The sequence below is a fragment of the Lissotriton vulgaris genome, chromosome 6 (assembly GCF_964263255.1).
Source record: "Lissotriton vulgaris chromosome 6, aLisVul1.2, whole genome shotgun sequence".
Lineage (NCBI taxonomy): Eukaryota > Metazoa > Chordata > Amphibia > Caudata > Salamandridae > Lissotriton > Lissotriton vulgaris.
In genome coordinates, this window is record NC_141694.1 from 1497949372 (window position 1) to 1498021460 (window position 72089).

A 72089-nucleotide genomic window follows, 5' to 3' on the forward strand; every position below is an offset into this window, starting at 1 on the left:
TTTCTACGCCATTCCTGCTACTTTCAGCAATTCACTTGCCTCTTTTTGTACTTCTCTTCCTTCTTTCTGCACCCCTCCGGCCTCTTTCTGTACCTCTCTAGTCTCTTTTTGCACCCCCTCCTACCTTTTTCTGCAACCCTCTTGCCTCTTTTTGCACCTCCGTTGGTTCTTTCTGCACTGCTCTTGCTTCTTTATGTACCTCACTTGTCTGTTTCTGCACTTCTCTTGCTTCTTTCTACACCTCTGTTGCTTCTTTCAGTAATTCTCTTGCCTCTTTCTGCACTTCTCTTCCTTCTTTTTGGGCCCCTCTTGCCTCTTTTTGCACCTCTGTGGGTTAATTCTGTACTGCTCTTGCTTCTTTCTGCACCTCACTTGCCTCTTTCTGCACTTCTCTTCATTCTTGCTGCACCTCTGTTGCTTCTTTCAGCAATTCTCTTGCCTCTTTCTGCACTTTTCTTGCTTGTTTTTGCACCTCTTTTGCAAATTTCTGTATCCCTCTTGCCTCTTTCTACCCACTTCTTCCTGATTTCTCCACCTTGTTTGCTTCTTTCTGCACTTCTCTTGCGTTTCTGCACTGCTCTTACTTCTTTCTGTTCCTCTGTTGCAAATTTCTGTATCCATCTTGCCTCTTTCTGTACCCCTGTTCCTCCTTTCTGCACCTTTCTTGCCTGTTTCTGCACCTCTCTGGCCTCTTATACCCTTGTACCCTAGTGTATGTAGGTGTTTTCACTGTATTCTAAGTGTCTTTCAGGATAGCACTGGCTCCGGGCCTGGTTAGTCTGAGTCAGTTACCACCAGTACCAGTCGGCAAAAAATTGGGGGCACAGGAAGACTTTGGAACAAGGCGCCTTTCTGCACCCCTGTTGGTTCTTTCTATATATCTCTTGCTTCTTTGTCTTTCTGTACTTCTGTTGCCTCTTACTGCATTTTTTCTTGCTTCTTTCTGCATGTTTCTTCCTCTTTCTGCACATATCTTACCTCTGTAGGAATAGTTAGAAATTATCATTTAAAAACCTTTGAAATTCACTGAAAAAAACAATAGGTTTCAGGGATGTTATAGTTAAAAATGATCATTTAAAAAAACCTTAGTAATTCACTGAAAAAACACAGGTTTCAGGGACGTTATAGTTAGTTGGACATTTCACTTGTACAAAACCAGAGAAATTCTGCCACTATAGTCTATCTATAACTCGCGCCCGCGCAATGCATTGCTGATGACGTCACATATTACATCATTCATGACATGGTCAGTGACATCATCCACATTATAATCTGATATACCTCCTCACACCCTAATATAAGCTTTGATACACCCACTCTAAAATACAAACTACCATTTTCAAAACCATAGACCCACCAATACCAGTTACTACATACCCACTCACTGATTCCTAGGTCTACACACACACATCCACTCATTCACCCATACAGTCACTCATACAGGCAGTCACTCATTAATACAGCACTATCATTTGCATCTCAAACGCTTACCGCCCTGAAGAAGGTGTGACCCGTTCCTGGAGTCTTTCACCGAAAGACGCGTCTGCGCATGTTCCCAGCTGTTCGGCACAACCTTACTACAACAGTTATTACTTTTGCTGTAGTTGTGTCTGTATAAAAGATACAAAAAATATGCATCAACCATCTGTTGGACAGATATTGTTAAACTGTTGAAATTGCCAACAACAATTAACAGGAATAGCCCCAGTATGAATTCAATTGTACTATATGTTGAACCATCCCTCATGAAGGTCATTGTGACCCCTGGGTTATGGTTTTGTTTTGCAGTGTGATGAGTAAGTGAACGAGAGCAGTTTTGAATAGATTGCATAGCTGAGTTGGTTGCATGGTGCATTTGATCTGTTCTTGCTTACACCTGGGTATTAAGAGTGTGTGTGACTGCTTATCCTTTATCTGGCACTGTATTTATTATAATATTTATTCATGTAATTTTGATATTGTGGTATATTATTGACTTGTATAATAAATTCTGGGTAATTACACCAAAATAATTGTGACATTGTGTATTTATGAATTTTCCCCCTTTTTTGCAGACTGTGTTATACGTAGGTGGATGGGGTAATCTACTTTCACTTTTTTTACCTTGACTTTAGGCTATTGATTAAAGTAATTTCAGGCAGTGGGTTGTGTTTGATTGATAGTGACGTTTCCCCTGTTCCCCTGCCCAGGTATCTGATCAGGGGCCCCTTCTATGTGATATTCTGTTAGTGTGGTGTAAGGGTGCCTGCCTTGCAGGCGGGATTGTTTTGTGCAGAAGGGGGCACCTTCCTACACAAAAAACAATCTTTAAAGGCATTTTCATTTTTCTTTGTGTGATGTGAAATGCTTCACACTTACAAAAAGGAAGTAACAAGGAGAAATTAAATTATTTCTCCTGCATCTGGGCGGAATGCCATTTTAATGCATTCCCAGTTTTACAACTCTTTGTAAATCTGGGAATGCTCCAAAATCCATAAGTGGATGTGTAGGAACGCCCACACCCCCAGGGGCGGCTCCTTTGTAATGGCGGAGGAGCGTAGCCCCACAGCCCATGCCAGCAGATGGTAGATAAAATGACAATAACACAGTTATTGTCATTTTATTTATGCTGTCTGAGCCTCACAATAAGTATAGCGCGGGCTGGGCATGTCAGGGAGGAAGAGTAGATTGCACTCATAAGTGCACATGTGTGCTTGGCCAGCTGTCCTAGGCCAGCCAAACACACATGCCCACTCATACTTCTCCAACCCGGCTGTGTTGCACAGCATCTTTAGAGAAAAGGCACAGTCTCCAATTCACCATCTGAGCAGCAAACAAAGCCGCTCAGACCAATTCTGGCGCTCTCTAATGTGAAAGCAGTGTCTGGATTGGATGTGGAGCCTGTGCCCATGAGGTCCCATCCCCTTCCAGCCAGTCAGTGACAAGAGGGGCAACAAGGCAGCCGTCAGCAGGAGCGAAGTGGCATGCAAGCTTTATTTTTTGTCTTTTATATTATTTCAACCCCCCGCCCCCAAACCTCTGCTCTCCCCCCACGGCCGCCCTACCTCTTAAGATAGGCTGCGGCCACCACTGCACACCTCAAGCTGCTTTGCGTAACCTTAGATTTACTAAACCACGCAGAGCCCTATTGTGGCTTATTAAATCCCACATAAGGGCTTGCGATGCCTCGCGTCGATTTGCGTGACACAAGGGCAATGAGAGCTCTTAGTTAACCTGGTCCTGCATTTGTAAGATGGAGAAGGAGGCTCTATATACTAAAAGTAGTCTGTTGCAGGCAAATGGTCCCCTCAAAAGTGAAGAGTGAAGTGAGGAAAAATGACTCAGTCCCATATTCTGAGAGGTGTCACGGAACGCAGTGCAGCAGCATAAAATGCTGAGCAGCGTTGTGTGACAGGAATCATGCAGGAGAGGTCCATAGTCACAGAGATATGGCTCTTTCCTCCCCTCTCCCTAGCGCCGGCGCTGATTTTAGCTGCAGTGTACCAGGCACACACCTTCGGATCATAGTGCTAGGGTGTGTGCTTGAATCTACCATAAGTTTTGTGCAGGAAGGATACCCATCCTCTAGAAAATGCTACGGCTAGACACACCTTAGAGCTTATTCTACTTTGTATGTGTTCAGCCTGTTTTCCAGCAGCATTCATTTTTGGCTCTAAACCCTGTCTACTGATATTATTAGATAGGGTTTAGTGTCAAAAAGCATGGGTGGTTGAATAGGATCGCCCATGTACCACCCATGTAACGCTCCCTTGACCCAAAGTAATGGAAAGCAGCGTTTCGCGCTACTTTGCGTTACTTCCCCATACAACCCAACGCTAATACCAATTAGCGTTGGTTTGTTCACTGTAGAGAGCCACTCGGGCTCTCCACTACAATGTTGCCTTTCCCCCACGCACGCACGCACAACCCCGGGGCGGGCTCGCGCCGGGGTATAAATAAACAAGCGGAAGACCGCTCGTGGTCTTTCCGGCTAACTACTATCCAGTGTCCGAGTGCCATTATTACCCCCAGCATACCAGCACGTGGTAGGCCTCACCTACCTCACCACATTGGCGACGAGGCGGTCGTATGCCACGCGTGCCCACCGCCTCCTGCACGTCCTGCTGCGTGTGCCCTGGCTACGGTACCCAGCCGATCCGGCTCGCCGTGCCCTGAAGCCGAGACCCGCCCACGCGTCACCCGTGAGGGTGCGCCTTCAGCTGGCGGGACTCGCGGTGACGGTGGGCAGCCTTCGCCTCCAGCGGGTGAGTGTTCCTTCTGCCCCGCCTGCGCGCGCTCACCGCGCCCCTTCATCTTGCCGGCCGGCGAGAGTCAAGACACCGGCAGGACCACGTGTTCGCGGCCCGGAGCAGGCCCGCCCCTCCCTCTCCTCAGGTTGCTGCAGGGAGACGCCTCTGCTGCTTGTGCGCGCGGGGCTCCGCGCTGCTCTCCCCCTCGTCAAGCTGCCCTCAGTCCGAACAAGCATTGGCAACGGCAATTCAGGCCGGCTACACCCTGGAACAGGGAACACTTCGAGGCCGAACAAGCATTGGCCAAAGCAATTCGGGCCACGCTCCTGCCTGTACTGCAGGTCATTTGGAAGGCCTGCTTCCCTATAGTCTCATCCGATCAAGGCGGAGGGGGAACACTAGACTCAGTCGCTGCACCCAAGGACAACAGACAGCAGTAGTCCCACGCCACGACCCCGGAAAGCACCATACCTCCTCACACACAGCGTCACCATGAGTCAGGACGCCGGCGCAGCACAAGACGGCGTTGTCCAGCCGCCGCCACCTGCAGTCATCCCACAGGCCAACGCCCAGGTGGGAAACCAGGCCCCTGCCGGGCCCACTACTCCTGCTCAGCCCGCCCACCTGCATGCTGGCGCGGCGCCCATCCCGCCATTCAGCGAAACGTCGGATCCAGCAACGGCCGCCCTCAGATGGAGGGCGTGGGTCGGACGCCTCAATCTTTATTTCAAGGGAACTAGAGAAACTGATGGAACGGTGAAGAGATCACTACTCATCCTCTACGGGGGACAAGAAATCTATGACCTATTCGAGTCACTCCCGAACACCGGTGCCGAGGACGACTACGACGCCGCGGTCGCGGCCCTAAACGCCCACTTTGATCCACAGCTAAACAACGACTTCGAGAAATTCAAGTTTAAGCGCGCCTGGCAGACTGAATCTGAGTCCGTCGACATGTATTATGCTCGGCTCCGTCGACTTGCGAGCACGTGCCCGTTCACGGACCCCAGGGAAGAAATAAGGGATCAAATAATTGTCGGATGCAAGTCGAAGCTGCTAAGAAAGTTGATCCTCAGGCAACCAGGGATTTCACTTGACGAGATCCTCGTCCTGGCCAGATCGCATGAACTATCGGATGCGAGGGCTGAAGAGATGGAGGTGGCGTTGCGCACTCCAGTCATTGCCCCAACGATGGCGCGAACCCCGACCATCAAGGAAGAGCGAGTGGACGCCATTCACAGGCGATTCCCACCGGCAAGGCAGCGACAGGGCCCTCCACGGACCAACCGCTGTGGGTATTGCGGAGAAGATCACCCGACCGCCGCCACGTGCAGCGCAAGAGGCAAGACGTGCCTCAAGTGTGGGCGCCTCAACCATTTTGCCGCCGTCTGCCGAGGTGGCAAATTCAAATCAGCAGGACCACGTGCCCGGGCGGTGACGCAGCGGATTCACCAGCTATCGCTCGACCAGGAGCGACCCCCGCCGGACACCGAAGCACAAGACCGTCGGCCCAGGTACGAGGATGATGAAGATGACGAGGTATACATCGTCTCCTACGTCAGCCGGGCATCTACAAAACGAAGGCCGCCGCCCATGTGCTCCATCACTGTGGACGGGACGAACGTCAACGCGTTGATTGATACCGGAGCGTCTGTCAACGTCATGGACTCAGAGCAATACGACAGCATGTCCCCGAAGCCGACGCTAACACCGTCCACGGCAAGAATATACACTTATGGAAGCACGGAACCGCTCCCTCTCCGAGGGGTAATACAAACCACAGTCGTCAATGGGGAATACTCCACCGAGACCAAATTCCATATCACCGAAGGCAAGAAAGGCACCCTCCTGAGTTGCCACACCGCGGAGGATCTCGGCCTGGTATTCTTCGCCAACCAGATGCATCAAGCACACGCGGATTTCATGCTCAAAGACTTCCCAGAACTGTTTAAAGGACTCGGCAAACTCAAAGGGCGGAAGTTCAAACTTCACATAGACCCCACTGTGAGGCCCGTCGCACTCAGGCATAGGCGGGTGCCCTTCAACCTACGGCCACAAGTAGAGGAGGAGCTGCGGAAGCTGGAAGAGCTGGGGGTGATTGAGAAAGTGTCGGGACCGACACCCTGGGTCTCCCCGTTGGTCGTCGCCCCCAAACCAAAGCAGCCAGGAGCCATTCGCCTATGTGTGGATATGAGACATCCGAACACGGCCGTTAAGCGTGAGAGGCACATCACCCCCACCATGGAGGACATCATAGCGGACCTCAACGGGGCAAAGTGGTTTTCGAAGCTGGACCTTAACTCCGGATATCACCAGCTAGAGTTGGAGCCCGCCAGCCGGTACATTACCACATTTTCGACGCACGTGGGGCTGCGTCGCTACACAAGGCTCAGTTTCGGCGTATCCTCGGCAGCCGAGGTTTTTCAAAACGCCATTCGGGAGGTGCTGTCAGGACTGACGGGCGTCATCAACCTGAGCGATGACATCCTTGTCTATTCTTCAACCCTAGAAGAGCATCACACCAACCTGAGGGCGACTCTGCAGAGACTTGCCGACAGCGGGTTGACCTTGCATCGAGCCAAATGTGCCTTCTACCAGGAAGCAGTGGACTTCTTCGGTTACACATTTACCAGGGAAGGCCTCAAAGTGGACCCAAAGAAAGCGGAGGCGATTAAAGCGGCTAGCACACCTCGGAACCCAACGGAAGTACGCAGCTTTCTGGGCATGGCCACGTACTGCGGCCGGTTCATTCCGAACCTGGCTGCCATCGCGGAACCCCTCCGGGCTCTCAACCGCACCGATCAGAAGTGGGACTGGACCTCGGCCGCAAACAAAGCGTTCCAAAACGTCAAAGCTGGTCTTCTAGATAATACCACCATGGCCTACTTTCAGCCAAGGCGGAAAGCCGAACTGATTGTGGACGCCAGTCCCGTGGGATTAGGAGCCGTCCTGTTGCAAGAGTACGGTCCGGAGGAATGGAGGCCAGTCGCCTATGCCAGCAAGGCGCTGACGGACACGGAGACCAGATACGCACAGATAGAAAGGGAGGCCCTGGCAATCAAATGGGCGTGCCAGCACTTCCATCTCTACCTCTGTGGACAGGAATTCACCGTGGTCACAGACCACAAGCCTCTCCTACCCCTTTTTGCAGGAACCTCAAGACTAGCTCCTCCACGGATCGAGCGGTGGGCCGTCCAGCTACAGGGCTATCGCTTCAAAGTGGTGTTCCGGCCTGGCGCTCACAATCCCGCCGACTACCTATCGCGGCACCCGGACGTTGCCTCGCAACCGCCACCCACCGAGGACGGAGAGGAAGTAGAAGAGATCGTGCACATGGTCACGCAGGCCGCGTGTCCTGACAACATGACCCTCAAGGAGATCGGAGAAGCCACGGCGGGAGATGAAACCCTCACGAAAGTCCGCCGGGCCCTGGTGGAGAAGCAATGGGCCCGCTTCCTTGATGGCGCCGCAAGCCTCCGTCCGGAGGTCAGCCATGCGAGACAGCAGCTATGGCACATTCGCAGTGAACTCAGCGTGGGAGAAGAAGGAGTGATTCTGCGAGGACACCTCCTCGTCATGCCAGAAAGCCTCCAACAGCGCGCATTAAGCTTAGCTCACGTGGGACACCAAGGCATGGCGAAGACGAAAGCGCGCCTACGAAGCAAGGTGTGGTTCCCAGCGATGGACACCCAAGTAGAGGCAATGATAAGGTCCTGCCATGCCTGCACGATCACCGGGGGCGAACCCCTTCCAGCCCCTGTAATCACGGAAGATGCGCCCAGGGCTCCATGGACCCAATTGAGTATTGACTTTGGCAGCTTCCCGGATGGGAGGCAGATGTTGGTGCTGGTAGATTCCTTCTCGAAGTTCCCCATCGTGGAAGTCATAGCATCCACCGCTTTCCCACACGTCAGAAAGGTGCTAAACCGAGTGTTCGCAACCATGGGACTCCCCGAGGAAATTAAGTCAGACAACGGCCCTCCCTTTCAAGGGCGAGAGTTCCAATCATACCTAGAATCCCTCCGAATTATCCATAGAAGGATCACTCCGCTGTGGCCTCAAGCCAACGGAGAAGTGGAAAGACTGATGCGGACCATAAACAGAGCACTTCGGATTGCCGTGGACAACGGGGAGGATCCGGAGACAGCACTGGATCAGTTTCTAGGAGCCTATCGGCAAACGCCGCACTCGACGACAAAGTGCGCCCCAGCCCACGTACTGTTCAAGCGGGCCCCCAGAGACGGCATACCCACGGTGAGCGAGTGGATGCCGGCAGAGAGAGACGCAGAGGCCACGCAAGCCAGGAGACTGGTCACCAATGCCAAAGCAAGCCTGCACCGCCACGCCAGAGAGCCGGACATCCGAGAAGGTGACGCAGTGGTCGTCAAGGATCGCTACCCAGGATGGAAGTTTCGAACACCGTTTGAACCAGAGGTGTGGAGAGTCGAAAAGGTACAAGGGACAATGATCACGGCCAGGAGAAATGGACAAACTGTCACACGGAACGTATCCTGTTTCAGAAAGGCAACCGAAGCAGCCATAGGACACCAGCGAGCGGAGGAAGTGGCAGAGGAAGAGCCAATGCTGGAAGAGCCAAGCGGCCCTAGGTCCCTGAGTCCTCCACCAAGACCGGTACGCGGAGAGAGTCAACCGAGGCCAATGTCACCCGGCCTCGGCACCGAGCGGAGCCAGCCAAGGGCCCCTGAGTCGAGCAAAGATCCGAGTGCAACCCCGGCTGGGGCTGCCGAACCATCAGGGATCCGGAGTCATCGCTACAGCCTGAGGCCCAATCCGGTGCCCAGCCAACGGCTGAGGGACTTTGCATGGACATCCCCATGAACTGTCAGTCGAATGCCCGAGGGCAGAACGAACTAAAATAAAGGAGGGATGTAGAGAGCCACTCGGGCTCTCCACTACAATGTTGCCTTTCCCCCACGCACGCACGCACAACCCCGGGGCGGGCTCGCGCCGGGGTATAAATAAACAAGCGAAAGACCGCTCGTGGTCTTTCCGGCTAACTACTATCCAGTGTCCGAGTGCCATTATTACCCCCAGCATACCAGCACGTGGTAGGCCTCACCTACCTCACCACATTCACCTCAAAAGGATTTAGCATTGGGTTATGAATCTGGAGGTCGGAGTAAAGAAATGACCGCTAATAAATTAAAACATTAAACCCAGACCCTGATGGTGGATATATATTACGGAAATTCCAGGTTGCCGGAATTGTCATTAATGCCCAGTATTTCTGCAATATGGTTTTCATCTCGCCACTTAATTCCCACAAGAAGGGAAATAATTGTGCTTGTCTGCTTGACCAAATTTACCAGATGGAATTTCGAACAGAACTCACAATTCGGTGGCGTTTTAACCCAGACAATACCGTCTGCTCTGTGCAGAGAGTAAATGACTGGTGGGGGAGCATTACATGCTTCCCCCGGGCCTTGGTAAAAGGCTAATGCGAAATGAAACCAGGCTGCCCTGACACCCTTTCCCAAAAGAGGTCATTGCTTTGAGAAAGACCCGGGTCCGAGAACACCCGACCTCTTGTAATTGTGCTTAGTAGAGTTCTGCACGCGATTTCTCCTTTGCACGCCTTTCAATCAGGCGCCCTAGAGTTTTATTTTTCCTGTAAGAAAACCCATATTCACTTACCGTATGAAGAAGGCTTTAAAAAAAATCACACAAAAAACGGTATACTTCATTCTCGCTTTTTTTCTGGTGCAATATTGACACCTGGTGGACATGTTTGGAATCAGCACTTTCGGTCCCAGCTAGAACAGTAACCAAACACTTCCCTGCCCTCGTTATTTTACTATAACACACATAATGGTATGCAATGAACGGTGCTGTTTTACTCACAAAATCTATCTGTTTATTGTGTGTTCTTTCTTTAAAAAAAAGTCATCATTACTAGCACTACTTTAAGAGTTGTGGAAATTATTATTGACTAGCAGGGAGCCCAGAGCTCCTATCGCTCCTTTGCTGTATATTGCAATTACCAAGGTTACCCATTAACTAAATCGATGTATCTTTCCAGCTAGCAAACAATACCATTACATGTTTTTATCATTATAAGATGAATGAATGGGTCAATCTTGGAAAAAAATCCTCAGTTTAATCCTTTATCAGTTTTGTCATCGACAAAGATGCTCAATACGATTTTCCACTGGACCCCCCACCTCTTGCAGAATCATTACATAAGCTCTCATCACCAGCAAGCTGGACTACTGCAATGTGCTTTATGCTGCAGTCAACACTGATTTGACCAAAAGCCTCTACCCTATAAAAAACTCAGCAGCCAGATTCACGCTCAACCTACTTCCTGCACCCACATTTCCCCACAGCTCAAAGAAATTTACAGGCTCCCAGTCAACAAACGGACACTCTTCAAACTCCTCACTACACACACATACAAAGACTTACACAACATTGGCCCCACATACCTAAACAACTGTATACACTTCCACAAACCTCCCAGGCACATCTACTCTGCCATACCCCTTCTTGCAAAAACTCTGCATACCCAGTGCCATATCAGGCATTTGTTGCTTCTCATACCTTGCACCTAAATACTGGAATGAGCTAGTCCTGCATATCAAAGCCACCTCCTCAGTTGTTGAATTCTGCAAGAAACTGGAGACCTGACTCTTTTCACAATGGTAGTCCTGGCTCAGCCCAGCCTACATCTGCTTCCAGTACCAGAATACCCTTTCTGGTGAGTCGTGCAAACTAGAAATAAACACCACATAGCTGCAATTTGATCTGCCATAAAAAACTCTTTTGACAGTACAAAATTTCCATTAAATATTACTAAGTCACCCCTATGTAGGCCATGCAGTTCACAAGGCAGGGTGCCTGGTATTTAAACGAGGACATGTAGAAATGTAATGCTAATAAGTCCTTACTGCCGGCCAGCCAGTCTGTAGGAAGGCTGGCTAGCCGACAGACAAAACAAGAGTATAGGTTAAAATCCTAATACTGTATCTCTGGAACTGGACTAGCCAGAGTAATAATTAAATAAACAATTTTTAATAGATATTAAGAATCCAATTCAATGGTGAATTCAGATTTTTTAAAAATATTAATGAAAACTAACTTTTGGAAAGTTACCTTTTCCCTGCCTGAAGTTCTTGGAAGCCAGTTTGCATTTGCTTTCAAACTTCTCCCATGCACTGATTAGCATGTGGATATGTGTGAAAAAGTGTGAAATTCCTTCCATAGGCAAACAATAGGCTAACCTGAATTTGCAGAGAAGTTCTGTTCTGAACCTTCCAGAATAGGCAGTGTGGGGGATGTGAAAATCCTTTTTGACATTACAGTGTCAGATCAGCGCCAAGATGCTCCTTTCGGAGCGACTGTTGCGCTCTACAAATACCACTACAAATTACAAATTACAAATTACAAAGATCCTGGGAGAATGCCAAATCCTGCTTGACAGGTCATCCGGGTTTACATAACACTTTGGTGTGTACTTGAGAGGAAAGAAAACAGGGTGGCAAAACAATTCTTGTGAATCCACTGTCTGATTACTGAAAAACCCACTGTTTGTTCCACCAGACTTCTGTCTAGTGGTTTATTGTGGGTACAGTGGCTAGCCCAAACTGGGCTTGAGTGTTAGATGTGGGAGGACACTAGAATTACTACAGTACACTTCCTACAAACACACTGCCAGCTCTCCTAGCCGAAGTTTAGTGTGGCTGAATATTTTTACCATATTGAAAATATTCAAAATGGGTGGTGTTGGCCCCTGTGAACTTTTACTCCATTGGTTATGCCATGCCCAGGAGACATTCCTATGTACTAGTTGAGCCATCCATAAATGTGGCTTCTTCTGGCACCCACTTCAGAACACTATGGACCTTGGGAAAAACAGATGAGGACGGGACCTGCAGTGTGACCTGATAGGAGCCCTGAAGGGAAGGACTGAACCTGCTCTCTCTTTTACTCAGGAAAAAAGAAATGTATTCCAAGTGTAATGAGGTAGAAGAGGTGTGGCCCAACTGCCAGGGTGCCTGACTCCGGACCACAGGGCTCACCGTTTGATCCCCGGCGGCAGGTTAGCCCAGCACCATGTGACTCTGGGCAATAACTTGCTTAATCTTCCTGAGGGCCCCCAGCGCCGGGACACCTCTCCGGAGGTAGCTGTGCACTTTACAAATGCTGGTATTTAATGAGGCAGACCTCCTATTCAAGCTAAAGGGACACAACAAGCTACAAGAGGTCTTATGTTGAACTGTCCAGTTGACCAGTAGCAACTAGACCAGAAATGGACTCTGTTGGCCCCTAAATGTTCGGCAATACACTTGTGCCAAGTGCAACTCTAAATATCTCAGGTAGCCTTAGAGTACATGAAATTATTCCATTGTTCCTGTCAGATGCAGTAGTGAACTAAACCCAGCACACACAACATAGTTTTGATCTTTATAGGCCTCTTGCACTCGGATTAAGCCAAGTCCATATCTGATTTATGGCCTATCCAAGCTCAGAATACAGTGAATATATGTATTGCAAGATCCATCAATAATGATGCCGCAGCTTTACATGATTTACCTACAAACCCACTGGATTAGCACACCCATGGCCTTTTCACATCTATTTATATAAGATTTGACAGAGACTATGTTAAATAAAATTGGCATAGTCCATACAATAATATCCATTGAGTCACATGATATGTGGCTTGAGATGAGGAATGATGGTGACGGAGAGCTGTCACTCTCAATGTCCCTGACGGGCATAGGTGTCATATTCATACACAGACTTAGACAAAGAACTTTAACTTACTCAAGTTCATTCAGATTTAATCAGGCTAGGTCTTTAATGCACTCTTGTTCAGCTTATTGCTGTTCACTGCACTGTGTTTGGTATGGGGCCATTTATTTATCATGGTCAATCTGGCGCAGTTTGCGAAAGCTCAGAGGTGTGGAATGTGTGCAGCAACTGTGGGCATTTAGATTACCATGATGCACACAGAGTGTCAAAGTTCAGCTCCATCTTCGTGGGATCACAGATGCCAAGAGACCCCGGTGGAAGAAAGAGCTTGACCATGTAAAGTTTCCAATCCAAAATGGTGGTATCACCATTGGGAAGCACATTAGCTTCCCAATCCAGATGTGGCAGAGTCTCTTTCTCTGAGGTCATTTCCTATTTTGGCATATAGAAGGCAGTGCTTGGAAAGGGTGGATGAATAAAAATGAATTTTCTTCCCTGATTTTTCATTAGAATCAATACCTCCTTGATATACATTTTTCTCCCTGATATTATCACCAGAATTGGGTCATTCCTTGCCATTTTCCCTTTTCTTTTGCTTAGTCTAGCTTTTGCTATTTTTGTCTGTATTCTGAGCAGTTTGGGATCATTTACTTGTGGGTATCTGATTCTGGACCTATAATCCTGCTTGACTCTTTTCTCCCTGCTGAAGTCAGCAGGAGTTTAATGCCATGATGATTATCACCAATGTAATATACATCATCAAGCAAGATCTACAAATATTATCATAGCAGGGTTTATTGTCTTGTGGGTATTTCTCATAGCTGTGACCCTCTAAAGGAGCCACCTATCACCTGTCATATGTATTATTCTGTGCAGAGTAGCAAAGCGGCTACTGGGAGGAGCCGTCCTTTCTTCGGGCAATTCTGAAAGGCACTCAACAGATCTACATTGCACCAGTCCTTGGCATCTCCCAGGGCAAAGAATAAAGTACAAGACAGGTTGTCCAGGAAGATCCGTGGGTTACCTCTTGTAGTTAAAAAATATTAATGCTTTCATTTGACTTTTCATTAGAATTACATGCTTCCTGAGAGGTCTGGTCCTCCTATGACTTTGTTTCTGGAAGTCCAACAGGTCAAATCTTGGCAAGGCAACACTTCTGTGATCTGTGCTTTGCAAAGTCAAGAAGTATAGTTCATTTTGAGGATTTATCTCATGGACCTTGACCTAGGAAATGCTTTTGATCAATTCAACTTTCATGCAATTCCCTGTCGATCCTTTTTGAAAAAAATGCTTAGTAGACTGCATGACATGGAGACAATATATGGGACAGGAAAATCCAGATGGTCATTTCAATTTCCTTGCTTCATTGGCCAACTAGTTTGTTCTTGTTGGCTTCAGTGTTAGGATTGAAGATTTCATCTCAACTTAGATCAGTAAAGTGGGATGAGCATTGCATTTCACCTATGGAGTATTCAAACTTCTCATGGATTACTAGTGCGGGCATTGACTGTTGACCTGGCGGTATCAATTATATAACTATTTACTTATTTAATTAAACAGAAAGATAGGTATGGTACTTGACTTTTGAATTGATTCTCCTGTTTACTGTTAGCGTAATGTGTACTTACACATTTCTTGGTCTGTTTTTAAGGCTGTAGTACCACCTCATATCTATAGGTGAAGAGGTGAGCAAAGAAAGAAAATCACACGATGAAGCACAAGGTACATTTTTAAAACAGTTTCAACATTTGTAATGAAGTTTCTTAAGTCATATTCTAATTTTTAGACAACATGCTTTGTGAAGACTTGGGTACAGACCGCGTCTGTTCAGTAAAGTGCCCACACCATGTGTGCTGTCACAGTCAAGCCCCTATAAGGATAGAAACACGAACACAGCTACACCCACATACACCTAACCAAAAGCACACATACATACAAATATATTTGAGCTTGATTTACATGAAGTGCCACTTTAGTACTCAAACTCAATATCCTCTTAAATATCCAGAGTAAATGTTTTTTCAATCAAGCATTTCAAAAGTAGACATTAAGTAAAGCTTTTTTTAAAGCAGGCATTTAGCAGAGAAACAACGCAAAATCCGTGAGTGTGGACCATGTGGTGCCCTTGTGTCTCCGTAAAGATTTTCATTGACTATAGCACCATGTTGATTGAGATAGGGACAACCCATTGGAAGATTACAAGCCCTGCTCTTAGTAAGTTATGTGTTTTGGACTATGTTCTTGATTTGCATTTTTTTTTGTTAGAAGCTAACTGACTAATGCCAGTATTTTTTCCTGTCTCTCGTCCTGTCGGTATAAGTCTGGCCTGCATTGCAAGTCTAATTGTATCAGTGACCCTCAGGGCTGGTCAATAATCAAGGGGTTCTGCCCACATTACCCTCCCACACCTGAGCAAGGGACATCAAAAAGATGAAAAAGTAGAAACAATGGTACTGAGGGTTTAATTACTCATTTAATTTGACCCAAGATACAATTAATTATCCTGTTCTGTACAAATAAATGTAAACACACACACTATTCGCAAATTTATAAGGACATATCACGTGTCACAGGATAAAGTGGCGCACAACAAAACAAAATTAAACAAATACTGCTACAAAAAACACAATTATGTATATACAAATCACAAATACATTATATACAAAATATATAAAACAATGTACCCTACAGAAATATGTACACATATACTACTCAAAGTGATCACTCCTAATTTCGAGTGATGCACATCAGAAAGGGAATCCGTACAACGCCTGAGATATAAATTCTCTCAAACCACTGTTTTGTCCAAGGCGCATGAAATTGAACAAACAAATATCAAGTTAGGGGACTCCTTAACACAACGGTGTCGACGCAGTCGCGGTCGCGTTTCCGCCAGTAATCTCTTTATGGCTTCATCAGGACAAGGGTACTTAGAGCTTAAAGCCAATGTCTCGGTGGATCAGCCAATCCCACACTGGGGAAGGGAAAGAGCAGTCCTCCTCTAGGACACAATTCACAAACCCCTCGTAGCAGACAGGCCAGCGCCTACTTCAAACTCCGGGGGTAACCAATCGTAAATACACCCACAGGAAAAGGAGGGTGAAAGGCAATCACGCTCCTATTGCGCTCCAAACTACGAGGTCAACACATAATCAGTGATCCTTCCCGTCGCTCCCTCGGCATCAAACATCTGCGGTCTCGTCAGCAAAGTCGAACAGTCCAAGACTCAGGGGGTGGTATGGGGATAGAGACGCAGAACTCCATAGCAAAGCAACTCAGGTCAAAAAATCATTGGCAAGCCAATGTTGATTAATAAAAAAAGAAGGCATTTTACTAAATCCACACATAACCGAATATTTACATACAATCAGATACCAAAAATTATCAGATTCTTGGAAGACTAAACAGTGACTCTAGTAAGACAAAAACCAATGCAGATTCTGAGGGATTCCCTCAGGGTGTTCTTTAAGAATGTGGTTCAGACACGCGGACGCGTGCCGACCAAGGTCGAGCTGCTTTTTTAGTATTGCTTGACATGTCGGCCGCGTTCGACACGGTCAGCCACACGATCTTGATTGGGAGACTGGAGGAAATAGGGGTGTCAGGATTGGCTCTTGATTGGCTGGTGTCTTATCTTGACAACATTACTGCGTAGTATTGCGCTATCCCAAACGTCGGTAGCGTCACCAAATGCACTCGATGAAAGAAAATTTCAAAAAAAGTTGTTATGCGTTTTAAGTTGGTTTATTACGAATAAAGTTTTTTTATATCTTGATGTTGAATTCACACCATAAAGTTCATGAAAAACATCTGTGTTTGTTTCTTATTATTCATTCATGGTTTCCCCATGGTTTCCCAATGCATTTTGGGCCGAATGCCCTTCATCAGGGGATTAACAGTACTGTTGAGAAAGGATAATACACAAAAATTAATACACATCGAATTGATGTATGAGGTCATTCTTTGGTAGAAAAATATCTACATTAACTATTTTATACATGCCTGTTTGAAAAATATGTCAAGAAAGTAAAAGTAAGCTCAAAAAAGTCGACCCACAGAATACAACATAGTTAAACACATTTCACACATGTAACGATAATCATTTGCAAAATACTGTGCTTCCCTAAAACTTAAAATGGGGAAAATACTCGGGTAAGTGGGATGGGAAAAGGTATAAGTGCTGACGAGTCATGTCTACTCAAATACGAACATGTGCTCTGTCCTTTCAGAAAAATAAAGAGATGCGTCTTATTTTAGAAGGATCTGAGATAACGAATGTTCAAATAATGGGTACTGTCGAACGTAAATGGGAGAATACTTTTGGGTGTGAAGCATCTCATGACGGGGTGACAAGCCCCTTCTGTTTAAAAACCATCGTAAACAAAATCGTACCTTTTTAACGTGGTTCTTTCTTAATTCCACGATGGAAAAAGTTTCTGTAAAGGAACAAAAAGTACGAAAGAATCATAAGCGTTTCGAGCGCATAGGGGGCTCGCTTGTCTAAACACTAGTTGAAACGTGCTACCAAGTTACTCACCGATCTCATAGCGGATGCTAGAAACAAAGTAACCTTCCATGTGCGTTGGCCGGATGGAATGCGGAAGTCCCGACCGTATTAACTTTCTATTTAATTAGGTGTGCGATTGTTCTACCCTCGTAGCAGTTTCATTATCTTGACAACAGACACCAAATGGTGGCCCTGCCTCCTTTTAAATCCAACACCAGAAGGGTTGGGCAGGGCGTGCCCCAGGGATCGGCCATCAGTCCGATCCTGCTCAATCTCTACCTCCGTCCCCTGATCCAGTTGATAAAATCAATTGGCATAGCAGTCGCCAACTACGCTGATGACACCCAACTTGTCTTCTCGTTTGAGGGCAAGGAGGCCAGGTCACAGGAGACTTTCCATCAGTGTATGTCCATCACGGCGGAATGGTTGAGCCTCAACTCTTTACAATTCAACGGTTCCAAAACTGAGGTACTGCACTGTTCAATGGATCGTACCCCCAGGCCTCTCCCATCGAACTTCTGGCCTCCGTCCTTCCAGGGTACCAGCCTGGGGGCCGAATCAGTTCGTAACTTGGGGGTGATGTTCGACCCCAGCCTGCAGTTAGACGTGGAGGTAAACAAAACAGTGGCCATCTGTATGACACTGCTGCGGATGTTGCGGAAGATACTACCCATGCTTCCTGTACAAACCAGGCCAGAGGTAGTGCGGAGTATCATCTTAAGTAGGCTTGACTACTGTAACTCCCTACTTCTGGGGGCACCCATGACCCTGATGGGAAAACTGCAACGTGTTCAAAACTTCGCCGCCAAATTGGCCCTCTCGCGCCGACGCTCTGACTCATCCACAAAAGAACTCAGGGATCCCCACTGGCTGCCAATCCCCCAGAGGATTGATTTTAAAGCCCTCTGCCTGGTACATAAGGCCCTTCACGGACAGGACCCTTCTTCTCTCCAGGACTTGTTTTCCTGGTATGTACCGTCTAGATCTCTCCGCTCGGCCTCAGCTTGTCTGGTGGTAGTTCCCAAGATTCTGAGGACCCGGATGGGAGGCCGATCATTTAGGTTCACCGCGGCGAGACTGTGGAACTCCTTACCAATATGCTTACGCAGCATGGACGATTATATTCCCTTTAAGAAGGCCCTGAAAACTCACTCTGTAAGCCCTTTCTGTAAGCTGCGCAACTGCCTAAACACTGTGTTTCTATCATCCAAGTCGAAGCGCTAGGATACCCGATGGGTGACAGTCATTGCGCTATACAAATACATCAATACAATACAATTGTTTCCAGTACACGTTTCCTATCACTTCTCCCGACTTCTGGCTGTTCGGTTCCCCCTTTGTCTGGGTACAAAGTAAGGGGCCGGTTGCGATTGCGTTTTTTCCGCATCCTCCGGGCCGGCGGAAGTGCCCGCCGGCCCAGAGGATGCGGAAAAAACGCTGCGGAGCCTTCAAAGACCCCCCACCAGATTAGGATGGCTGGGGGGTCAGGAAGACCGTCCGCCACTTTTCCACCGTGGTCGCCTTACGACCGCGGCGGAAAAGCTCTAATATGGAGGCGGTGTCTAACAGACACCGCCAGCCATATTAGGATGGGGGTGAACAGATGCCTTTCCGCGGCGGCTTCTCTGCCGTGGAAAGGCAGACAGTGATTTCTTTGGGGGCCCGTTGCGGGCCCCCAGGGTGACGGGGGGGTGGGGGGTGCACATAGGGGGTACCTATGGTACCCCCCTGCATTTGCATGCACAAAGCGGCAGGCACTGTGCACTGCCTGCCGCTTTGTGCATGCAAATGCGAAGCATGCATTTTTAACATTGCGGCGGGTGCTGCTTCAAGCAGCACCCGCAGCAATGTTAAACATACAGGATGTGACCGCCAGGGTGGCGGTCACATCCTAATTTGCACGGAGGGAACGCCGCTGCCCCTGCGGACGGTCCCTCCTTCTCTGGGGTGGCGGACGGATGCAGGTCCGTCCGCCATCCTAATAGGGCCCTCAGTTTGTGTTCGTGTTCAATCCTTTTTGTGAGAGGCAGTGCCTTCAATCATTGCTGATAAGGGGGGTTAGAGCCGAGTTAGGTGGTGTGAGTTCCACAAGGCCCTCAAATGTCGATGTTATTTTTTTTTGGCACATCCAACATGGCAGCACTTTGCAATGATGCGGCCGGTACACTTTGACGTAGGTACACTGAGGCCCATCCAGAACTAGTTGAGAGGAGGTTGCGCTGGAGTTGCAGTGCCCCTGGCCCTGGTTATCTTGTTGCTTGGGTTCTTTCCCCAGCCCAGTCACAGAAACCAACTACCAAAACAAGCTAGCTACTGAGGTTCCGTGACGATTTGAACCCGTGTTTTCAATATTGTCGGAAATACATAATATTGGTATCAGCGAACCGCAAATGATCCATTTAGCATATCCTGGTGTTTTCCCTACGCTACGAGCAAGAGCACTCCTTTTATAAACACATTTCTGATCTACCCACGGCATCCATCTTAGATCATGGCCGCCATTTTGTGTTTCTTGCCCTCACATACGCAATAACCTCTGATCACTTCATTTCGATTAAGGACACGCAGCCTTAGCCGGAGATTCACCTCTTTCATGACACGTGCACCTTAAACCAGATCACGCTGTAGCTGCATGACTCGACAAAGGCTGCCTCCTCTGCCCGAGGCCAGTCCTACTAAACTGGTCTTCGTGTCCATTGTCCTGATCACGATTAGGCGGCCGAAGCCGGTAGCCTTGCCCATTTACAACCCACAAACATCCCTTATCCCGCTTTTCTATCTTCTGCACCTGGCTCTGCTCCTTTCCTTCTGGGCCTTTATTAGGGGGAGGTAACGAAATTCACGATGAGGCGGTCCGGGTCTTGAATGAAAAGTTGACATGAGATTATGATGGAAAAGTGGGAACCCCTCGTTCGTAATGTTTTGACATCAGATATTGTCGACGATTCCTGTGCAACGCCAAATATTTATTGTTTAGAACACAAAGGTTTGGGAATGTACTAACATGTGAAGAATTCGCCTGAAGGCCAAAATTTAGTATATAAGGAGCAACCCTCTTTGTACAATTTGAACAGGCTCCTAGTTACTGCCCATGCGTAGTTTCTGTGACTTCTGTGTCCCTGCAGTAATAAACCTTTGGTCTTTGACGCCACCATCGAGAAGCCCGTGTTTCTGTTCATTTGTGCACCAAGGCAGGTGGAACTCCGGGGTCTTTGGGTGTTGTTCCCTGACACCTCTGGACGGAACCAAAAAGTCCAGAACTCCAATTGGCGCCCAACGTAGGGCGACGTCATTCGGTACCGGTCCAAAAGCCTGAAGAGTTCGAGAAGCTTCGTGAGAAGATTCCTGAGGGAGGCGCCCCACTTCATCGATCCCGGCATATCGCAAAAGTGGCCCGAAGTTCTCTTCCACGAGGGTTCCCGTTCAGGACGGCTGCAGTGGGCCGTTGCCTTGACCGTCGCCCTGTCTTGGACCCGAGGTGCAGTCCTTAGTACAGCGAAACGTGACGGGTTTCTCCTTGGTGACGTCTTCAGTGCCTCAGTTAAGTATTTAGTGGTTGCTAGCTGGTTACTTCGTGAGGGTTGTTAAAATCCTTTTTTGGTTCTTGGTTTGGTTTGGTTTCGTAAGATTATCACTGGTTGTTCTGGTTACGATAATCTATTTGGTTTAGTTTGGGTATCGATACAACATCAGTTCGTTTTGGTAGGCCTAAGTTCTTGGTTCAAGTGCACATATCTGTTTCGTGTTTTGTTTGTTTTGTGTTCCGAACTGAAAAATGGTAAGTCGGAGAAACTGTATGTTGTCGTGTTTTAGTTGCAACAGTGACTCGCGATTGGAGGACTCATGTCTGGTTCCTCCGATTGGGACTCCCCTATATGACTTGTATTGTAAACATGGTGTGGGTCCTATATCTTATAATGAGGTATGGGTCCGATACACTGAGAAAGATGGTGTCCTTAGTTGGCCACTGCATGGTAGTTTTGAACCCGAAATTTTCGACAATTTAGAAGCGAAATTGTTTAGGAAGAAAGCCCGGCCGGCAATGTTTGATTCTTTCCGTTACTGGCGAAAAGAATCCAAACAGAGAGAAATGAAAAGGTTAAAGAAAGAACAGAAAGAGAAAGAAGAGTTGACTCTAGAACAAGCAACTAAACAGTTGCAGGATAACGAGTGTGAGAAAGCCATAGAGGTGGCCATTAGAGAGCACAATTTAGCGATTGACAAGTGCTATCCTGCCTTGCCATCGAAAACAGCTAAGATACTGGAGGATTCTGTAAACGATCCTCTGCTGTCTTATTTGTTACGGTCACCTCCACCGTATGCACAAGGTGCTACGGCTCCACCTTTACCGAATGTTCAATTGCCGGTTGCTGGACAACCTGGTGTTCTTGCTCCTGTCCCTCAGAATCAGGTTACCGTACCTCCTGTGGTCAATGTAAATGTTCCTACGGCTCCTCCTCTTCCTGGGTTGCCGACTTCTATACCTGTATCTGTCTCGCTTACACCTACTGTTCCACAAACTATTTTTCTCGATACTCCTACTGTTCCGTTATCTGTTCCTACCTCTACTGTGTTTTCTACATCTGCGAGTGTGTTGACTCCACTTTCTGTTCGTCGGAGAATCACTGATTCTGTGTCTAGTATGCTGTCCCCTTTCTATAAAACCTTAATCAAGACTCCTACTTCCGACTCTGTTCAGAGACGTAGTCAGCTTCCAAGTACTGAGGAACGGGGAATTTTAGATTCCACGGCTCTCAGATGGATTTCGAAGAGTAGGAGATATAGCACGAGAGATGTGCTAGAAACATTTATGCAGTGGAAAGAACCAACGCAACGGTATGTCTTTGATGAGATGTGCTCGTTGTTACGTGAGGAGATAGAAGAAGACGATGTTGAATCAAATTTAGAAGACTTAATTAAGGTTCAGAAAGAGTTTGCTGCAGGAATGATAGTGGGTGATAATATAGAAGAAGCGATGGAATTGATTTTAAGTTATCGGAATGACCCATCACTTCGTTCACCGAGAAATCTAGAGAAAGGCAAAATGAATTTAAGTCGCCAATATCCAATGAGGGAGGTTCCTCCAATTTGGCGCAAAGCTGTGCAAGCTGATCATAATAATGGTATTGTAGCTGCTCCAGCGCAATTCCAAAGGGTGTGGATACATATTCCGTGGAAACGAGCTGAAGTGCTAGCAGTGAAGCAGGCCTTGCCAGATCCGCGTAAGAATCCTGCTGGATATTATAAGGAATTAACACAGACAGTTGAGGCTTGTATAATGAACTTAGCAGACATCGATATGTTATTTGGCAATGTAGTTCCGCAACTAGTGTGGGCTAAAACTCGTAGAGAGGATCATCAAGTTGCCTTAGGTGGTGATTGGGCAGCTATCACTGCAGCGGATGGTCAGCAAACAGGTGGTGCAAAGCCTGAACCCCTAATTGCTAATCTTCCAGGTAGGATAATCGATCTAATGAAGACTCTGATGCCCGCATTGCGTGTTAATTGGGACAAGTTATCCGCATGCAGGCAGAAGAAAGACGAGAGTGTCTCCGACTTTTTCACGAGGTTCGAAGAGACTTTTGTAGATCATAGTGGTCAGGACATGAGCACAGAAGGAGGACAAAGACTGTTTGTCGATAAATTTGTGCATAATTTGTTACCTGAATTATGCAATAAATTAAAGGATTCGGAGAGTGCGTGGGCTGTTTCCACAACTGCGCAAATACTTGCAACTGCACAGTATTACGAAAATAGGGATAAAGAGGAAAAGGAGAAATCAGACAAGAAAACGAAAGACTTAAAAACTAAAGTTCTTTTGCAACAGGCGTATCCGCCTCGCATAAATCAGACTAATACGCAACAGGGTTCGTATCAAAGGACAGATTATAGTACATCGAGACCTCAATATCAGTGGAACCAATGTGCGTACTGTAAGAAAGAGGGTCACTATAAAAATGAATGTCCGATCTTAGCACAAAATAATGCAGCAGCAGCTCAGAGAGGTCGTGGTGGTTTTGTGCAGAATTCTAGAGGTCGAGGGCGAGGTGCTATGCCTCCACAAACGAATGATCGTCCTTCCAATCACATCAACGAAATGGACAGTCTACTCAGCAAAATAGATCTCAACAATATCTTGTTGAAGATTATTGTGAAGTGGATGAAGGATTTCAGCAAAATGGGTACTAGGACAGCCATGGACAAAGAGAGGGAGTAGTATCAGTTCCAGTGGATCAGAGTGGGCCTTATGTCGCAGTAGCAACATCAGGTGTAGTCGAACCGTTTCTGTTGGATACTGGTGCCACAAAAAGTTCTATCATTCATGCGAAACTCCCTGGCGCACCTTTGTCCGGCTCAACAAATGTTTCTGTAGGTTTTTCAGGCGCCCCTGTTTACAACCCTATATCTGGTCCTTTGTCTATTTCTGTGGGACCGTGTCACTTGAAAGCACCCCTGATTTTGACGACAGGTTGTAATGAAAATCTGCTTGGTTTAGACTTGTTAAAACGACTATATGCGACATTGTACTGTTCTCCGGAAGGAGTACAGCTTACACTGGGTAAAAATATTACTTCTCCGATGTACTTGTCAATGGATGCACTCCCGCCAGAGCTGTGTTCACTCCCAGATTCTCTTTGGGCGACTGGTCCTAATGATGTAGGCCTTTTAGAAATTCCACCATATGTAGTAACTTTGAAAGCAAATGTAACATTTCCAAGAATTCCGCAATACAAAATATCTAGTGAAGGTGAGCGTGCACTTTTATTGATTGTGCAAGATTTGATTAAGAAAGGTGTGGTTGAAGAAACGAGAGGAAATGTCTGTAACAGTCCTGTACTACCGATTCTGAAACGAACTGATCCCACAAAACCTCCAGTGTATAGGTTTGTTATCGACCTCAGAGAAGTTAATAAGATTGTAGTTCCGCAGTTTCCTGTGGTTCCAGACATTACTGCCTTGTTAACATTAATTCCTGCTACAGCCACTTGGTTCTCAGTCATCGACTTGAAGAACGCCTTTTTCAGCATTCCGATAGCCGAGGAAAGCAGAGATATTTTCGGCTTCTGTCTAGGAGGTCGAAGTTTCAGATTCAAACGCGCTCCACAAGGTTATTGTGAGAGCCCATCTATTTACAGTCAAGCATTAAAAAGCCAGTTAGATTCCTTTGTCCTTCCTCCTGGTTCTGCTCTAGTACAGTATGTAGACGATCTTTTAGTGGCTGCCGATGACAAAGAAACTTGCAAAGCAGCTACGATCTCGTTATTGCATCATTTGTCTAATTTGAATCACAAGGGGTCACCTTCGAAAATGCAATACTGCTGCCAAGAAGTGACCTACCTAGGTCATCTCTTGTCAAAGGAGGGAAGGAAGTTGACCCCAGAGAGAATAAAAGCAATTACGCAGATGAGTGTTCCACGCACACAGAGAGAAGTACGTGCCTTCCTAGGTATTACCTCTTACTGTAGACAGTGGATCCCAAATTTTTCTCTTTTAGCAAAACCATTGGTAGCTTTGACTGGGAAAAATGTTCCGAGTCCGGTGCCATGGTCTGATGAATGTCAAGAGAGTTTTACTGAATTACGAAAAGCATTGTGTTCAGCTCCTGTATTGGGTACACCTGATTACAGTAAGCCATTCACGCTCTATGTTCATGAGAGAGAAGGTTGCGCGTTGAGTGTGCTGACACAGAAGTTTGGTGATAAACAACGCCCTTGTGCGTATTTTTCATCAACATTAGATCCGGTAGCTAGAGCGTTGCCTAGTTGTTTGAGAGCTACAGCGGCAGCTGCGGCTTCCATTCGGAAATCTGCTGGTTTGGTGATGAACAACATGCTAGTGGTCATGGTTCCTCATGCGGTGGATACACTCATGAATCGAACGAAGACACAACACCTTACCAGTGCGAGATTATCTGGTTATGAGCTGACATTACTAGCGAGTCATATTCAGATCAAAAGATGTAATGTATTAAATCCAGCAACGCTGTTGCCGACTGATCAAGAGTCGAGTGATTCCGAGCCACATGATTGTTGTTTTAAAACGGAGGAAGAGACAAAAGGACGAATTGACTTAAAGGATACTCCGTTATCCGATCCAGATGGCACGCTGTATGTGGACGGGTCATGTTTTAAATTGGAGAATGGTGATGTGACTGCTGCTTACGCAGTAACGACTTTGAGGACGATTGTGGAGACTGCAAGAGTGAGTCAGAATTCTGCCCAAGCTGCAGAATTAATAGCTCTAACAAGAGCGTGTGTTTTAGCTAAGGGAAAGAGAGTGAATGTCTTTACAGATAGTCAGTACGCATTTGGCGTGGCCCATAGTTTGGGCCGTTTGTGGAGAGAAAGAGGTTTCATTACGTCCCATGGGACTAAGATTCAACATGGTCAGTTAGTTAACGACTTGTTGGAATCTCTAACCTTGCCAACTGAAGTTGCGATTGTAAAGTGCAGTGCTCATAAAGCAATCACGGGATGATGTTGGTCGCGGGAATGCTTTTGCTGATGAAACTGCTAAACAGACAGCTAGAGACACGATGAGCAGAATGTATGTTGCTACGTCTGCAAGATGGATTGCTGAGTCTGGAATGTGTGAGGATACCATGGAAAGTGTGAAAGAGATTCAGAAAGAAGCAACTGAGGAGGAAAAACGTGTATGGAAAGAAAGTACGGGCAACTTGGATTCGAATGGGTGTTGGATTGATTTGACAGAACAGCAGCGTTGGATGTTGCCTGATGCGTATGTGCTTGCAGTGGTGACGATGGCACATGGAGTAGCACATATAAGTTCTAAAGGAATCTGTAAGATGTTGGCTCCGGTCTGGAAGAATAATGGGATCAGTAAGTGTGCAGAGAGAGTGGTGAAAAATTGTATGGTATGCCTGATGCATAATCCAGGTAAGGGAACTCCAACTCCTGCTGGTCACTTCGCTCCTCCTTCCTGCCCCTTTGAAGTGATTCAGTTAGATTTCATTCACATGGATCGCTGTAATAATTTGAAATATGTCCTGGTGGTAGTCTGTGCTTTTTCCAGGTGGATCGAAGCATACCCACTAAAGGACAACACTGCCCTATCAACTGCCAAGATTCTTCTCAAAGAATATTTCCCTAGATTCGGTATGCCACGGATTGTATGGTCAGATAACGGAAGTGAGTTTATAGGGAAAGTTATGCAGAGTGTGTGTGCCGGCCTAGGTCTGAAACAAAAGTTCCACAGTGCGAACCATCCCCAGTCTGCTGGTTTAGTGGAGGGTTACAATGGCACCCTCAAGCTGAAACTAGCTAAAATACAAGCATCCACAGGTTTAGCCTAACGAGACGCACTTCCTTTGGCTTTGTTATCAACGAGAGCAACTGTACATTCTAGAGTGGGGCTTAGCCCTTATGAGATAGTGTTTGGCCGTCCGGCAAATATTTGGGGTGTGCCGAGGCCTAAGGAGTTTTGTTCTCTAGAATATCCTATGTTGATAGACTACCTTTACGACTTGACTGCTAAATTGAGTCTTATTCACCAACAGGTTTTCGATGCTTTACCAAAGCCTCCGGAGAGTCCAGGGCATCAGCTGAAACCAGGCGATCTTGTGGTTATCAGGAATTTCGCGAGGACGAAGAACCTTCAGCCGAGATTCGTCGGCCCCTTCCAGGTCCTACTTGTAACAAGAACAGCAGTTCGTGTGGCTGGTCGCAAGCATTGGGTGCACGCATCCCACGTAAAGCGTGTACCTTTGCCACTTCCTTACGACGACTGGGTGAAGAAGGGAATTGGTTCCTCCGAATTTGAAAGCACGCCAAAGTTCATCCCTTTCAGCGATGCCGAATTGATCACGGACACTCCAAGCTCTGACTCTCCTTCGGAAAAGACTCCTTTGAACTCTGAACATTTGTCCCCTGCATCAGAAAAACCTCTGTCATCTGCGAACTTGAACACGGCAACAGCTACCAGTGAAACGCTATTTGCCGATCAGACAGTACCTGCGAAGCAAAGATATAATTTACGAAACCGTAAAATGGACAAATAAAGCAGGCAACTGCCCATTGTGATATTTTGAAATTTTGAACTTTTGCCTTCAGCCAGGAAGTTTGCTATTATTTTGTTTGTTTTAAAATTGCCTTGCCGTCTGGGTAGCCGTAGGGTCGTGGCTGTGTGCCTAGTTGAATCTGCGGGGGTCTGACACAAGGTCGATCTTTCTGTTGGTTCTGGGAACTCCCAGGGCTGATAGAGGCATTTTCATCTACGTACACATCATCAGTGGTCGCGAGCGGATTGTAGAAGATGGAGCTTCCTGCGCTGCAACGAGAAAATATGATTTATGTTCGCAGAAACAGACTTTACAGAATCCTTCACAGCAAATGCTTTTTGATGCAATGTGCCATTACATTCTTGATTGTTTTGATAACGTTGGTGGGAGGAATCGTTTTCAGTATAAATTTGATTTTTGTGCCAGTTACTACAGTACCTCCCCTTGATTCTGCTATTTCTACTGTTTCTTCTATACACTCTTTTCACTCGTTTCCCGAACATGAGCAAGCTCGACGCTCTGAATTCATTAACAACACTTTTGTACAGCTCTTGCATCAACACCAACTGGTAGTTAACACTACAGACTGCTGGGTGTGTGGCTTGATACCCCACACTATGGATAAAGGTATTCCCTATCTGGTTTTGCCTTTCAGCTACAATGGATCATTTCAGGCCCTTCAAACCATCTTTGCTTACGCCCTTGAAACCTATCCTCCACGTCAACCACGTTCTACTAAATATAACTCTGCCAACAAAGCTTTAGTCCAGGGAATTATTGACATGATTAAGGACGTCAATAATACTCCATCTTACCCTAGAGACGAATTGCGAGTATATTTAAGTTGGAATACTTCAGAGTATCGCCTTAGTTTAGGAGAAAGCAAGCGCAAAAGCTCAACTCCAATCTGGGTCGTACCTCACCGAGGTCAGGTCTGTTTGCAAGGGAATGGGAGAAATCCGAGAGCTCAGCTAGGGAGGAGTGAGTGCGTAGAGACTTATGTGTTTCCGGCTAACTCTTCCCCTGCCTTCCTTACTGCTAGGGGTACCTACTTCATCTGTCAGGATAGAGCTTATACATGGTTGCCTGCTGACTTTTCAGGATCATGCTATATTGCTCGATTGTTGCCTCCAACATACACCGCTTCATCTGACTACCACAGGACCAGGGTAGCGAGAGGTGTCTTCAGCAAGGAAGATACTGCTGGTCAGGAAGCTGGAGACTTCTTCAAAGGCTTCCTTCCGTTCTGGGGGCCTATGGCCAATAGTAGAAACATACGTCAGCTAACACGGGTAGTTGAATCTACTATTACTGAAACTGCTGGTGCCCTTAGCAATCTGACAGCTGAGCTTCAGGCGGATAGACTCATGACGTTGCAGAACCGTATGGTTCTAGACGTTATCCTTGCAGATCGAGGTGGGGTATGCAGAATGATCCAATCGAGCTGCTGTGTCTTTATTCCTAATAATGCTCCAACAGTCTATGAGGCGATCTCTAAGCTACACAAGATTTCCGACTCTATTCACGTAGACAAGGGAAACTGGTCCTTCATGGAGTGGTTTTGGACTCTGATCTCAGCGTGGGGATGGAAGGTTCTAATGGTCATTGGTGTCATCTTAGTATTCCTATTCTCATGTTGCCTGATTATCCAGTGTGGTCCTGCTCTGTGTAGTCTTTGTGCTGCAACTTGTCTTAGAAAACCACCTGCGTTTGGAGAAAAGGCACGAGAAAGGATGATGATACAACAGCATGTCACTGACCTGATGAGCATAGAATTAGATTCTGACATAGATTAAGTAATTGCCTATGTAAGGGCAAAAGGAGGGTCTGAGGTTCCGTGACGATTTGAACCCGTGTTTTCAATATTGTCGGAAATACATAATATTGGTATCAGCGAACCGCAAATGATCCATTTAGCATATCCTGGTGTTTTCGCTACGCTACGAGCAAGAGCACTCCTTTTATAAACACATTTCTGATCTACCCACGGCATCCATCTTAGATCATGGCCGCCATTTTGTGTTTCTTGCCCTCACATACGCAATAACCTCTGATCACTTCATTTCGATTAAGGACACGCAGCCTTAGCCGGAGATTCACCTCTTTCATGACACGTGCACCTTAAACCAGATCACGCTGTAGCTGCATGACTCGACAAAGGCTGCCTCCTCTGCCCGAGGCCAGTCCTACTAAACTGGTCTTCGTGTCCATTGTCCTGATCACGATTAGGCGGCCGAAGCCGGTAGCCTTGCCCATTTACAACCCACAAACATCCCTTATCCCGCTTTTCTATCTTCTGCACCTGGCTCTGCTCCTTTCCTTCTGGGCCTTTATTAGGGGGAGGTAACGAAATTTACGATGAGGCGGTCCGGGTCTTGAATGAAAAGTTGACATGAGATTATGATGGAAAAGTGGGAACCCCTCGTTCGTAATGTTTTGACATCAGATATTGTCGACGATTCCTGTGCAACGCCAAATATTTATTGTTTAGAACACAAAGGTTTGGGAATGTACTAACATGTGAAGAATTCGCCTGAAGGCCAAAATTTAGTATATAAGGAGCAACCCTCTTTGTACAATTTGAACAGGCTCCTAGTTACTGCCCATGTGTAGTTTCTGTGACTTCTGTGTCCCTGCAGTAATAAACCTTTGGTCTTTGACGCCACCATCGAGAAGCCCGTGTTTCTGTTCATTTGTGCACCAAGGCAGGTGGAACTCCGGGGTCTTTGGGTGTTGTTCCCTGACACCTCTGGACGGAACCAAAAAGTCCAGAACTCCACTACCCACCCCCTTGCTGGTGAGAACTGCGCATGATAGTTAAAATGTCCTTACTGCTCGGATGGTTCTGAGCACTAAATAAACGTGATGGAACTCATACCCTATCAAGTTCCAAAACACCTTTAGTCTCAGGTGTCGATACAGTTGTCTACACTGAGGAGACACTTCTGAGTCTTTAGGTCTCAGACTTGGCACAGCACTCCAGATCTCTCCCTGTATTGCAGCAGTTTCATCAATTTGTTTTGCCTCAGCCCTTTGATGACTCTCTCCTTCAGAGCATGTCTTCTTCAGGAAGAGACCACCTTCAAACCTTTCTTAAGCATTTAGTCTGCCATAATTCTCAAAGCAACGTAAAGACAGTCTTTTCTGGCAGAGTGGTTACATTTCTCCAGGTTACTGGCAATGAAGATGGCAACTGAAGCTGTGAGTAGCTTCCCAACCCTGGCGCTCAAAGTTTCTTGGTCACTACGTTCTGAAGTCAGGGTTGGATTGGGATCACAATAAGGTGGCCCAAATTCCCAGATCGTGCCTTTTCATTAAACGCCAAATAATTAGTCCCATTGGGCACATGTTTATAGAAATGTTCGGTAATTTTAACATTATATAGCTTATAGAGCCAGTAGCGTGGATGAAAACTAGGAACACTGAGTTTTGGCCTGGCGGGCAAGGTGAAATATAATGGTCCAAGGGCCACAACACCTGATCTGAAGGGTATTTTAATATGCTGGCCTGTACCAAAATGACAATCACCCAAATCCGGTATTTTTCCCCCATAAACACGTATATATTTTAAACAGTAAAAGTAAGGCGAGTGAACTCTATATTGGTTTCTAAAGCTGCCCTAATGAGCCGTGACCAATTGTTAAATTAACAAAGGCAGAAAAGCTATGTTAAAAAGGAATAAGGTTTTTATTATATATTTAATGATTCGTCTTTAATTATCATTCTCTGGCGTTTGCAGCATTTTAAAACAAGAACAATGGCCGGTTATTTTTTTGATGTTTTTTGTAGTTTTATATAGTGTGAACTGGTCCCAATGGCATTGGATCTACTTACATGAGCACCAGCTGCGATAGAGGAGATCAAATTTGTTTTTATTTTTCAGCCTCAGGAAATTTTGTGATTTGCTCAGAATCACAGGATGTTGAGCTAACGCCGGGACTCCAACATTTATTTGTTTATTTTATACAATTTATAGAGCGTGCAAATACCCGTGGGTGTCTCGGCACTACGGACAACGAGCAAGAACCAAAGACAGTAGACTATTGGCTGAAGAGCCATGTTTCTTTCATTTTTCTGAAAGCAAGTAAAGTCAGACTAGCTTTGATATGAATTGAAAGAGAATTCCACAACTTGGCCGTGGCGACAGTAAATCGCTTGTCACCCCACGATACTATCTTTGAACGGGGGACCCTTAGCATATTTGCTGTGGATCAGCGTAAGGCCTGATTAGGGATGTAGGCACCTAGGGCCTCCTTCAAGAACAATGGTCCAGAGTTGCGCGAAGCTTTATATGCAATGCAGAGTCCCTCGAACTTAACACGTTTTTTTATCGGGAGCCAATGACACTGTCGAAATATGTGTGAAATGGATTTGTATTTGGGGGTTTCTGATAAGATTCCAGAGAAACATAGTTCCAGAGTTTCAAAGTTGGCATCTCTGGTCAAGGTAGCCTCACAGCTTGGTCTTTGCAAACACACCAGTGCCCCCCCCCCCACACCTTACACTTAGTGCAGAAAGACATGGGCTGAGATGACAACACCTGGCTCCCAGCAATACTCTCTCTCCCCGTCCACCAACACCTGAGTATGATGTGATGGCCCTTTGTTTGCCATAAGTTGGCAGGGTATGCCCAGACATGGGTCCCTTTCTCCCTTTGCCACTTGATTCAAGCTAGCCTGGCTGATGAGGGGTGTTACCCCGAAATTGGTCCCACCACTGTAGTCAAGCTATTATGGCTGATGACGGCTGATAGCCAGAAACCGGTCCTAGGATGCTTGATTCCGGTCCAGGGAAGACCTGGCTTGGCAGTTCGGTCTGGACTGTTCCCAAGAGGCACATGGTAAAGACTGATTTGCATATAGCTGTGTCTGAACTGGGGTGGCGAAGAGAGCAAAAGAACGATCATGGATTCAACCCAGATCTGTGACTGGGGGGGAGTGTCTGAAAAGTTTCAGCGCTCCGATTTCACTCAACACACTCAGTTGGAGTGAAGGAGTCGCCCCCTGTATCTGCACCACAATGAAGCTGACCAGTCTGATGCTCCTGACCTTCCACAGACTTCAAAAGGCTCAGCAACACAGGTGGTGGTTCTGCAACTCCCTTGAGGCCTGACATGTCTTCTCCGCAATTTTGAGGACAGTATTCCTCGTCCGAACCGCTGGGACCAAACCTCTGTGCCCCTTGCCGACTTGCCGTTGCCAAGGTTTGTTGGCTCAGTACTCCAGAAAACTTAGGGCTACAAGAAGCTCATACCTCCAGCATTTCTTCCTGCCAAGTACAGCATCCTCACCACATTCTCTTCTTTCTGGGCCTATCTTCTTGGTGAGCTGCTCGAGGCCCTCTTGCGACTCCTGTGCCTTCTGCCTGTGGGTCCTCCAGAGGGTCTTCTTCTGCTACAGTGGACTCCCCTGGATGCTCGGGCCTGATCAGACTCTCCAGCTTGTGATGAGTTCTTTGGACATTGCTAGTCCCAATGTTGCTCCTTCTTCATTCTCCACGGCAGTTGCAGCTATCAAGGCTTGTTTGTGCTCCCGCTGGACACCGATCCTCCCGGTCCTCGACTTCCGATGCGGGATAGCTCGTGCACAGCTCCTCCATCTTCATCAGCATCACCTGGTCCTAACAGCTGCAGCAACAAAGTCACCATCAACACTTGTGAACCTTCCAACATCAGTGGGAATTGGTCTTCTGTGCCTCCCGGTCACCTCCGAGTGGCATAGACTCTGTCTCCTCTGCTTGCAGGTTCTCCTTTTCAAGATCCATCCTTGTATTCACTGGACTCTTGCACAGTCTTCTCCAGCGGCATCTTCTTTGAAGTACTCCATTGTAGTCTACAGCAATTTCTGACGTCACTTCCCACCTTTGCACCCTGATTCCCTTGTGTAGGTATCCTGGTTCCTGGGGTGTCCACGGGTGGGGTGTCTTCCAGAGGGTTTCTGTAGGGTCCCCTGGGAAGGGTCCTTCCTCCTAAAAACTGCAACCATGAATTTCCCTTTGATTTCTACTGGGCAAGTAACTGTTTTCATTCTGCACACAGCCTTTGTGGGGTTCCTGGGCACTTACCGTGGGTGGTTCTTTGTGTCCTCAGCTCCTCTGAGTCTCCTGGTCCAAGTCCCGACTTTAGTCGCAGTTCACATTCCTCTTTTTTAATATATGGTTTGGTCTCCCCCTGGAGACCACTGTATTTTGTTATACGTACCTTATTGCAATTGAAGTATTGTTGTGTTTTTGTGTTGATATCTCTGGGGAGGAGATATACCAATGTGTTAGTGAGTGTTGTGCAATAAAATAGACATATTTTTCATATATACATTGTGTGGTTCTTTTTCATTTAACCTGCACTACATGATTAAACTGGTAAAACAAGCTGCTTAACACTCCTTCAAGGTCAGCCTGAAGGCTGCTCTAAACAGCTACCACTTTGAGAGCTTTCTTTGGTTATCAACGATCACTGAAATCACCATAAGGGTTGCCTGGATTAGTGCAAGGTGCTTAAATTAAATAACTGTGCACCATATACTAACACAGCTTCCTACAGATGCTGTGCCAGTGGCGTGGTGCCAGACACATGAAACCTAGATCAAGGTAGTGCTGATCCTTTTGCAATAGTCTACTGCCCCATTGTGCTTATAAGTTGGAGCTCCAGCAATTTGTAAACCTGCACTGAACTTCACCACTGAAGTGGTAGCATCTGTCAATTAAAGAAATATGCATATGCTTTATTTAGTATGGTATTATTGTTGTCCATAACAAAGAGTAAGAAGACTCCACAAATAGGGAATGTGGCAATGAATTGGCAATTTGCTATTAATTTGTTTAACCTAGCTTTCAAAATGTTGACGGATTTTAAGAGGAACAAGTTGTGCAAATAAAAGGCCCAAGATACAATTTTTACAGGACTGAAGACGTGAAACTGTTCCCTCACTTCTTTATAATCTATTGTACAATTATGCCTGATGCGCAGCTATTTCATTTTCGAAGGACAGTGAGCCAGACTGTCGTAATTTGACAATGGCCAAGTTAGCGCTTAGCTGTACTACACGTTTTTCCCCTTAACTTGACTATACTTAAAAACGCCATTTTGTGTATTGCGGCGGCCATTTTAGAGAATGAGCGGCCTCGTGGTCAGCATGCCCTTTAGTCCGTCGTCCGTACCATTGACCACTCGACTCTGCCCAGCAACAGGCTATTTTTAGCTACGGTCAAGCCCGCACATGCGCAGTTCCAACTGACCAGTCACCCCTCAGGAATGTGCCGCCAAACTGACCAGTGGGGTTGTAACCCCTCCCATGAGTTGGCTGTGTTCCAAAAATGACCATATATGTACATAAACTCTGTAAACCTTGTGCCGCCTACCTTTTTATTGCTTGTAAATTGTATAAAAGAGGGACTCACACCAACGTTCGGTGTGATACTTCTTGCATTACCGAAGGGTGCTGTAGGAATGTACCACCACCCCATGGGGTCTTAATAAACTTGTTCTTTGTACTTTTCAGTTTCCGTGCCAACAGTTCTTTCAGTGTAAGTGGGTTATCTACTGAGCATGTAGGCCTTGGGAACCCGATACTACAAATTGGCGACCACGAAGGGACTCATCGGCGACTCGGATGCCCAAAGGAGAGGTCGTGACGAAGGTTTGGAAACTCGCCATGGACGCATACGCTGCCACCGAGTGACCCGAGTCTTGGCACCCACGGTGTTTCTTCCCTTCCTTCCAATCTGACCTTCCAGGTGGCGCCGGTCTCCGACTGAGTTCTTGATCATCTGCGTTGCTGGATAAGTGCCGTTTGGCTGATTCGATCAAAGACCTTGGTAGTTGGAACCTGGATATTTGATTTGGGTAAGATTTGTGATCGGTAAGGTAGTCTACGGACGCTTACTGAAGTTCTATGATTTGTGACCGGTAAGGTAGTCTACGGACGCTTACTGTAGTTCTATGATTGTGTCTATGATTTGAGTTAGCTAACATTTGTGACTTTGTGACCTTTGAATTATATGTGTAGTGCACTTCACATAGGCAGGCATGTAGAGATGTTTCTCTAATTTTGTTCTTTTTCCTCTGAGCGGCACATTTGTGTGAAGTACTGTAAGTGCCAGTTATATAGTATCACGCTTTCGTGATACTCTTTGAACATGCCTGTTTTAAGCACACTCCGAGGGATGTGCTGTTTTGGAAATGGTACCTCAATTAGGTTAGCGGAATCACAGCCGGCTCCCCCAGAAGGAACTCCAAATCGTGAAATGTACATAAAATTCGGCCTTCCCCCTATAATGTACAGCAAATTATGGCATAGATACACCAAAACCGGTCCTGAATTGCAATGGCCACTACATGGGTCATTTGATTTACGAAAGGTTCAATTTGTGGAGCAATGTTTGTTTCAGCGTAGGTCTAGACAGAATATGTTTGATTGTGTACGAATGTGGGAGAAAGCGGTGCGTGAACGTATGAAATGTGAAGTTGCCTTGGCGGATAAAGAGCAGCGCAAGGCTGCTCGAGATAAGGCTTTACAGCTTGAGGAAAAGGAGGCACAGGAAAAGAAAGAAAGGGAGGAACGGGAACGAAATTTGCAAACGACCGGTCAATTTCCTATTCGGCGACCGCTCTATCCTGTCCTTACTAATGAAATTGATGATTTTTCATTACTAGATCGATCACCGCCTCCGTACGTTTCTCCTACGGCTACGACTGCCGAGTCTGACGATGAAGGACAGGATAAGCCGGGAAAAGGGGACAAGTCCTATGTCAGGTTACCTGCGGAGAGAAGCGCGGATTTGCGTAGTTGGGCTCGTAAATTGAATACAAATTTTGTAACTGTGTCTGAAGTTGTTGCCGAGAGGGGTAAATGGTCAGAACGAGAATTGATGTGTTTTTTGACTACTTTGGCTGATGAAGTTGTTACTGCATTTCGTAAATATTCGGATACGTTAGAGCCTAAGGCTGTGTCGGTTTCTCGTGAGAACCTAGATAAAGGTATATTTGTTCTTGCAGATGTTGATACATTTTTCAAGCAACTGATCCAGCTGCGGGATGAGACGTCCAGATTACGGGACGAGCGGAAAAAGAATAAGGAGTCCGGGCCGGAGTCCGCTGAGCAGTCTAAGGAGTGTTCTCTCCGGGGTTCAGATAAGAATTCCAACGTGCATGTTATGCGTGAAGCCGCACCTCTGTATGTTCCCCCTAAGGGGGATGGTACAGATGAGGATAAAACGTCGAAGGATGCGAAGGGGTATTTTATATATAATTGGGTGTATACGCCTTGGAATAGAGCAGATGTTATGGCGCTTAAAAATTCTTTACCTGATCTTCGGAAAAATCCGGCTGCATTTTATGAAGGGGTGGAAGGGGCTATTTCGTCCTGTGTCATGACTCTTGTTGATATAGATCTGTTTTTTGGGTTAATTCTTCCTCCTGATATGTTGAGATTGATTCGTAAAAATAATGATGAAACACTGCTCGGGAGAACGTGGAAATAAATAAATCAGGCTGATTTAGATAGGGCGCCAGCATGTAAGCCATGTGACTTGATTTTAGACCTTCCAGCGGCTATCTTAACTAAACTAAAAACGCTTGTTCCTTCTAAAAATATTGATTGGACCATGCTAGCTTCGTGCAAACAAAAGTCAGATGAAACGGTGTCAGACTTCTTTACACGCTTCGAAGAGGCATTTCATGATTACAGTGGTCAATCGTTAACAGACGATACGGGTAGGCATTTGTTTGTAGATAAGTACGTGGCTAATCTCCTACCGGAGATTGCGAAGAGATTAAAATCGAGTGAAAGTTCCTGGGCCACGGCGACCCCTGCATCTTTGTTAACTATGGCTCAGTATTATGAGCGGCAGGAATTGGAGGCTAAAGAAAGTATAGATAAGAAAGCGAAGGAGTTGAAAACGAAGGTGATGTTGGCACAAGCTCGTGGAACGCAATCTAGAGGGAATGATAGAGGCAGACGAGGAGGGGGTAATGCGTCGTACGGGCATACGGATATAGCAGAGGATCAATGTGCTTACTTAAGGAGTTTGGGCATTGGGCTGATGATTGTCCGGTACTCCGTGAACAGCGTAGTCAGCGTGGTCGAGGAAGTGGACGGTCGAGAGGAAGTTACTCGGGGGCGAGAGGCAGCGGAGGTGATCGTAGCAGGTTTGAGGAGAGGGGCCGTGGCCAGGATGAGGGTAATACATTTGATAGACAGAACCAGTATCAGATATCAGAAGGTGAGAATGTGGAGCATCAGGATTATGTTCATGCATAGGATTGCGTAGGATGGGGTACGGAATCAGTTGAAGTGCCAGTATATCAGAGTGGTCCCTATGTATCAGCGGGCATTTTGGGTTCTACTGATCAGTTTCTAGTCGACACAGGAGCTACTCGTAGCGCTTTGTCTAAAAACTTGGTTCCGAGGGCTCTCCTGTCTGGTGACATGATAACATGTATTGGGTTTGATGGCACACCACTCCTAGCCCATTATCGAAGCCTCTTGCACTTTGTCTTGATGAATTTTTCAGTTTTGGTCAGTTTTTACTGTCACCTTATACCCCGGATAATATTCTGGGCATTGATTTGCTTAAATATTTTCGAGCAACGATACGGTGCGCTCCGTAGGGAGTGCGAGTTATTCTGAACGATAATTATCCAGATTCTGACAGGTTTTGTACTATACAAGAATGTGAAGCATTAGCTTCTCTCCCTCACACGTTATGGGCAACCTCAGATACGGATGTGGGACAGATGCTTATTCCACCTATTCACATTACTGTAAAGGAGGGAGTGCTTTTGCCACGTGTACCACAGTATAAGATCTCCAGGGAAGGTGAAATTGCTCTGGCACACATTGTTCAAGATTTGATCATTGCAGGGGTAGTGGAGGAAGTCCCCTATAATGTTTGCAATAGCCCTATTCTTCCAATCCTTAAGAAAGATACTGACGACAAGGTCTATCGATTTATTATTGATTTGAGAGAAATTAACAAAATTGTCATTCCCCAATACCCGGTGGTGTCTGATATCACGACATTGCTCACACTGGTCCCCCCAACGGCAACGACCTTTAGCGTCATCGACCTGAAAAATGCGTTCTTTTCCATCCCCATCCACCCTGATAGCAGATATTTATTTGGCTTCACGCTGAATAATAAATCGTATAGATTTTGTCGTGTTCCTCAAGGGTATACTGAGAGTCCGAGTATTTACAACCAGGCTTTAAAAAGACAGCTTGATTCTTTTCAATTACAATCTGGAGTTGCTCTTATCCAATATGTCGATGACCTTTTGTTAGCTGCAGACACTTATGCACAATGTGAGGAGAGTACGCTTGCTTTGCTTTCCTTTCTGGCTCAGAATAATCACAAAGTTTCGAAGAAAAAGCTCCAATACTGTAGACCCAAGGTGACCTACCTCGGTCATCTTTTGTCTAAGGAGGGGCGTGCATTAACATCGGATCGAATTCAGGCGATTCTAGATACACCAGTCCCCCGCACACAGAGAGATGTACGCGCCTTCATAGGATTAACGTCTTTTTGTAGACAGTGGATCATGGGGTTTTCGCACATTATCAAACCTTTGTTAGCGTTGCTGTCCAAAACCACACAAATGCCCCTTGAATGGACAGATGAATGTCAAACTGCTTTCGAACAATTGAGACAGGCCCTTTGCTCTGCACCCGTGTTAGGTACACCAGATTACACAAAGATTTTCACATTGTACGTGCACGAGAAAGATGGGTGCGCGTTATCAGTGTTAGTGCAAGCACACGGGGACAAGCAGAGGCCATGCGCGTATTTCTCAGCCGTTCTTGATCCTGTAGCACGAGGGTTACCTGGGTGTTTTCGAGCAGTTGCAGCAACAGCAGTAGCTATACGGCAGAGTGAGGGAATAGTTTTATCGCACGAACTGTTGGTGCTAGTTCCCCATGCAGTAGATGCCCTGTTAAATTAAACAAAGACTCAATACCTTACCAGTGCACGGTTAACAGGATATGAGCTTACACTTTTGGCGCCACACATCACACTGAAAAGATGTGCTACCCTGAACCCTGCCACTTTATTGCCCTATCCGGTTGAGGAGGGTCAGGAAGAAAAACATCATGATTGTGTTTTCCTGACCGAGGAACAGACAAAGGGTCGTGTTGACTTACAGGATATGCCACTTCCAGATGTGGATGGGGAGCTGTGGGTTGATGGATCGTGTCTGAGGCTGCCAGATGGCACGACTTCCGCAGCATATGCGATCACGACACTTAAGACAGTGGTAGAAACAGCACGAATACCACAAAAATCGGCTCAGGCAGCAGAGCTGATAGCTTTGACAAGAGCCTGCGAATTGAGTGCTGGCCTATGTGTGAACATATACACAGACAGCCGGTACGCCTTCGGAGTAGCACATGACTTTGGGCTACTCTGGAGAGAACGTGGGTTTTTAACTTCTCATGGAGTACACATTATGCACGGAGAACTGGTGCGTGATCTCCTAAACGCGTTGCTTTGCCCAAAGAAAGTAGCGATAATTAAATGTAGTGCCCATAAAAGATTACTGATAAAGTGGGTCAAGGAAATGCTTTTGTCGACAGCATAGCGAGACAAACAGCTATGTCCCGAACTGACTCCTCCATGTACATAATGTAGGAGAGTAGGGTCTGCAATCCTATGATCACCCAGATTTTTTGCTTTTGTTTCACTGGTTTACGACTTTCTCTGGCTGTGGGCCTGCCAATCAGACCCACAGCCTGGCTGTTCTCTTTCTAAATTACGACATGTACCCTAGGTGCATTTACCAATTGGTACTGGGCCACCTTATCAGACCCTGTAACTCAGGGCATAGGTGTACCCAGGGCTGCCAGGGGCTGCAGCATGTATTATGCCACCCCTGGCTGGCCTCTTAAATTTGACACAACTGGCTGCATGACAGCTGGGGCAAAGTCGTGTAATCACCCTTTGCTGTAGGTGTAGTATACCTATACCTAACCCTAAAATGGACACACAGATTCCTATCAGTCACTCCTATGGCAGGCCTTGACAATCCTGAAGGCAGAGTGCTTGGAATCGTGTGAGATGGTGCTCTGGCATGAGCTGAGCCTGTCTGCAGCTTGCGGAACCAAGTCCAAATAGCTGTTCCATGATATCGCATACCATATACTCTTAAGTGCATTATAATCCTCGCGGTTAAATGCTAACTTTGGTATTGCTTTATCAAAACATGTCGAGTAAGGTGTCATACGAATTGGAATACTAACCCCTCGCCAATTCTGGCGACGGGGTTAGCATTCCACCCTTCTAGAGGGACACGACATGTATGTAACTGTGAACCCCGGTTAAAGTTAACTGAAGCCTCAGCTCCACAAAATGGATGCTGCCACCACAGACACGAGTCTGACCCCCTGCAGCTGGGAGTCCTTCCAGCGAGGGGAGCCTGGACAAAGGGTTTCCTGTCAGGGGCGGTGCTAGCACCGTCCCAGACATGGTTTTGTGTATCCTGGGTAGGCAGGGCTTTACAGGAAGGTGACTGCTGAGTGGCACCCCGGTGCTCACTACGCATAGGCCGGTCTGAACCAGTTCCAGGGGCACACCAGCCCCTGGCCTGGGGAAGTCCGGCATGGCTGAGGGGTGTAACCACCCCCCACCTAGTCCCACCCATAGGCAGGACCTAGTCACCGGGTCAGCCCCCTTTTTTAGTATAAAGATGGGAGCGGGCCCCCTGTTCAAATTAGATCATCTTTGGAATCAAGACACGACTTTCTGCGAAAGGACTTCAAGATTTCTTCCTCAAGATTCTCCCTTGTGGCTAAGGAGTAGTCACCCTGCATCCGCAGGCACCATCCTAAAGAACACTGCGGTCTGCTGCAAGTCCTTCATCACGAATCCGACGACCCAGCTCGACGAGACCCGACTTCCCTGGCACCTCTGACCTCTACTCACCTCTACAGCCAAGCTGAGAACCGTGAGTGCGACGAGACCTCGAGGGACCGACGATCGCCAAGACTGCACGACATCTTTACTGCAAGCCCACCGTGTCCTCCACGGGTGAGTGCTTTGGGGTCCGAGAAGCCCCGACCCTGCGCAGCTCCAGCACCCAAGATCAGCCTCCCTGCATCTCCACGATCTGCGTGGGGCCCTTCCGCTGTTTGCTGTGCACCGCGTTGTTTGGCTACTAGCCGGCTGGCTTGTGGCCTTCTGAACGACGCCCGACGACATCACTGCTGCTGGTCTGGTTGCTCCAGACTGGCCCTTGCTTCCTTCTTGAAGAGAGGCACCCCGGACCCTCCTGGTCCACTCCAGACGCCATTTTAGGTCCACCGCGTGGGCTTGAATTTGCCAAGGCTTTGTTGCCCAATCCTGGGTCCAGCGACGCCGACAGCTTCTATCTTCGTGGGACAGCTCGATCCTCCTTCCTGGTCGCCGACAACGCCTCCTGGTCCGTGTGATCTCTGAGCACAGCGTCACCCACACGCCTTGTCGAGGTGGCTACCATCCGGTGCCCTCCTGGTGCCCACTGACTACTGGCTAGTAGTCTCGAACTTGGTCCCCTCTGCTTTCAGGTGTCATCTTCCATCGATCCAGGCTTGGATCCACCGAACTTTCTTCACTGGTCGCCTGCCAGCAACTTCTTTCTTCCAGGCTCCTGGTCCGTCAACGAGGATTCCCGACGTCTTTTGAGTCCTATGCAGCTGCAGCCCCTGGGCTAGGTAACTTCGGCATTTCGGTGCCCCAGCATAGCCTCACTATCCAAGGGTCAGAATCTACTTTCGTTTTCTCCCTACCAGGTCGGGTTCGCCCGAGAACACTAACTTTGCAATTTCTAGCTACCATAGACTTTGTCCCGCATCTCGCGTGAGAGTGCACACACTGCACCCGAGTCCCCTGGGTCTCCTAGAAGTAATCTAACGATTCTATAGTCAAGTCCTAGCGATTCCAAAGCCTATTAGTACTGTACTTACCTGCTAGTAATTTCGCATTCCACTTTTCAAGTATAGGGTTTTCCGTGCCCCTCGGGCATTTGTATATACTGTGCTAACTTAAGTATTTTTGTAAGAGTTTTGGTTTGTGCTTAGTACCCTGTCCTCATAAAGAGTACAGGGCTGTTGTGATCTTTAATAAATAACTGTTTATTTTCATAACACTTGTGTGGTGTCCTTTCACTGGGTGTTCAAGGGGTATATGTGGTATAACAGCTGGCTTAACACGCCCTCTCGAGTCTTTAGCCTTAGACTGCTCGTATCCACGCTACTAGGATAGCTGGTCTATAAGGTTGACTTACAACCAATCATCAATAAGGGTTGCTGGACTGATACATAGTGTTCACTAGAATAGTGACCACTGCATATCAGGCCACCTTCTCACATTGGTGAGCAGCGGTTGGGATTTGAGCTTGCTGTTGTTTTACCACACGTATCCTAAGAATATCTTGTTGAAAGATCACATAAGTACTGTTAGTACATATAACCAAGCTTAGAATACTCTGAGTTCTACTGAACCAGCTGTTGCAGCTCCTCAAGGCTTAGCACACCTTGGCTGCAACTCTTAGCAAGGGATCAGTAGGCAAACACATAGTGTAGGTAGGTGCATCACTTACACCACACTAGAAACAGTATGTCAGACAAAGGAGGAAACTCTGAGTCTCCCCTTGTGTCAGTGGACCCTCCACAGGTCATTCCTTCAAGATATACTGTGCTTAGCTTCCATGAGTTACGACAAGTGTGTACCTCTAGGAAGATTAAGCAGGGGTCTAACCCCACAACTTCCTTTCTGATTGGTCTCTTAGAGACTTATGATGCCAGAAAAGCTGAGAAACTTCTTAGCTCTTCTAATCCAGATGGAGGTATGCCTCCCCTTGAGGGAACCAGAGGTGACCCTGACCTCATCCACCTCTCAACTGAGAATGAAGATGTAGAGGAGGATGAGAATGAGGATGCCTCTGGGGATGAGGCAGATAAGGGACAGGTAGAAGTCGTTAGACTAAGCAGGTCCAACTTAAGCAAACATGACAGTGGTACTGGGGGACCCCTGGGGCCACTATCAGGTCAGCTTAACATTGGGAATGGACGAGCCAGATCTCTGTCAAGAGACTCTGGCAGATCCCTTCAAACCAATGGCTCTCACAACTCTTATCAAAGAGGGATGACATCCCCTCAGAGGAGAGTGTATGAAGCTAAAGAAAGGGCAGCCAATCTGAGGATTGAAAGGGAAGAACTTGCCCTGGCCAAAGAAAGGCTTGCCTTTGCTAGAGAGCAACAGTTAAGTGGGGTAGTCCCCACTGGTGGCAGCATTGTACCTAGCAATAGGGAAAGGAGTTTTGATACAAAGCACCTTGGTAAGATAGTGCCCCCCTTTAAACAAGGGGATGACATCCACAAATGGATTACTGCTTTGGAGAGGGCCTGCACTGTGCAAGGTGTTCCCCAGAGTCAGTGGGCAGCTATCTTGTGGCTCTCCTTTGAAGGTAAAGGCAGAGACAAGCTCCTCACCACAAGGGTAGAGGATGCTAACAATTACAAAGTCTTGAAGAATACACTGGTTGAAGGGTTTGGCCTAACCACTGAGCAGTACAGGGTGCTGTTCAGGGATACCCAGAAAACTCAGTCTCAAGATTGGTCTGATTTTGTAGATTGTGCCACTAAGGCTTTTGAGGGCTGGTTGCTGGGCAGTAAGGTTACTGATTACAAAGGATTGTATAATTTGATGATGAGAGAACAAATTTTAAACAATTGTCAGAACCAGTTGTTGCATCAGCATCTTGTTGACTCAGATCTGACCTCTCCCCAAGAATTGGGAAAGAAGGCAGACAGATGGGTTAGAACAAGAGTTAAACAGAACCAGGGCCAGAATCAAGGTGGTCAGAAGAAAGCAGACCAGAAGGGTAAAGATTCTAAGGGGGAACAAAATGACCAGAAGTCTTCGACAGGTCCCCAACAACCCAAAGAGGGTGGGGGTCAGGCTCCCCAAAAGAAGAAAGAAGGCCAATCTAAAAGGTGGTGCCAATACTGTAAAAGTAAAACTCACTGGTTTAGTGAGTGCACCAAGAAAGGAGGAGGGCAGACTCCTGCCCCTGCAGCCCCTAAGGCACCTGTGCCCCCTAGTACAGCCAGCAGTGGTAGTGCACCTCCCAAGGGTTTAGTAGGGTTAACCCTGGGTTCTGAGGGGTGTGACAACTTAGTTGGTACACTCACTCAGGCTGTCCTTGTCAGTACAGGGGATATGGATATGTCCCCTGACATAAGTCCCAATAGTTTGGGCAAATACAGACAGACACCTTTCATAAATGGAAAAATGGCTCAGGCCTATAGGGACACTTGTGCCAGTGTCACAATGGTGACACCTAACTTTGTGGACCCTGGACAGATCATGACAGGTACAGAATTCCTGGTGACCAATGCAAGCAATGTCACTACCAATCACAGTATGGCAATTGTAGCTTTCTCCTGGGGAGGGGTAACTGGCCAAAAGAAGGTTGTAGTTAGTTCAGACCTCCCAGTGGATTGTTTGTTGGGCAATGATTTGGAGTCATCACAATGGTCAGAAGTGGAGCAGAGGACTCACATGGAAATGTTAGGCTTGCCAGCACATGTGTTTGCTGTGACCAGGTCACAGGTCAGGAAATGCCCCACTGAACAGGTGCTGGATCCTGGAACAATGGACCAGACACCTCCCAAGAAGAAGAGCAGTAGGGTTAAGGCTGTGCCTTCCCCCTTGCCCCAGGTTGAGGATCAAGTCTCAGAGGAGGCTGACCTACAGGAATTGAGGGAAACTGAGCCCAGAGAGTTTGAACTTGATCGAGTTGAATTCTTGGGTTCAGGGGGACCCTCAAGGGAAGACCTGGGGAAGGACCAGTTAAGCTGCCCTTCTCTTGAACCCCTCAGACAGCAGGCTGCTGCTGAGGCTGCTGGGAACGCCACAGGTACCCACAAGGTATACTGGGAAGATGGACTCCTGTACACTGAGTCAAGAGACCCCAAGCCTGGCATGACCAGGAGGCTGGTTGTACCCTTGTCTCAGAGAGGTTTCCTACTTACCTTGGCCCATGAGATTCCCTTAGCAGGTCACTTAGGCCAGACAAAGACTTGGGACAGACTTGTCTCACACTTTCACTGGCCTCACATGAATGAGGATACCAAGGAGTTTTGTCGCTCCTGTGTCACTTGCCAATCCAGTGGTAAGTCAGGTGGCACAACAAAGGCCCCCCTTATACCAATGCCTGTGGTGGGGGTACCCTTTGAAAGAGTGGGGATTGACATTGTTGGTCCAATGGAACCCCAGACAGCATCAGGGCACAAGTTTATACTGGTGGTAGTGGATCATGCCACCAGGTATCCTGAAGCTATTCCACTTAGGACCACCACAGCACCTGTGGTGGCAAGGGCCCTAGTTGAAGTGTTCTCCAGAGTGGGCTTCCCTAAGGAGGTTGTCTCTGACAGAGGTGCAAACTTCATGTCAAGCTACTTAACTGCTATGTGGAAGGAGTGTGGTGTCAATTACAAATTCACTACACCCTATTATCCACAATGCAATGGGCTTGTTGAAAGGTTCAACAGGACCCTATAAGGGATGATTCATGGACTACCTGAAAAGCTCAGGCGTAGATGGGATGTCCTGATTCCCTGCCTTCTGTTTGCTTACAGAGAGGTCCCACAAAAGGGGGTTGGCTACAGCCCTTTTGAACTTTTGTATGGGCATCCTGTGAGAGGCCCCCTGTGTTTGGTGAAGGAAGGATGGGAGAGACCTCTCAAAAAGCCTGCAACCAGCATAGTGGACTATGTACTTGGTCTCCGCTCCAGGATGGCTGAGTATATGGAGAAGGCATCAGAAAACCTTAAGGCCAGTCAAGAACTTCAAAAAGCTTGGCATGACCAAAAGGCTGTCCTGACTGTTTATCAGCCTGGACAGAAGGTGTGGGTGTTGGAGCCAGTGGCCCCAGCAGCACTCAAAGACAAATGGTCTGGGCCCCACACAATTCTTGAGCAAAAGGGAGAGGTCACCTACCTGGTGGACCTTGGAACTCCCAGGAGCCCCCACAGGGTGCTCCATGTCAACAGGCTCAAAGCATATGTCGACAGGAAGGACATGAGTTTGCTCATGGCCATAGATGAGGGACAGGAGGAAGAGAGTGACCCTCTCCCAGACCTGCTCACTCAGAATCCTGATGATGGGTCAGTAGATGGTGTTGTCTTTTGTGGCAGCCTCTCTGAGCATCAACAGAAAGACTGTAAACAGGTTCTTCAGTCTTTCAGACATATGTTTTCTCTGACACCCAGTCAGACCAATTGGTGTACCCATGAGGTTGACACTGGTGACAGTCTGCCAGTTAAGAGTAAAATCTACAGGCAGCCTGATCATGTTAGAGACTGCATAAAAACTGAAGTGCAGAAAATGTTGGAGTTGGGAGTCATTGAACCCTCAGATAGCCCTTGGGCTAGTCCAGTAGTTCTAGTGCCAAAGCCTCACACCCAGGGTGGTAAGAGAGAGATGAGGTTTTGCGTAGACTACAGGGGTCTCAATGCAGTCACTAAGACTGATGCCCACCTAATACCAAGGGCAGATGAGCTGATAGATAGATTGGCTTCTGCCAACTACCTAAGCACATTTGACTTAACAGCTGGGTATTGGCAAATCAGGTTAGCTGAGGATGCCAAGCCCAAGACAGCATTTTCAACCCCTGGTGGGCATTATCAATTTGTGGTAATGCCCTTTGGTCTGAAAAATGCACCTGCCACCTTCCAAAGGTTGGTGAATCAAGTCCTTACTGGGCTGGATGACTTCTGTGCAGCATATCTAGATGATATTGCTGTCTTTAGCTCCACCTGGGAGGATCACCTGGTCCACCTGAGGAAAGTGTTAGAGGCTCTGCAAGCAGCAGGCCTCACTATCAAGGCCACTAAGTGCCAGATAGGGCAGACACAGGTTGTATACCTGGGCCACCTTGTAGGTGGAGGCCAGGTTCAGCCACTGGAGAGCAAAATACAGTCAATCAGGGACTGGGCTCCTCCAACCACCCAGACTCAGGTTCGAGCTTTCTTGGGCCTGACTGGTTACTATAGGAAGTTTGTCAGGAACTATGGTTCAATTGTGACACCATTAAATGAACTGACAAGTAAGAAAATGCCAAAAAAGGTTCAGTGGACAGCAGGCTGTCAAGAAGCATTCGATGACCTAAAGCAGGCCATGTGCACAGCACCTATCCTTAAGAGTCCAGACTACTCCAAACCATTCATTGTCCAAACAGATGCTTCTGAGTTGGGTGTGGGAGCTGTTCTTTCTCAACTGAATTTTGATGGTCAAGATCAGCCCATTGCTTTTATAAGCAGAAGGCTGACCCCCAGAGAGAAGAATTGGTCAGCTATTGAGAGGGAGGCCTTTGCTGTGGTTTGGGCCCTGAAGAAGCTGAGGCCATACTTGTTTGGCACTCACTTCAAGATTCAGACCGACCATAAGCCCCTCTTGTGGCTAAATCAGATGAAGGGTGAAAACCCCAAACTGCTTAGGTGGTCCATTTCCCTACAGGGGATGGACTTTACAGTGGAACATAGACCTGGTACTGATCATGGCAATGCCGATGGGCTCTCCAGATATTTCCACTTAGAACAAGAAGACTCACCCGGTCAAGGTTAGCTTATTGTCCCAAAGTTTGGGGGGGGGTCATGTAGGAGAGTAGGGTCTGCAATCCTATGATCACCCAGATTTTTTGCTTTTGTTTCACTGGTTTACGACTTTCTCTGGCTGTGGGCCTGCCAATCAGACCCACAGCCTGGCTGTTCTCTTTCTAAATTACGACATGTACCCTAGGTGCATTTACCAATTGGTACTGGGCCACCTTATCAGACCCTGTAACTCAGGGCATAGGTGTACCCAGGGCTGCCAGGGGCTGCAGCATGTATTATGCCACCCCTGGCTGGCCTCTTAAATTTGACACAACTGGCTGCATGACAGCTGGGGCAAAGTCGTGTAATCACCCTTTGCTGTAGGTGTAGTATACCTATACCTAACCCTAAAATGGACACACAGATTCCTATCAGTCACTCCTATGGCAGGCCTTGACAATCCTGAAGGCAGAGTGCTTGGAATCGTGTGAGATGGTGCTCTGGCATGAGCTGAGCCTGTCTGCAGCTTGCGGAACCAAGTCCAAATAGCTGTTCCATGATATCGCATACCATATACTCTTAAGTGCATTATAATCCTCGCGGTTAAATGCTAACTTTGGTATTGCTTTATCAAAACATGTCGAGTAAGGTGTCATACGAATTGGAATACTAACCCCTCGCCAATTCTGGCGACGGGGTTAGCATTCCACCCTTCTAGAGGGACACGACATGTATGTAACTGTGAACCCCGGTTAAAGTTAACTGAAGCCTCAGCTCCACAAAATGGATGCTGCCACCACAGACACGAGTCTGACCCCCTGCAGCTGGGAGTCCTTCTAGCGAGGGGAGCCTGGACAAAGGGTTTCCTGTCAGGGGCGGTGCTAGCACCGTCCCAGACATGGTTTTGTGTATCCTGGGTAGGCAGGGCTTTACAGGAAGGTGACTGCTGAGTGGCACCCCGGTGCTCACTACGCATAGGCCGGTCTGAACCAGTTCCAGGGGCACACCAGCCCCTGGCCTGGGGAAGTCCGGCATGGCTGAGGGGTGTAACCACCCCCCACCTAGTCCCACCCATAGGCAGGACCTAGTCACCGGGTCAGCCCCCTTTTTTAGTATAAAGATGGGAGCGGGCCCCCTGTTCAAATTAGATCATCTTTGGAATCAAGACACGACTTTCTGCGAAAGGACTTCAAGATTTCTTCCTCAAGATTCTCCCTTGTGGCTAGTCACCCTGCATCCGCAGGCACCATCCTAAAGAACACTGCGGTCTGCTGCAAGTCCTTCATCACGAATCCGACGACCCAGCTCGACGAGACCCGACTTCCCTGGCATCTCTGACCTCTACTCACCTCTACAGCCAAGCTGAGAACCGTGAGTGCGACGAGACCTCGAGGGACCGACGATCGCCAAGACTGCACGACATCTTTACTGCAAGCCCACCGTGTCCTCCACGGGTGAGTGCTTTGGGGTCCGAGAAGCCCCGACCCTGCGCAGCTCCAGCACCCAAGATCAGCCTCCCTGCATCTCCACGATCTGCGTGGGGCCCTTCCGCTGTTTGCTGTGCACCGCGTTGTTTGGCTACTAGCCGGCTGGCTTGTGGCCTTCTGAACGACGCCCGACGACATCACTGCTGCTGGTCTGGTTGCTCCAGACTGGCCCTTGCTTCCTTCTTGAAGAGAGGCACCCCGGACCCTCCTGGTCCACTCCAGACGCCATTTTAGGTCCACCGCTTGGGCTTGAATTTGCCAAGGCTTTGTTGCCCAATCCTGGGTCCAGCGACGCCGACAGCTTCTATCTTCGTGGGACAGCTCGATCCTCCTTCCTGGTCGCCGACAACGCCTCCTGGTCCGTGTGATCTCTGAGCACAGCGTCACCCACACGCCTTGTCGAGGTGGCTACCATCCGGTGCCCTCCTGGTGCCCACTGACTACTGGCTAGTAGTCTCGAACTTGGTCCCCTCTGCTTTCAGGTGTCATCTTCCATCGATCCAGGCTTGGATCCACCGAACTTTCTTCACTGGTCGCCTGCCAGCAACTTCTTTCTTCCAGGCTCCTGGTCCGTCAACGAGGATTCCCGACGTCTTTTGAGTCCTATGCAGCTGCAGCCCCTGGGCTAGGTAACTTCGGCATTTCGGTGCCCCAGCATAGCCTCACTATCCAAGGGTCAGAATCTACTTTCGTTTTCTCCCTACCAGGTCGGGTTCGCCCGAGAACACTAACTTTGCAATTTCTAGCTACCATAGACTTTGTCCCGCATCTCGCGTGAGAGTGCACACACTGCACCCGAGTCCCCTGGGTCTCCTAGAAGTAATCTAACGATTCTATAGTCAAGTCCTAGCGATTCCAAAGCCTATTAGTACTGTACTTACCTGCTAGTAATTTCGCATTCCACTTTTCAAGTATAGGGTTTTCCGTGCCCCTCGGGCATTTGTATATACTGTGCTAACTTAAGTATTTTTGTAAGAGTTTTGGTTTGTGCTTAGTACCCTGTCCTCATAAAGAGTACAGGGCTGTTGTGATCTTTAATAAATAACTGTTTATTTTCATAACACTTGTGTGGTGTCTTTTCACTGGGTGTTCAAGGGGTATATGTGGTATAACAGCTGGCTTAACACGCCCTCTCGAGTCTTTAGCCTTAGACTGCTCGTATCCACGCTACTAGGATAGCTGGTCTATAAGGTTGACTTACAACCAATCATCAATAAGGGTTGCTGGACTGATACATAGTGTTCACTAGAATAGTGACCACTGCATATCAGGCCACCTTCTCACATTGGTGAGCAGCGGTTGGGATTTGAGCTTGCTGTTGTTTTACCACACGTATCCTAAGAATATCTTGTTGAAAGATCACATAAGTACTGTTAGTACATATAACCAAGCTTAGAATACTCTGAGTTCTACTGAACCAGCTGTTGCAGCTCCTCAAGGCTTAGCACACCTTGGCTGCAACTCTTAGCAAGGGATCAGTAGGCAAACACATAGTGTAGGTAGGTGCATCACTTACACCACACTAGAAACAGTATGTCAGACAAAGGAGGAAACTCTGAGTCTCCCCTTGTGTCAGTGGACCCTCCACAGGTCATTCCTTCAAGATATACTGTGCTTAGCTTCCATGAGTTACGACAAGTGTGTACCTCTAGGAAGATTAAGCAGGGGTCTAACCCCACAACTTCCTTTCTGATTGGTCTCCTAGAGACTTATGATGCCATAAAAGCTGAGAAACTTCTTAGCTCTTCTAATCCAGATGGAGGTATGCCTCCCCTTGAGGGAACCAGAGGTGACCATGACCTCATCCACCTCTCAACTGAGAATGAAGATGTAGAGGAGGATGAGAATGAGGATCCCTCTGGGGATGAGGCAGATAAGGGACAGGTAGAAGTCGTTAGACTAAGCAGGTCCAACTTAAGCAAACATGACAGTGGTACTGGGGGACCCCTGGGGCCACTATCAGGTCAGCTTAACATTGGGAATGGACGAGCCAGATCTCTGTCAAGAGACTCTGGCAGATCCCTTCAAACCAATGGCTCTCACAACTCTTATCAAAGAGGGATGACATCCCCTCAGAGGAGAGTGTATGAAGCTAAAGAAAGGGCAGCCAATCTGAGGATTGAAAGGGAAGAACTTGCCCTGGCCAAAGAAAGGCTTGCCTTTGCTAGAGAGCAACAGTTAAGTGGGGTAGTCCCCACTGGTGGCAGCATTGTACCTAGCAATAGGGAAAGGAGTTTTGATACAAAGCACCTTGGTAAGATAGTGCCCCCCTTTAAACAAGGGGATGACATCCACAAATGGATTACTGCTTTGGAGAGGGCCTGCACTGTGCAAGGTGTTCCCCAGAGTCAGTGGGCAGCTATCTTGTGGCTCTCCTTTGAAGGTAAAGGCAGAGACAAGCTCCTCACCACAAGGGTAGAGGATGCTAACAATTACAAAGTCTTGAAGAATACACTGGTTGAAGGGTTTGGCCTAACCACTGAGCAGTACAGGGTGCTGTTCAGGGATACCCAGAAAACTCAGTCTCAAGATTGGTCTGATTTTGTAGATTGTGCCACTAAGGCTTTTGAGGGCTGGTTGCTGGGCAGTAAGGTTACTGATTACAAAGGATTGTATAATTTGATGATGAGAGAACAAATTTTAAACAATTGTCAGAACCAGTTGTTGCATCAGCATCTTGTTGACTCAGATCTGACCTCTCCCCAAGAATTGGGAAAGAAGGCAGACAGATGGGTTAGAACAAGAGTTAAACAGAACCAGGGCCAGAATCAAGGTGGTCAGAAGAAAGCAGACCAGAAGGGTAAAGATTCTAAGGGGGAACAAAATGACCAGAAGTCTTCGACAGGTCCCCAACAACCCAAAGAGGGTGGGGGTCAGGCTCCCCAAAAGAAGAAAGAAGGCCAATCTAAAAGGTGGTGCCAATACTGTAAAAGTAAAACTCACTGGTTTAGTGAGTGCACCAAGAAAGGAGGAGGGCAGACTCCTGCCCCTGCAGCCCCTAAGGCACCTGTGCCCCCTAGTACAGCCAGCAGTGGTAGTGCACCTCCCAAGGGTTTAGTAGGGTTAACCCTGGGTTCTGAGGGGTGTGACAACTTAGTTGGTACACTCACTCAGGCTGTCCTTGTCAGTACAGGGGATATGGATATGTCCCCTGACATAAGTCCCAATAGTTTGGGCAAATACAGACAGACACCTTTCATAAATGGAAAAATGGCTCAGGCCTATAGGGACACTTGTGCCAGTGTCACAATGGTGACACCTAACTTTGTGGACCCTGGACAGATCATGACAGGTACAGAATTCCTGGTGACCAATGCAAGCAATGTCACTACCAATCACAGTATGGCAATTGTAGCTTTCTCCTGGGGAGGGGTAACTGGCCAAAAGAAGGTTGTAGTTAGTTCAGACCTCCCAGTGGATTGTTTGTTGGGCAATGATTTGGAGTCATCACAATGGTCAGAAGTGGAGCAGAGGACTCACATGGAAATGTTAGGCTTGCCAGCACATGTGTTTGCTGTGACCAGGTCACAGGTCAGGAAATGCCCCACTGAACAGGTGCTGGATCCTGGAACAATGGACCAGACACCTCCCAAGAAGAAGAGCAGTAGGGTTAAGGCTGTGCCTTCCCCCTTGCCCCAGGTTGAGGATCAAGTCTCAGAGGAGGCTGACCTACAGGAATTGAGGGAAACTGAGCCCAGAGAGTTTGAACTTGATCAAGTTGAATTCTTGGGTTCAGGGGGACCCTCAAGGGAAGACCTGGGGAAGGACCAGTTAAGCTGCCCTTCTCTTGAACCCCTCAGACAGCAGGCTGCTGCTGAGGCTGCTGGGAACGCCACAGGTACCCACAAGGTATACTGGGAAGATGGACTCCTGTACACTGAGTCAAGAGACCCCAAGCCTGGCATGACCAGGAGGCTGGTTGTACCCTTGTCTCAGAGAGGTTTCCTACTTACCTTGGCCCATGAGATTCCCTTAGCAGGTCACTTAGGCCAGACAAAGACTTGGGACAGACTTGTCTCACACTTTCACTGGCCTCACATGAATGAGGATACCAAGGAGTTTTGTCGCTCCTGTGTCACTTGCCAAGCCAGTGGTAAGTCAGGTGGCACAACAAAGGCCCCCCCTTATACCAATGCCTGTGGTGGGGGTACCCTTTGAAAGAGTGGGGATTGACATTGTTGGTCCAATGGAACCCCAGACAGCATCAGGGCACAAGTTTATACTGGTGGTAGTGGATCATGCCACCAGGTATCCTGAAGCTATTCCACTTAGGACCACCACAGCACCTGTGGTGGCAAGGGCCCTAGTTGGAGTGTTCTCCAGAGTGGGCTTCCCTAAGGAGGTTGTCTCTGACAGAGGTGCAAACTTCATGTCAAGCTACTTAACTGCTATGTGGAAGGAGTGTGGTGTCAATTACAAATTCACTACACCCTATTATCCACAATGCAATGGGCTTGTTGAAAGGTTCAACAGGACCCTAAAAGGGATGATTCATGGACTACCTGAAAAGCTCAGGCGTAGATGGGATGTCCTGATTCCCTGCCTTCTGTTTGCTTACAGAGAGGTCCCACAAAAGGGGGTTGGCTACAGCCCTTTTGAACTTTTGTATGGGCATCCTGTGAGAGGCCCCCTGTGTTTGGTGAAGGAAGGATGGGAGAGACCTCTCAAAAAGCCTGCAACCAGCATAGTGGACTATGTACTTGGTCTCCGCTCCAGGATGGCTGAGTATATGGAGAAGGCATCAGAAAACCTTAAGGCCAGTCAAGAACTTCAAAAAGCTTGGCATGACCAAAAGGCTGTCCTGACTGTTTATCAGCCTGGACAGAAGGTGTGGGTGTTGGAGCCAGTGGCCCCAGCAGCACTCAAAGACAAATGGTCTGGGCCCCACACAATTCTTGAGCAAAAGGGAGAGGTCACCTACCTGGTGGACCTTGGAACTCCCAGGAGCCCCCACAGGGTGCTCCATGTCAACAGGCTCAAAGCATATGTCGACAGGAAGGACATGAGTTTGCTCATGGCCATAGATGAGGGACAGGAGGAAGAGAGTGACCCTCTCCCAGACCTGCTCACTCAGAATCCTGATGATGGGTCAGTAGATGGTGTTGTCTTTTGTGGCAGCCTCTCTGAGCATCAACAGAAAGACTGTAAACAGGTTCTTCAGTCTTTCAGACATATGTTTTCTCTGACACCCAGTCAGACCAATTGGTGTACCCATGAGGTTGACACTGGTGACAGTCTGCCAGTTAAGAGTAAAATCTACAGGCAGCCTGATCATGTTAGAGACTGCATAAAAACTGAAGTGCAGAAAATGTTGGAGTTGGGAGTCATTGAACCCTCAGATAGCCCTTGGGCTAGTCCAGTAGTTCTAGTGCCAAAGCCTCACACCCAGGGTGGTAAGAGAGAGATGAGGTTTTGCGTAGACTACAGGGGTCTCAATGCAGTCACTAAGACTGATGCCCACCCAATACCAAGGGCAGATGAGCTGATAGGTAGATTGGCTTCTGCCAACTACCTAAGCACATTTGACTTAACAGCTGGGTATTGGCAAATCAGGTTAGCTGAGGATGCCAAGCCCAAGACAGCATTTTCAACCCCTGGTGGGCATTATCAATTTGTGGTAATGCCCTTTGGTCTGAAAAATGCACCTGCCACCTTCCAAAGGTTGGTGAATCAAGTCCTTACTGGGCTGGATGACTTCTGTGCAGCATATCTAGATGATATTGCTGTCTTTAGCTCCACCTGGGAGGATCACCTGGTCCTCCTGAGGAAAGTGTTAGAGGCTCTGCAAGCAGCAGGCCTCACTATCAAGGCCACTAAGTGCCAGATAGGGCAGACACAGGTTGTATACCTGGGCCACCTTGTAGGTGGAGGCCAGGTTCAGCCACTGGAGAGCAAAATACAGTCAATCAGGGACTGGGCTCCTCCAACCACCCAGACTCAGGTTCGAGCTTTCTTGGGCCTGACTGGTTACTATAGGAAGTTTGTCAGGAACTATGGTTCAATTGTGACACCATTAAATGAACTGACAAGTAAGAAAATGCCAAAAAAGGTTCAGTGGACAGCAGGCTGTCAAAAAGCATTCGATGACCTAAAGCAGGCCATGTGCACAGCACCTATCCTTAAGAGTCCAGACTACTCCAAACCATTCATTGTCCAAACAGATGCTTCTGAGTTGGGTGTGGGAGCTGTTCTTTCTCAACTGAATTTTGATGGTCAAGATCAGCCCATTGCTTTTATAAGCAGAAGGCTGACCCCCAGAGAGAAGAATTGGTCAGCTATTGAGAGGGAGGCCTTTGCTGTAGTTTGGGCCCTGAAGAAGCTGAGGCCATACTTGTTTGGCACTCACTTCAAGATTCAGACCGACCATAAGCCCCTCTTGTGGCTAAATCAGATGAAGGGTGAAAACCCCAAACTGCTTAGGTGGTCCATTTCCCTACAGGGGATGGACTTTACAGTGGAACATAGACCTGGTACTGATCATGGCAATGCCGATGGGCTCTCCAGATATTTCCACTTAGAACAAGAAGACTCACCTGGTCAAGGTTAGCTTACTGTCCCAAAGTTTGGGGGGGGGGGGGGGTCATGTAGGAGAGTAGGGTCTGCAATCCTATGATCACCCAGATTTTTTGCTTTTGTTTCACTGGTTTACGACTTTCTCTGGCTGTGGGCCTGCCAATCAGACCCACAGCCTGGCTGTTCTCTTTCTAAATTACGACATGTACCCTAGGTGCATTTACCAATTGGTACTGGGCCACCTTATCAGACCCTGTAACTCAGGGCATAGGTGTACCCAGGGCTGCCAGGGGCTGCAGCATGTATTATGCCACCCCTGGCTGGCCTCTTAAATTTGACACAACTGGCTGCATGACAGCTGGGGCAAAGTCGTGTAATCACCCTTTGCTGTAGGTGTAGTATACCTATACCTAACCCTAAAATGGACACACAGATTCCTATCAGTCACTCCTATGGCAGGCCTTGACAATCCTGAAGGCAGAGTGCTTGGAATCGTGTGAGATGGTGCTCTGGCATGAGCTGAGCCTGTCTGCAGCTTGCGGAACCAAGTCCAAATAGCTGTTCCATGATATCGCATACCATATACTCTTAAGTGCATTATAATCCTCGCGGTTAAATGCTAACTTTGGTATTGCTTTATCAAAACATGTCGAGTAAGGTGTCATACGAATTGGAATACTAACCCCTCGCCAATTCTGGCGACGGGGTTAGCATTCCACCCTTCTAGAGGGACACGACATGTATGTAACTGTGAACCCCGGTTAAAGTTAACTGAAGCCTCAGCTCCACAAAATGGATGCTGCCACCACAGACACGAGTCTGACCCCCTGCAGCTGGGAGTCCTTCCAGCGAGGGGAGCCTGGACAAAGGGTTTCCTGTCAGGGGCGGTGCTAGCACCGTCCCAGACATGGTTTTGTGTATCCTGGGTAGGCAGGGCTTTACAGGAAGGTGACTGCTGAGTGGCACCCCGGTGCTCACTACGCATAGGCCGGTCTGAACCAGTTCCAGGGGCACACCAGCCCCTGGCCTGGGGAAGTCCGGCATGGCTGAGGGGTGTAACCACCCCCCACCTAGTCCTACTCATAGGCAGGACCTAGTCACCGGGTCAGCCCCCTTTTTTAGTATAAAGATGGGAGCGGGCCCCCTGTTCAAATTAGATCATCTTTGGAATCAAGACACGACTTTCTGCGAAAGGACTTCAAGATTTCTTCCTCAAGATTCTCCCTTGTGGCTAAGGAGTAGTCACCCTGCATCCGCAGGCACCATCCTAAAGAACACTGCGGTCTGCTGCAAGTCCTTCATCACGAATCCGACGACCCAACTCGTCGAGACCCGACTTCCCTGGCACCTCTGACCTCTACTCACCTCTACAGCCAAGCTGAGAACCGTGAGTGCGACGAGACCTCGAGGGACCGACGATCGCCAAGACTGCACGACATCTTTACTGCAAGCCCACCGTGTCCTCCACGGGTGAGTGCTTTGGGGTCCGAGAAGCCCCGACCCTGCGCAGCTCCAGCACCCAAGATCAGCCTCCCTGCATCTCCACGATCTGCGTGGGGCCCTTCCGCTGTTTGCTGTGCACCGCGTTGTTTGGCTACTAGCCGGCTGGCTTGTGGCCTTCTGAACGACGCCCGACGACATCACTGCTGCTGGTCTGGTTGCTCCAGACTGGCCCTTGCTTCCTTCTTGAAGAGAGGCACCCCGGACCCTCCTGGTCCACTCCAGACGCCATTTTAGGTCCACCGCGTGGGCTTGAATTTGCCAAGGCTTTGTTGCCCAATCCTGGGTCCAGCGACGCCGACAGCTTCTATCTTCGTGGGACAGCTCGATCCTCCTTCCTGGTCGCCGACAACGCCTCCTGGTCCGTGTGATCTCTGAGCACAGCGTCACCCACACGCCTTGTCGAGGTGGCTACCATCCGGTGCCCTCCTGGTGCCCACTGACTACTGGCTAGTAGTCTCGAACTTGGTCCCCTCTGCTTTCAGGTGTCATCTTCCATCGATCCAGGCTTGGATCCACCGAACTTTCTTCACTGGTCGCCTGCCAGCAACTTCTTTCTTCCAGGCTCCTGGTCCGTCAACGAGGATTCCCGACGTCTTTTGAGTCCTATGCAGCTGCAGCCCCTGGGCTAGGTAACTTCGGCATTTCGGTGCCCCAGCATAGCCTCACTATCCAAGGGTCAGAATCTACTTTCGTTTTCTCCCTACCAGGTCGGGTTCGCCCGAGAACACTAACTTTGCAATTTCTAGCTACCATAGACTTTGTCCCGCATCTCGCGTGAGAGTGCACACACTGCACCCGAGTCCCCTGGGTCTCCTAGAAGTAATCTAACGATTCTATAGTCAAGTCCTAGCGATTCCAAAGCCTATTAGTACTGTACTTACCTGCTAGTAATTTCGCATTCCACTTTTCAAATATAGGGTTTTCCGTGCCCCTCGGGCATTTGTATATACTGTGCTAACTTAAGTATTTTTGTAAGAGTTTTGGTTTGTGCTTAGTACCCTGTCCTCATAAAGAGTACAGGGCTGTTGTGATCTTTAATAAATAACTGTTTATTTTCATAACACTTGTGTGGTGTCCTTTCACTGGGTGTTCAAGGGGTATATGTGGTATAACAGCTGGCTTAACACGCCCTCTCGAGTCTTTAGCCTTAGACTGCTCGTATCCACGCTACTAGGATAGCTGGTCTATAAGGTTGACTTACAACCAATCATCAATAAGGGTTGCTGGACTGATACATAGTGTTCACTAGAATAGTGACCACTGCATATCAGGCCACCTTCTCACACATAACAAAATCACAAGCTGAGCGATGGTATGATGCTAGAGCAGAGATACTAGATATCCAAAAATCAGCGACTGAAGCAGAACTTGCGGCATGGGCAGTAGATGGGGTGCTAGATGATGAGGGTTGTTGGAGAAGCAAAGACATGGAGAAATGGAAATTGCCTGCAGCTTACTTGCAAGTGATGGTTCAGATGACACACGGATTAGCACATGTGGGAGCTCTTGCGATCACTCGACTGTTATCACGAGTTTGGGAGCATCCCGAGATTGCCAATACTGCTAAGAGAGTAGTGCAGACCTGCCTGATATGTTTACAACACAATCCTGCGAAAGGGACCCATACTCCGAAAGGAGGGTTCGTTCCACCATCTGCACCATTTGAGGTACTCCAAATGGATTACATCCAGCTTGAGCGCTGCAATAACCTTAAGTATGTCCTAGTGGTGGTGTGTGCTTTTAGCAAATGGGTTGAGGCCTTCCCCACGAAAGATAATACAGCTTTAACAACAGCTAAGGTGTTGCTCAAGGAGTACTTTCCTCGCTTTGGAGTTTGCAAATTTTTGTGGAGCGATAATGGGCCTCATTTTGTTGGGAAAATTGTGGAGTATGTGCTTAAGGGGTTAGGGATCCAGCAGAAGTTTCATGCTGTGTTCCACCCTCAGTCAGCAGGTCTTGTTGAGCGGTACAATGCTACGTTGAAGCTGAAACTGGCTAAGATTGTGGCGTCCACGTCATTGAAGTGGCCGGATGCCTTACCGCTAGCATTGCTCTCTCTTAGATCAGTGCCCCACTCTCGAACAGGCCTCACACCGTATGAAGTGGTGTTTGGAAGGCCTATGAACATATGGGGAGTGCCTAAGCCGCGATTGATTCATGATGTGCCTTGTATAATGATGAACGATTATTTGGCACGATTAACAAATGATTTGCTTTCTATTCATCAACAGGTTCGAGAAGCGCTCCCTGACAATTCTACTGGAGAGGCTCACAATCTCCGTCCTGGGGATTTTGTGATGGTCAGATCGTTTGAGAGGGCGAATAGCTTGGAACCGAGGTGGCGTGGCCCCGAGCAGGTCCTCCTGGCTACTCGGACAGCTGTACGAGTGACCAACAGAAAGCGGTGGGTGCACTCAACTCACTGCCGTCGTGTTTCTCCGGATCTGGTGAATCCTGCCGTGCTGACTGACTACAAGGAGATTCTGGATAAAGAAAAGAGCCCAGCTGTGACATCGGTCGAAGTCGAGGGAGCCTTCCCGGACCACACTGTTTCTGGACGACAGCGTTACGATCTGCGGCCACGATAAGGAGAAGATTATTTTTGGTTTTCGAGACTGGTTGGTTACTGCTCTGGGGTTTGTGAAACGGAAACCGGGAATCTCAAGGGGGGGGGATCAGTTCTGCCAAGAGTAGCGACACCCGTCTTGACCCCGGAGAAGAAAACAACGGCTACCTCGGAGCTCAGCACCGTATTTTTCTTTTTTAGGTATATATTTGAGACATTGAGAACTCTTTGAACTATGGCGTCTTCTGCATCACGAGACAAAAGAATACTTGGTGCCATCCTGTTTGTCTTGACAATTGTGGTGATAGCAGTAATAGCCTGGGTAGTGGAACTTGTGGTGCCTGTACGTGAACATTTGCTGCCGACTACCCCGGCTCCATCTGAACATTTTCACTTCACTTTGCCTTACCATGAAGAACGGCATCGACAGACTTATTTGAACAATAGCTTTATTCAGATTTTGCATCATACTCATAATATGACGAACACTTCAAATTGCTGGGTGTGTGGGATGTTGCCTGGGCATCAGAAGAAAGGGGGCACTCCACTCATTCCACTCCCATTTTCGCATAATGGTTCCTGCAACGCCTGGTACACTCTTCTTTTACTTTACGATGGCCAACGAAGGGGGGGGTGCTCTTCCGTTTGAACAAAGTTTGCTACCATGACCGAGATGGGTATCCACGAGCTGAGGGTACTCGATTTGAATGGGAAGAGTACCGCCCCGACAATGTGTCTGCACCTCGTGTTTACAGCAATCAAAGGAACATTAATATGTCCAGTACACATGTTATTAATGTCATCACTACTAAGGCAGACCTTTGCATTCGTAATAAAGGCACGATCCCGGTGGGGAAAAGTGAATGTAACACTACACTTACATTTGACAGTCCAAACGGTATATCATTTGTGGCATCCCGAAATACGTACTTTATTTGTGGCAATAAAGGTTACCATCAGCTCCCTTTAGGATGGTTAGGCACATGTTATGTATCGTTTTTGTTGCCCCCTGTATTTATCGCCCCACCAATGTATCATAATGACTATATTCTCTATCATGATTTTGTACTAAATCGTGTTAAACGTGCTGTGGTCTTGGATGACATCGATCAGACTGATACTGCCTTACAGCAATATGTGGACTTTAATTTGGGATTGTTTTCCTTTGTGGGGGCTGCATTGAACAGTCGGAAAATACGACGGCTGACCCGTGTTGTTGAGGCTGTAGCGAATGATACTGCTGTTGCATTGGGGAACATAACAGAAGAACTCCAAATTTCTAGGATTGGTACGCTTCAAAATCGCATGGTTCTAGATGTGGTTCTAGCTGACCGTGGGGGGGCATGTAGAATCATCGGAAGCAGCTGTTGTGTGTACGTGCCAGATAATTCGCCTTCTGTTTATGATGCCATTTCGAAATTGCACAAAATAGCTGCTGAAATACACCCGGACAATGGAACTTGGACTCTTTCAGGGTGGTTCTGGTCAATGCTTACCACTTGGGGTTGGAAACTGCTGACGATTTTATGTATCATTGTTGGGATACTGTTCCTTGTATGTTTATGTATACAATGTGGCCCAGCTTTATGTTCCATGTGCTTATCGGCTTGCATACCATCAAGACGAGCTCTTGCTCAAAACAAAATGATGCTTCATAAAGAAGTAGCTCAAATAATGCTAATTGATATTGAAGATGAACATCCCGACTACGTCCACTATGAGGTAGCTTCAGCCAAGCGCTAAAAGGGTCGTCTGTCGTAATTTGACAATGGCCAAGTTAGCGCTTAGCTGTACTACACGTTTTTCCCCTTAACTTGACTATACTTAAAAACGCCATTTTGTGTATTGCGGCGGCCATTTTAGAGAATGAGCGGCCTCGTGGTCAGCATGCCCTTTAGTCCGTCGCCGTACCATTGACCACTCGACTCTGCCCAGCAACAGGCTATTTTTAGCTACGGTCAAGCCCGCACATGCGCAGTTCCAACTGACCAGTCACCCCTCAGGAATGTGCCGCCAAACTGACCAGTGGGGTTGTAACCCCTCCCATGAGTTGGCTGTGTTCCAAAAATGACCATATATGTACATAAACTCTGTAAACCTTGTGCCGCCTACCTTTTTATTGCTTGTAAATTGTATAAAAGAGGGACTCACGCCAACGTTCGGTGTGATACTTCTTGCATTACCGAAGGGTGCTGTAGGAATGTACCACCACCCCATGGGGTCTTAATAAACTTGTTCTTTGTACTTTTCAGTTTCCGTGCCAACAGTTCTTTCAGTGTAAGTGGGTTATCTACGGAGCATGTAGGCCTTGGGAACCCGATACTACAAGACTCACATCTCTACTCCTATTTTCACTTGCATTTTGCACTGCAATTCAAGCCTGACCTTTTCTAGAGGAAGGAAGTGAATATCTAACCAGGTTCAATGCTGCTTTGTGTTTTTCAGACGCACATCCTAGTGAGAAAGACTTTAAAATGCCTCCATGTAGTCAGTTTCATACATTTTCCTATTCTGATATTGGCCTAGAGTTTCTTCACATTATGTTCATGATGCATGCCTAACCCCTTCGACGCTGATGCCGAGCTGGGCTCGTCATGGTGTAGCCCGCTCGCACGCTGATGACGAGCCCAGCCCCACGTAACATGCGATTTAGAAAAACTCAGCGCAGGAGCGGAATTCTGCTAGCGCGCATGGAGTTAAGCAGTCCTGGCTTAGAAGCATCTATCAATGAACAATTTCTATCCAATAAATTCTGTACATGTATACTGTGCTTAACAATATGTTGCTGATGTTCAGAGTAGGAAGCTGGATTATCTAGTGGCACAAATTGTCCCCTCACCGTACAAAACTAGCTCCTAGTCAAGCAAACACTGTTTCTCTAAGACAGCCCTGTGTCCCCCTTAGTAGCAGGGGTCCGAGACAGAGATGACTTTAGATGTGTTAGAGATCAGCAGTACCAACACAACCCCTGGATTACGAAACGCCTCAGTTAGGCTCTCAAATCAATTTACCATTTAAAATTAAAAATGTAGAGGGGGTGACCAAGATAGTGGCATGGTAGGACACATCCGTCAAATTTCTGTCCTATTGGCCCACAATAAGCATGTAAACAAGCAAGTAAATGTTTGAAAACAGAAGACCCTCACACTCCTAGGTCTTTCAAGGGCAGCGAAGAGACTTAAAGTGGGTTTGTAACTCTGTGGCCGGCATTAAAAACACAAAAGCAGAGCTTCGACGGTGCAAGCCATCCCGATTCGTCTGCTGGGACCTGCACAAGTGGTATTACTGTTTCTCCCTGCTCAGTGACATTGCAAGGGCGGCTGCGCAGCCGGAGCGGGCCCTGACCTGGGAGCCACGAATGCGACACAACTCTGCAACGTGGCACGCCACAAGATGCTGTCTGGACATGAGCAGCTGGCCACCCTGACAACTAGGACGCAGTGAAAGGCGCGTGGTGTGGTGCGACCTGCGGAGGCCTAGAGATTTGGACGATGCGTGAGAGGACCCCCGGTATGTTTTGCCAATGAGCAACATTCCGTCCATCATCTTGTGTGTTTTGCTGTTCGCCCTATGTGGGAAGGGTATGCCCAGACGTGGGTCCCGTGCTCACTACGCCACTGGAGTCAAGCTATCCTGGCTGATGACGGCTGATGGCCAGAAACCGGTCCTAGGATGCTTGATTCCAGTCCAGGAAACACATGGCTTGGCACCTCGGGCTGGACTGTTCCCATGAAGCACAGGGTGAAGACTGATTTGCATATGGCCATGTCTGAACAGGGGTGGGGTGGTGAGCGAAATAACGATGGGTTAAACCCAGATCTGTGACTGGGGGTGAATATTTTGCCAATGTGCAACATTTCGTCCATCATCTTGTGTGTTTTGCTCCCCGGCAAGGAGGGACCTGCCTCACCCATGTCTTCCAAGAAAAAATTGAGAACGCGTGGACTGGGGCCTGAATTTGATAACCATAGAGGCCTAGAGGCAGTGAGAGTGCTGGGGGAAGAGAGGAGGCCCAGGGTATGTAGGGAGCCTCCTATTTGCATGGACTACACAGCATAGGTGAGCCCGGTGGACCGAAACCTGGCAATGCTGTCTCTGGTTGCCACCCAACATTACCCAAAGGGCCCAGGAGACACTTAGCCATGGGTACAAGTGGCAAGGGGGAAAGTGTCGGCCCTGTATTGTGCCATCATCTGGCACCCGCCTGAGAAGGCACACTCACCCAAGCATGGTATTTATTTATAAAGTTTTGTATAGTGCGGACATGACCCAGGCAGGATTCAGAGCACTTCACATTAGGGTCATACAGATACAGTAATGGGATAAGTACATTCGATACATATAAGTACATAGCTTGCTCACAATGTCCATCATCAGTGTATAACCATGTAATAGTCAATCAAGGCATCTGAATAGAGGGCAGTAATGAAGCAGAGGAGCCAAGGCCTTTAGGGCAGAAAACTTGAGCATTATGATTTTTTTTGCTTCCTTTTTGAAAGAAGCGGTGGAAGAGATTCAACGGATTTCAGAGGGAAGAGAGTTCCAAATCTTCGGGGCAATTCCTGAGATGGCTGTTACTCATTCTCATTTTGTGGAAAATTTGTGGTTTAAGGAGCATTGAACTTGCACTTTGTGACGGTCTGCACCCCACTGATAATTATACTTTTCGAGCCAGATAAATGGGGTTCTTGAAATGAGGGGCTTTGCGAGTCATGCAATCAATCTTTAGCTATATTCTTGCATCGTATGGCAGCCATATTTTGTAACTGGGGATATGTGATCATTTCTTTTTGTCCCAGTAACCAACCTGGTTGACACATTAATGGAAGCCCTTAGTGGGTCCAAGTTATGTTTGAGGAGACCACAGAGCTAGGAACTATCAGGTAAAGGGAGGAGACCATCAGGGACATGCTCTCAAAGTCCCAAGGTACCAAACACGCCCACAGCACCCTTGTCCCTGGGTTGGGATGCCCAAGTGAGCCAGTCAACTCCCACAGTGGAAGCCCCAGTGACCAGGTCATTTATGGAGGAACTATTCAGGAGTCTGAGAGAGGACTTTTCCCCCACAAAGGAAGAACTAAGATCAGACATCCAGCTGCTGAAACATGACATGAGGGAAATTGAGAAACTGGTCGACATGCTGGAGGGACAGAATGATGCCAGAGAAGAGAAAATGGAATCCTTATAACAAGAGCTGCTTATCTTCAGAGAGTACACAGAGGACCTGTAGGTCCACATGGAGAACAGTGAAAACCATTCCTAGAGACAGAATTAAGGAAGCCCCCTGTCAGCGCAGGGAGATGATCTCAGAGCCTATGTCAAATTGATCTTGAAGCAGATACTCCCTAACCTTAAGGACAACAACATCCTCATTGACCATACACGCCCTAGTCTCCTATCGCACCATCCGAATGAACTGGGAACTTGATGTCCTGGCAAGGCTCACACGGCTTCCACCAAAAGAGTCCATCATGAAGGTTGGGAGAAACAAAGGGAAAATTGAGTTTGAGTGACATATGTTAAAACTCTTACAGCATTTGTCGATGCTCCCCTTGAAGAAGCAACACAGATTTTGCATTGTCACAGAATTCTTAAAAGTAAATGCCCTCTACTGATGGGGACATGCATTTAGACTGAACTGTACGTGGGAGGGCACCCTCTACAAGCAGGCACCCTTGTCTGAAACTTGCTGAATCCTGGATCTGAGAGACCTCCATAACCAGACTTTGCCTACTACACAGTCCCATTCAGCAACTAGTACACACACATAAAAAAAAGTGCAGTCAACAAGAAAACTCCTGAAACCCCCGGGGAGATGCTAAAGGAGCTGAAGGAGAAGGAGTACATTCACGTTAACAAGGGCCGGCGAGCAATAGTCCGACCATGAGATGCAAGGAATCCCATGTGAGTATGGTGGATTCATGAAAGGGGGCTACTTAGAGTGAGGGATGCAGGTCAGGGCGAGTGGAGCGGATATTGTTACAACACATGTCAGGAAGATGAACAAATACATTCCAGGGAAGTAGAAATACAGCCTTGGCCCGTTGACGCTATGGTGTCCAAGTTGGGAGTGGGGCACACATGGCTTTTTGAGAACTAATGACCATATTTGTGTTTGTTGGGGGGGATGCGTACGCCGAGGTGTCGATGACCCTCTCAGCCCATTGTACACATGATATGCACTATTACCAAGCAGGGCTGGGGATATGTACAAGAAGAAGTCCAATGTACAGAGATGCCCACATGCCCACCAGTCCCAAACCACAACAATCATAAGTGTTCTCAAGATACTGAGTCTTAAGTTCCGGGGCCTTAATCTCCTACCCAAGCAGGGGGTGATGTCATTTTGGAAGGACTCGGGCAGTCAGATATGCCTTCTACGAAAAACTCAGTTACTAGCTAAGAACTGGCACAGAATGCACACTAAATAGGTTCCCCAGCAGCACTTCTCCACAGATCCGAAAAAGAAAGCGAGAGCAGCAATCCTATTGACACAGCCATCTAGGGGGAGCGTGAAAACTGTAGTCAGACATTAGCGAGAGGGCGCTAGCTTTGAGTGTATCCCTGGGGAGCATACATTTACAGTGGCCTCTCTTTATCCTTCAAAGAATAAAAAAGAACAATTCTCATCAAAGGTGAACACACAAAAACACATTTTACAGTTGACAGACCTGGAGATAGTCATTTTGGGCGCACCTTAACCTCGCAATGAGATGGACAGATCGACTGAAAAAGAGAGATATGTCGGGGAGATTTCGCCTGAGGGACAAGCCTTGTTTGGACCTGTAGCAACATCTGCAACCTCAAGAACGCGACTATACACACTACTCATCAGCACACAAAACCAATGCACGACTTGACCACCTCCTGGGGTTGGCACTGTCTGACCATGTTCTGATCTGGGCTGATCTGCGCCCCCCCCCCCACAGCTGCCCAAACAGCAAAACATGTGGGGGCATATTAACAAGGGCCGCCGATAAATATCGCAAAGCACGCTTAGCGCTTGCATATTTATCGCTGGCTATCTCGGGAATTTATTGCCAGTTAGCGCGTTATCAACAAAGCGCATTGCCGAGGCGATAAAAATTCTAGAGATAGTGTGGATATCGCCGTTTTCCATGGTGGAAAACGGCGATATCCTAGATGACAGGGCCTATGGTCTTAGCCACAGAATCCACCCCCCATATTAAGTATGCCATAGTCAGGAATTTAACAGACTTTAAATTCCTGCGTTAAGGCATACTTAACACAATTTAAATATCGCTACCCTTCCTTGTTAATAACGCAAAGCTGCCTTCGCAATATTTTCCCTGGTTGGTTTCACAGCCACGCCTACTTTGCATCTCATTAGCGATGCACAGTTAGGCGTGCTGGAAACGGGAGCTAAGTCAGCAAAACTCGCGATAGCGTGTCTTTGCTGCTTTTCGGCCGAAAACGGCTGCCAAAGCGGCAAAAATTTTATAGTACCGCCTTGTTAATATGCCCCTTGGTGACTGAGAAAAACTTTCTTTTATAGAGAACAGAATAGGATAAACATCAGAGTGGCTAGTTTGCATTTCCTCTAAGAGAATTACATTCTCTGGAAAACAATTAAGATTGCTTTATAGGGAGCTCTTATCTCATTCGCCTCGCACAATAAAGATCACACAATCATGCACATCCAGTTGGAGGACCAGGTACAGAGACCAGAAGGGGAGCATACAAAAATTGGAGCGTCGAAGACATGGCTCGCTCTGTAGGTAGAGTGATCACAGATGAAAATATGAGACATGGAAAGGGCAGAATATGCACTTCTAAAACAGGAATACTTCGAAGGTGGCAACAAGACTGGTAGGATCGTTGCATGTCAATTGTGAACCTAGGTCAAAAATTATCACATCATTGCCTAAATGCTTGGAGACCAGGGCACCTAAATGTGACAGAGAAAGCTCTAGAAAGGGCACAGCGGCATAGTTGGATAACATCTCTCTTCCAAAACCTCTGGATGCCCCGGCCTGTGCCTTGTGGAAACCAATTGAGGTACAGGAAGTTATCTCAGCTATCTTGAGACTCAAACTCCAAAAATCCTTGGGGTCCTATAGATTCTCAGCACAGTTTTATAAACCATTCTGCAGAGAACTGGTGCAGATCCTCACAAGATTACTTAATGTAGAAGGATCCACCGGGGTAGCCACTACGACAATTCAGAAGGCAGTCATCACAATCCAGCCCAAACCAGGGAAAGACCCACAATTATGCTCTTACTGCCAATAGCCTTGCTTAATACTGACGCTAAACTACTAACAGGTAACCCGGCTCACCGCTTGGGGGGCATTATGCGATTTCTAGTGGAGCTGGACCAATCAGCCTTTACACCATGCCACATTTGTTTGGATGACACCAAATGGATTCTCCGTATTATCAATAAAGCTAAACAAACAGACAAAAGGGCAGTTATCCAATTAGTCGACGATTATCATGCATTTGAACAGGTCCACTGGCCATTCATCAGGCCAGTTTTACGCAAGATGGTGCTGAAACTTAGTTTCATCACCTGAGCATTGAGTTGCTATTGTGATCCCCTGACCAGACTTAGAGTGAATGGCTGGCTGATCTCCCCTATACAGATGAGGAGGGGAACACAGCAGGGATGTCCTGTTTGCGTTATATTTAGAACCCCTTGCCATAGGAATTAGGAGAAATATGGGATAACAAGATAGACAATGGGCCAAATAGAGAACATATATTAGCTTGTATTCAGGTAATGTTCTGTTGAACTTGTCTATAATGTAGAGTTCCCTCCCTGTGGTACTCTCTGAGCCACACCGCTCTGTAGAGGTCTCGAGCTTCGAAGTAAATACCCAGAAATCCCAGCTGTTGAGTCTGCCCCCCCCTTTAGACACACAAATGTGACAACAACCACAGCTTCCACTTCCATGGGCGAAAGATAGCATATTTTATTTAGGGCGCTAAATCTCTCTTACTGCTCACAGATTGGTGAAGAAAAAGTATGACAGGCTGGTCCTTCAGCTAAAATCCAATTTTCAATCATGGCACGGCATGAGCCTATGACAGTGCTGCCTATATTTCTGTTCCAGGCTCCCACTGATGAGGAAATATAAATTTTATGGTCAAGAAATGTTCCCTAACGTGTACCCCACCGTCTCCATGTACAAGCTTAAAGTGCATGTAACTTCCCTCCTGTGCCAGCTATGAAGACGCAAATACATTTGCGTCCAACGTTAACATGTCCTCTTTCAGATCCACCCCGAACGGGTTGAATATTCCGTTCCTAAGTATGTCATGCCAACGTCTTTTTGTGGTGTACTTTACACGTTTTTCAGCTCTGGCGAAGTAGGCCCCTGAATTCTGCCATCGAGCTTTTTCCTGCCTTCTGACACTGAATGCCTCAGCCTGGGCTGCCTCTGTACCCGTGACCTCTGCCTTACTCCCTGCGCGGCTAACGGCGCTTAGCTCAGCCTGCTGCCTGCCAAGACTGTATTCAACCTTCGAATTATCTGCTCCGCTCCTCAAACATACATTCCTGCCTACTAGTTCAAGTAAACATCCTTCCAGCTGCAGAGCAAAGGGCCCGGCCTCACTGTCTCCGTGCAAGTAATTCATAGCTCCCGTTACCATGGTAGGCCCATGCCCCCTCGCATCTCATGCAGACACGTAGACGCTTATACACGCACTCACAGTCAGTATAGAATAGCCTCTGCCCAAGAGACCTTTCCCTCTAGATAATATGGTTCCCAAACATCAGATATCAGATATGATATAGGTACGAGTTGATCTGACATGCCAGACTTCTGTCTCTTTCCGCTAGTGTAAATGTCAAGTCCCCTGCACCCTCCAGCTTCACGTCAATCACACGTCATGCAGCTGCGCGCGCATCCAGACCTCAGATTTCTGCTGACATTGCAAGATTCTGCTATGTACCCACCCACTTGTGACACTTTCATGTGACGTTTCTAGCACACACCTCTATGTTCACGCCTAGTTCACGCCTCTTGATTACGTATTGCTAACACGTGTGTGCTTTTATCTTGCTTCTCTCAGCTGTTACGCCTACTGTATTGGTATTCATTATATGGTTTAAGTATAAAAGTTATGTCTTGTCAATAAAGTATGCTCTATCCCTTCCTGAACCCCAGTGGTGTCAGGAACATGATATCCGGTTCAAGAACCATTCCTTTTTAAGGAATAAAACCCCTAAGAACTCTAACACCACGGACTCTGCGTCTTTCTTTCCGATTGAGTTATTTTTGTTTAAGTACTTACCTGCATAGAAATTAGGACGGTAAATCAAATATTTACCACATTATTTTGGCGCCCGAATAGGGACCCCTCCCCCACCTTACGCGCCGGTTGGTGCGTTGCAACCTTTGCCCCCTGCCATAAGTCAAGACGGACAATTACGCGTACCCGCAGGATTTCCTGTATCTCCCTCTGGCCCACGGAGGTGACGGAGACTGCGATCAGCACCCAGACGAGGCGGTGAGGAGTGCGGAGGATCCCGACCAGAGCCTAGCCGAAAGAAGCAAGGTCCGAGGTGTCAAGAGGCCCACCAGTTTCCGAAGTATTCACGTGTCGAGTCGAGTCGAGTCCAGTCCGGTCCAGTCCAGTCGAGTTTTCCGAGGCCTTCTGTTCCGTGCTTCCCGGTGAGTACCATTGCTGGGGACGCATCTAGACGGGTGCATTATTATGTATCCGGTAAAGACGGGTTTGGGTACACAAACACGGTCTGCACTGTTTTAGACAGTGTATCTGTACTGTTTAGCAGTATATCAGGCATTCAAGTTCTTGCACTGTTCTCGACAGTGTATCTGTGCTGTTTAGCAGTACATCTAGTATCAAGGGTAGCCATATGTGTTCAAAATGTTTTCATGTGATTAATGTCGTGGTATGAGTGATTGTTTGATGTACATTATTGTGTTTTTGTGTAACTAGCTGTGTTCAGAGTAAGTAACAAGTATCGAGTATCCAGTACTAAGTAACAAGATGCCGTTTTTCAATAAATTAAGACAGATAGGAACTAGGAAAGGGATACTAGAGGAAGAAATTCCTATCCCCCCTAGGGACACTCCTGGAAATTTTATGTATCATAAGCATGGCTTAGATGCCATACTGTACCTAGATTTATGGGCCGATTATACTAAGCATCTAGAGGAGAGATACAGATGGCCCGTTACAGGAACATGGGATGCCGAGTGCATCATGAAGGTAGAAGAAGCGCTATGGAAAAAGAAAGCCAGACAATCTCAGAAAGACGCCATAGAAGTTTGGCGTAAAGAATCACATAAACGTGCCGAAAAAGCACTCCGAAAAGAAGACAGACATAGAGAAGAGTCGGATAGAGTCCGAGAAAACGAATTAGTTAATGAAGGGATCCGAGTAAAAGCAGAACAAGTAGACCGCATGCGAAACAATCTTGTAAATGGCATGTACTTAGTGGCCGAGGGTTTGCCTGAAGCCACTTCAGAAATACTGAAAGATCTGCCGCCACCATTGGTTCCGACTAAAGTAAGTCACAGGACCACCAAAGACATATTCCTTGCTTCCTATCTAGACGATGTAGCACCCGCTTACACCAATCCACGTGCCCGCGTCCCGCCTACTGACGGTGACGGAGGTGGCAACCCACCTCAAGACAATATCCAGCCATTGCCGCAACAAGGTTCACCCGTTCGACAGCCTGCTCCGCCTGCTCCTCCACCTCCACCACTTCCCACATCTAAGATTGACACACTAAATCCGTTTGCGCCTGATCCTAGTAAGAGACAAGTTCAGGTACAGATACCGACTCCACAGACATACAATTTTCAAGCCTCCGCTACAGGAGGTGCGACAGGAGGTCTCCAGACTCCGCCAGCAACACACAGATTAAACTTTAGGGACATGTTGAAACAACGTACACCCCAATCACCCCGTCTCGACATGCTTAAAGAACCCCTTCCATTTTGCAGATATGATCCAGTACCCGGTAAAGACGATAGAATGTT